Source organism: Pararge aegeria, chromosome 19 (genome assembly GCF_905163445.1).
Source record: "Pararge aegeria chromosome 19, ilParAegt1.1, whole genome shotgun sequence".
Lineage (NCBI taxonomy): Eukaryota > Metazoa > Arthropoda > Insecta > Lepidoptera > Nymphalidae > Pararge > Pararge aegeria.
In genome coordinates, this window is record NC_053198.1 from 2,309,662 (window position 1) to 2,379,871 (window position 70,210).

Below are 70,210 nucleotides of genomic sequence, written 5' to 3' on the forward strand. Positions count from 1 at the left end.
TTCACATAAAACCGCTGTGGACTCATTGTAAGAAAAAAAAGACACGTCATGACCTTATCTATAAGGAGAAATAAAATTTTTTTTTTGTCTATGACTCGCTCCATAACAGAGGCTAGAGTATTAGACATTAAATTTCTGGCTCGGTGATTCCCCGTATATGTTTTCACCGTATTAGCTTACCATAAGAGTAACTTATCTGTCTACAGACAAGCAATTATGGTGATAGAAGCGGGTTTTTTTACAAAGCGATTAAAATCTATCGGATAGTTGACATAAACGGGGGCACCAAACAAGATAAGGGTGTATTCGCACTACACTCATTTCGAGACGCATTTATTTATGTACAAAAAAAGCTGTCAAATACATTTGAACAGTGCGAATGCAACTTTATCTAACAACTTTGCTATCCCAATATTAACTGGAGTGCATGCGGATTTGTACTTTATTGCTTTAGTATTACAAATTCTTTTGGCTCAAGTAAATATTGGCTAGTAAAAAAGAATCTGTTCTTTATAAAACTCAACATTACTTACGACGTTGAGGCTTAAAACGTTCATTCTTAGAAATTTAAATATTAAGCGTTAGTTAATTAGGATAGTGATTTGATAAATATAGTTAATAATCATCAAACCATTGCCGGCCCACTACAGGGCACGGGTCTCATCTCAGAATGAGAAGGGTTTAGGCCGTAGCCTACCAAGCTGGCCAAATGCAGATTGGTAGACTAGTAGCGAAAAATTAATAGCGGGTTTAAATTACATAAGGTTTAAACCGCATTCACATTTAGATGTACAACACTCGTAATGTAAATTCGGCTTAAATTTTTAGTACAATCCCAATACTTTTAGTCTTGCTAGATTCACATTTGACTAAAAGTATATTAGGTAAGTTACTAGAGCCTATAGTTAAGTACTTGGTTTGATGAATATTTGTGAAATCTTTTGCACGCTTAATGTTCAAATTTTACTTCTAAAATTTTCTTTTTTTTTTAATTTAGGTTTTGTTCAAATATTACTTCAATAAATTTGCATTGTTCGTAGTAGTGTTCAAAAATATACGTCATTATAAAAATTTGGGATTGGAAGGAGGGGAAATTTTCGAAAATTTAAATAGAACATTTCATAAGATTGGTTAGTATGAGCAAGACTTTTCGCAATCTATTCCGTGAAATTTAAAAAGGGTCATTATTTAATTGCCTTTGATAAATATTTGATATGCTGTCAGTCTCCAAGAAGTATCCAAGAATAATAAGTTCAAATTGGTTATCCATTGGGGAACGGAATTCAGCGAAGTGTCGATGGGTTTTCTATCCAAGGTCATGGATTGAATAGATGAGAAACAGACAACTTTTAAGTGTAGAGTAAGTGTATCTATCAAGAACAGACGAATATTTTAAAGCAGTGTTTCTTAAACCCAAAAAAAGTGAAGATGGGAAGTGCTCATACTCGGATAACCGATGGACGTTGGGTTCCCAAAGTGCTGAAACGGAGAACCCGCTCTGAAAAACGCAGCGTTGGTTGACCTCCAACGAGATGGACAGACGAAATCAAGCGAGTCGCTGGGAGCTGCTGGAAACAAGCGGCCCAGGACCATGGATTTTCGGAGCTTTTTTGGAGCTCTCTACAAAAGACAGCAATGAACGTCCATCAGTTGCAGTCATGATGAAGATGGGCTAGCAACCAAGGTTATCAAATTGAACACAGTAAAACCTAGTATATGTCCTAGTGAAGATGGTTATCCGACCAAGGTAACTGTTTAAGTTTATATGAATGGTGGTAGACTGATCATGTCACCTTTTCATGAAGCATTAGGTTTAAGGTGTAGTCGGGAGGTTTCAGTGCACCGTAATCTATCTAGGTGTATAAGTAATGTTTCTGACATAAAAGGATTTGGAGTACAAAAATATGAAATAGATTGGCGCTGTGAGGCGTTGTTATCGGGGGTATCTTCACATCGTGGAGTGCGGGAAATCGCTACAAGAATCCTGTATCCATTATTCTGTTAACCGTTATTATTCATATTTTATTCATTATTCATTCATATATTAGTGCAATATTGCTTTATACAACGTGTAAATGAAAAACAAAAAAATAAAATAATTCTTCACAGAATTGAGAGGTACATGTCTTGTCTCTAAGACTTATTTGTGTAACCGAAAACCACAGCCATAGTTTATACTCGAAATCAGATACAGCCAATCACATACAAAATTATAATCAAGTGACTCTCTTCACCATTAGGCACGTGTCGCGTAGCGTAGGTACTATGCGCGTGTCGGTTTTTTATCGTCAATAGGGTTGTCATAAGACAGCACTTAGAATGTTTTAAATTCGTTTGAATGGAAAAATAATGAACTTTTGATTTAATATCTTTACAGGGTGATTACTTATGGAATATACAAATGCATCCTTCAATATTGTTTCATAATTCTGTTACACGTTGTATATTCGCATTTGAATGTAGGTTTATTATAATTTCACACCACCTGAGTGCAAAGAGCTAGATTTTCTACCTTGCGTGAAAGTTAACTAGGATTTCAATGGTATCGATAGAGTGCCATCTAGTAGCAGTAAGGTTTCCCAGTATTGTAATTACACGACGCTCCTTCGATTCCCTATAAATCGTAGTTAACTTTCACGCGATCGAATGAGTAAACGTAAATAGAAAAACTTATACTTTGCACTCTGTTCGTTCTCTCCATGTTTTCTTAATAGTAAGGTTTTCAGAGATCGCTACGAAGTGATAAGGCCGCCTTTCGTATTGCATTTCCATCTCTTCTTTTATTTCACTATTTTGGTACTAATAAAGAGCAAAAAATAAAAAAAAACTCAATCCACCGGTTGAGATATGTTGATGCTGAGGGTAGTTTTGGGATAGTTCACGTTTTAAGCGTCAACTCGTAAGCGCGGCGTAACGGCCTAGTTGTTGACGGCCTCTGCGATGTCACTGCAGTCAAACTGCTCCGAGCTGTCCTCGTGTTCCGGGTGGAACTCCCTGTACACCTTGTCCAGAAACGCTTGCCTGCAAACCAAATAACTAATTAAACCAAGAAGGTTAAAAACTTCTTTCGAGATAAATCGAAACTGTTGTATGAAAATCCATATCTGTCGCAGTTTAGCTGGCAAATAAATTACATGTAAACTCAAATATGTCGTGTAATTTAAAAATGGAACGCTCTTTTACTCCGAAACATGGCAACTAAGTAGATAACTTATCCAAGGGGTTATATAAATTTCGACACTTATACTTTCGATTTTATATTACATACTTTCGAAAAAAGGTTGAGCCATTCTTAAACATAAGAATGGGAGGTTAGAATTGCTAAACGAACAAATAAACTTATCAACTTCACATACAGAACATATTCAAAGGCACTAATGAGGTGGGAGGGGCTTAGATAGATAAGCTGGGGGTAAGAAAGGTATAAAAGTCTACAAATTTGGCGAATTCCTCCCCCCCGATCGTCGAGCCCTGGGGCTCTTCTCATGGCGAGCTTTCGCGCTCGCCCCACTCCCTCGGTGACGCCGTAGCAACCCCTCAGGTGGTTATCGGCAAGTGTCCATCCGAAAATCGAAATCGCGAATTCTTCACTTAACATTTATTAATTGTAAAGTCAACATCTCCTGAGGATGCTCCAGTTTCGGAGCGAAACGTGGGTAGAGAGTACATTGGCGAAGATCGGTTTGGTATGGAGTATAAGGATTAAAGAAATTATAAATGACATCATAGTTTAATTTTCATAATATTTAAATTTCGAAGTGGCTGTTTCGTCACCACACGACACAGATTAGATATATAAAATCAAATGCGCATCAGTTACTTTCGGAAATATTATTCACTGTCGCTACGTTAGGGGTGGGTACTCACTTGGCGGCCAGGCCTCCCCCGGGCGGCAGGCCGGGAATCTTCTCCTGCACCAGCTTCTTGAGCACGTGCGTGAAATGGCTGCACGAGCCGGGCACGTCGTCATCATCGGGGCCGGGCATCTCGTTGATCAGCGCTGCAAACAATGGTTCATCAGCGTCATTACCAACTGTAAACGGCCCACTTCACGGGTGTGAGGTGAACGAAATACCCATTGACATCTTTGAGATGTCTCTTAAAAAGTTCAGTTTGTCCTAGTATAAACTACTACGCAGTCGGTAAAATAGCTTGGGTGTCTATTTTATTGTTTTAACCAGGTTGCTTTTTGCTTTATTATCATATCAATGACTACCTAAATGGAAAATTATTATAATTATAGACATTTATGAATTCATTTTATTTATTAAGTATTTTTTTTTATTTAATCTGATATTGAAAATATTTTTTTCCTTTTTTTTTTGTGTTTTTACTTTTAATTAATTATTTAAATGTGACTTGTATTTAATGTAGAAAATTGATATAATCATTAACGAATAATTTTTGCACGCCAATCTTGGCAGGATATGGGAAACATATAAAATTTAATTAACACCTATGTAAACATGTTGCATGTACCATATTCAAGGAAAATCAAAAATTGAATGATTGATTGATTTTCTAATCATTTTAAATGACAATGTGAGATGGTGATAACAAAAAAAACACCCGGCTTGTGGACTTCTTCTTAGACTAGGACGCTTTTGTTTTAAGTTAACGAATATGGTTATCGCCATCAACTCACTACCGTGTACACATTTTTCATGTAATGTACGCATCAAAAGTGACATCTAAGGGATAACGAATAAATATGTTTTTAACTTTGTTTAAGAACAAGTAACAAACACGCTTTTAAAATAAATAATAAAAGTAAACCCAGCTTTTTATACGAAGCATGTGTTTTTAGTTTTTTTGAACTATTCATTTATTTGTAACTCTATCCTACTACTTCACCACAGAAGTACGTTTTTTTTAAATTAAATTTTAGTTTTAAAACATTCGAATAAACACTACTTTTATGAACGCGCGTTTACACTGTCAAGGCCCGCTTAAAGGTTAAGTAAAGGTTGAAAGGTTTCGAACATACATCTCAGTTAATTTGAACCTTATTTTTAGAAATTTAAAGTCGATAATACATAGTACTAACTATATCGTGCTTAGTGTACGTTTTCGGCACAAGCATTAAATAAAAGTGCGTGTATATGTTATATTATATGTTTTTTTATTGCTGTAAGGTAGAGTAACCACCTGACACGGCATTCGTGACATTCCCTTAGTACTTATTTAGACGGTATGATATCTTGTAGATATTTAATTTTTTTAATTCCACTACAAGTTAGCCCGTGACTGTAATCTCACCTGGTGGTAAGTAACGATGCAGTTTAAGATGGTAGCGGGATAACCAGTTGGAGAGTATGTCAGTCATACCATAATCGGTTTCTACGCGAGATCGCACCGGAACACTAAATCGTGTAGCGGCACGTCTTTGTCGGTAGGGTGGTAGCTAGCCACGGCCAAAGCATTTCAACAGACCGGACCAGAGAAAATTCCAAAATTATAAATTCCCAAATTGCCAGGAATAGAACCCGGGTCCTCCTACTTTACAGCGCTCACCTTTTCGCCAGAGAGGTCGTCAAAAACAAGTTATCCCTCGACTGAAATGTCACCTGCTAGAAAGCGACGATGCATTCTGTTAGGACTATTTTGGAGGACTTTATTATTAAACTCTTTATTTGTATACCACAACATTAACATATGTAAAATATAACAAAAACAGAAACATATCGAAAGAAGTAGAATACAAAAGGCGGCCTTATCGCTTAATAGCGATCTCTGCCAGGCAACCTTAGAATTAGGAAAAAAAAAAGAAGAGGAGAATAGACTGCTGGTGGTACAAATATTAAAATACATACATGAGGATTTAGGAGGTTTTGCGGCACGTCTTTGTCGTTAGGTTGGTCTCCGAACTCGAGACCCGTGCCCCGTAGTAGGCCGCTATAGGGTTGACATAATGATATGTTGTTTAAAGCTCATCTTGAAATACTCAGGGATCTAAGACTCGGCAGTTTATCTCAACCCGCCAACCCGTGTTGGAACCGCGTATTTACAATGTTATGAATCAACGAAGGTCAACCATTGATTGGCTTCATTATAAACTAATTAGGTACTTAATTGGCAGTATAATATAATAGTTACCGGTTTATTTACGGTCGCGAAGCCCTAGTGATCAGTAAGTATTGAATATCTATTATATCGACGGACGACTGCGTACGTAACGCTTTGCATTCTCGTTTCTGATTCGCACCGCATGGATCTGGAATGCCCTTCCAGCTTCCACAATCCCCACGACCCACAATATGGGTGCCTTCAAATCGAAAGTGAGTAGGCAACTTCTAGGCAAACGCGTTCCGCCTTAGGCGGTTGTTATTTTTTGTTTGTTTCGTTCGTGAAAACTACGTCAAATTTATTATATATTCAGTGTTAATAATCAACATTATTAACACTGAATATATATTAAATATAACGGCCGATTGGCGCAGTCGGCAGCGACAGCGCATTCTGAGTCCAAGGCCGTGGGCTCGATTCCTACAACTGGAAAATGTTTGTGTGATGAACATGAATGTTTTTTAGTGTCTGGATGTTTATCTGTATATTATAAAAATTTATGTACATATATTATTCATAAAAATATTTAACAGTCATACTAATACCCATAACACAAGCTACGCTCAAATTCAAAATTCATTTATTTCAAGTAGGCCTAATTTATAAGCACTTTTGAAACGTCGAGTCAGTCTTTTTGTAGTGACTCCACCACGCTTACTTTGGGACTAGATGGCGATGTGTGTATTGTCATAGTATATTTATTTATTTATTTATCTATATGTCTTCAATGTGCTGTTATTAAAGGTATTCATTTGATGAACTACTGGTTTGATTAAAAAAGTATTTAAGTATGAGATTTTTTAACGCGCTTAACGCGCTTTTTTATATGATGGACAGGCTAAATCTATTAAAAGGGGCGTATTAAACTGATGGGCTATAACGAAATAAGTAATAAAGAAAAAATCTTATTCTACATGTTTTCCCTAAGTCGGAGAAACAACTGTACTACATTGTCGTAAAAATTACGCAGTGTCAACCATATTGTCGGCTGTGTTTGAATTTCAGTTCAAATACTGTCCCGGATCACTGAGGCAACACCAAAAAGGTCCATAACCTTTGCCTTTCTACATAATAATGGGACAATATTTCGCACGTACCGTTCCAGTAAAAATAAGTGAAAAAAGGTCTTTATATCCATATAAACTCTGACACCTCATGAGCATTACTGATAAACGAGGCATAACGTTGGACTAGTTACGCAGTTAAGCAGTAGTTTTGTCAAACTAGAACAGATAGCGTCCTTTCCATAGTCAGAGCGTGAAAAGAGCTGCATACCATTCCAACGTTATGCTACGTTTATTAATATTCTCCAATGGGTATTCCTCCCTTCCATTCCAGTGGCGTGCATTGGGTTTCTTACCACGGTATGCATACACCAGGAAAATTCCATAAAACGGCACAAATTCTCCCCTATTCGAGTTATATATCAATGTTAGGGTATGCAGTCCTTTTGTGCATGTATGGAGTGCACGCCACTGTTCCATTCATACTACCATGTTGATTTAATTAAGACGCGTCGCACGAAATCAAATGTAGAATCGACACGCAGCCATTGATATACAAATCCAAGATATAAAGTTAGTGTATACAACTATCCTTTATGCATGTGTGGTCGTCAAAGTATCTTACGTGTAACAATGGTAAAAAAAATTCATAAATGTACAATTCAACATTATTTTATTTTTTTGATTTATTTATAAACTCTACCAGCCGAAATCGTCGTTCTAATTTCTAATAACTTGCAATCAAATAGTTACTATATCTGAAAAAATATTTATTTAATATTGTTAAATGACGGATGTAGTAAAATTCAGAAATTATGTGTTCCGGGCATCGAACTCGAAACCACTCATGTATTCTCTAAACGCCCAAAAATGTTTTTTAACTTTTGTTGGTACACTAAATGGGGTAAGGCAAGAAATGGGATATCACCACTTTTACATCGAACATCGTTAGGATCTGCTCCATAACGTATTTCATAAGTTACGTTTGTTTTTACTTAATAGCTTCGTTCATAGTAAAACCGACTGTTTTTTGTGGCACTAATTTAACATAATATTGTTTCCGTTTAGTTATAAGATCAATAAAAAAATAAAATAAAAGAATCACTCTACAGCTGCCATATTCCCCACCGCCTATAATATGAACATTTAATTAAGAGTTAATATGCATCTAGTAGACAAACGGGCTTCATATCAATCTGCATCACACACCATCAGGTGTAACTGCTGACAACTGGTTATATTTAAAAAAAAAAAACTACCCTGTGTAAGTGTGCATAATGTAGCAGCATATATCTGTGATTAATTGTATCTTTGGTGTCGTATACAATGATGGCGGCCAAAGGATTACCCTTTGCTTGCGTCATAGGGCTTCGGCAACATATAAATTAATAGCGCGAAATACGTTCAACCATCATTCGCTAATGAGCCACCGTATCGAGCGCACGTTCATTGCTTTACCCTTTCGAAAATATAAATTAAATTAAACTGATATTCCAAATTGAAAAAAAAAACTATAAGGGCGAGGTCTAAAGCAATGAAACTAACGTTCAGTTTTTAACAATTTTTAATTTAATAAATAGAAAATATATTAAATTCATAACAATGTAAATATTTTTACTCTCTGATTTACTTATACATTATTAATAAATATTCAATAAAAGTTTTCTATTTATAGTAACCTAATGAATAATTCTATAACAGGTGTATGAGTAAACTTTGTAAGGGTTATCACAAGGGTTTTTTTTTACACAAAATGTTTTATAATTATCTACTTAATAGTTAAGAGAAAAGATTAAAGATAAATGTCTTTTATACATATAGAAGGGAGGTTGTTACAATAAAACTTCTAAGCGCAGGGCTTAATCTAGAATGTAATAGAATAAACTTTATCACTGTTATTAAAAGGGTTTTGTTACATATCATGTCTACTACTGAGGATATAACTTACTTAGTTAAAGAGTAAATGTAAATAGCTTTTATACATATAGAAGGAATACTACTTCTAAATGTAGGGAAAACTATAAAATTTAATAAAGAGTAAAGGGTTATTTTTACATTTACAAGGGTTTTTTGTACACAAGGTGCCTAATTCTGGAGGACACGAAATACTTAACAGTAAAGGAAAATATATATGTATCAATATATTGGGAGAATATATCGTAAGGTTTACCAACCTATGCTTCTAAGCGCATAGCGTATTTCAAAATTGAATAGAAAGTGAACTTTTCTTATAATGAAGTGCTTTATAAATAGTAAACTTTGTAAGGGATATCACAAGGGTTTTTTTTATATCTCAGGCATCTACGTTATAAGTACGAGAAATATAAATGTCGATTATATTTAAAGGATGGTTTTAGATGGATAGAATGGATTTAGATTCTTACTAATTCTAAGCATATGGCCGATTGCTTACAATGTAAATACTTTTTATGTTAAACGATTTTTAAACGGGTTAACTTTGTAAGGGATATCACAAGGGTTTTTTTATATCTTGTACTTAGGTCTTTACATAATAGGTACGAGAAATGTTAATGTCGATTTTATATAAAAGGATGGGGATGGAATAGATTTAGATTCTTACTAATTCTAAGCGTATGGCTGATTCCTTACAATGTAAATACTTTTTATGTTAAACGATATTTTAACGGGTTAACTTTGTAAGGGATATCTCAACGTTTTTTCTCTTGCTGTAAGCACATATCCTACCTAATATTTATAGAATAAATTATAATTATAATTGGTATTGGATTTATGAATTGATGATATTTCTAAGCTAAGGATAAATTAAGTTTATAATGTGTAAACATATTTTTATATCAAAAAGATTTAGAACTAGTAAACTATAAGAACTTCACACGAGGGTTTACTTAAGTTTTTGTCACATACCTTCTTGTTTAAACGAGCAAGCTTTGCTATTACAAATAGAGTTAGCGGGATTTTATATAATCTGCATACCCTCTATCCACGCCACTGGTCGTTCATCATATAAAACTATTACCGGCCCACTACACGGGTCTCCTCCCATAATGAGGAGGGGTTAAGTTCCTAGTCCACCACGCTGCCCCAGTGCAGATCGGTGGACTCCAGAAACCTTTGAGAACAGTATGGAAAACTCTCAGGCATGCAGGTATCCTCACAATGTTTTCCTTCACCGTTGAAGCAAATGATAATTTTTAATTGCCTAAACCGCACACAACTTGGAAAAGTTAGATTTGCGTGCTGGGATTCGAGCTCGGCCCCCGGAAATAAATCGAAGTCCTACCCGGTGAGCTATCACAGCTTCTAGGTCGTTACTTATACTCTGTTTTGTCTATTATTTGAATACATTCAGTATAAAATGTAAGTAAATCTCTTTTTATTTCATATCGCTTAGTCACTCAATCGCTTAGCGGCAAGCATTTGTTGGTAGGGTTCTAACTAGCCACGGCCAAAGCCTCCGACCAGAAACAGATAGGCAGAACAAAATAAAAAGTCTTACACGCTATCGCTTGTTGTATGTAAACGCGTACTTATATATCGCTTTTGCGACAAGGCCGTGGCCCTTCTACGAGCTCTAACATTGAACGGCTCTGTAACTAAACCGGTTATATCTGATTATAGTAGGGCATTAGATTCCATCACGTTAGAAAAACCCAATAAAAATGGCTGTAACCAAAGGTAGGATGAAGCAAGTTTTAAAAGTAACTAGCTGCCTCTCGTGACTTTGTGTTACGTGGATTTTCAGTAAGGAGCACCTGAGCTGAGTTTTTTAATTTGCGAATATTAGTATCGCCATCATCGATCGTACGATCGTACGACAAAACCAATAGGTCTATTTGTGAAAGAAATAATAGACTTTGGTTTTGATATTTTCCATAGCTAGAAATTCACAAATATTATGACACTCAATATTTTAGGCAACCGTAGCAATGTCTCATATCTAGGCACCGGCGCTCTCTTATGGCATAGAAGGATTACACTCACCTAGCTGCTACAATCGGATTTGGCGGGTTTAACCGATTGTTTTTACATGTTAATAATAAATAAATAAATATACTACGACAATACACACATCGCCATCTAGCCCCAAAGTAAAAGGCGAAAGGAGAACTCGATCAACCAGTTCTTTAGCACACCCTCCGAGGTATATCTTAAAGAATAGGCACGCAACCTTGCGACGAAGCTCAAAACTCTGTAGCTTTTTATTGGCTAGGTCAGCGATGGGCCTTCTAGCCCGTATTGCTAGAATACCTACCCCATTTATATTTATAACACAAATTGTACAGTTATTTACAACTCTCGCAACTTCCTTAAATCATCCATCTAGTTCAAGTAGATGAAATTGTGTGTAACGTATGGCATATTTGTTCTAACATGATTCAAATAAAACGTAAAAAAGTAATAGGTGTCATGAAATAAGAGCAATAACGTTAGATCGACACGTTGTAATAAAATTCTACAATAACCGAGGTTCCTATTTATAATCATAAAATACAATTTATTCCTAGCCAATAATTGTTATAATAGCCCAGCAACCCGCAGTGTGGTGGGTCTATGTTGAAAAACTCAAACCCGATCGGTCTCGAAAGTTCTGTCTTCAGATCCGGTGATAAATACAGTAAAAAACAGATAGAAGTGGCACAGAGAGAGGTGAAGTAGTCCTGCGTAGCCGAGATAAGTTTTTTTTATCAGATTCAACTAAAATTTAGCTATTGACTACAATACTACAGAACTCGCCACTGCGCCAAGGAGGTCGACAAGCAGATATATATAAACTATAAGTACTTGAGTAAATTTAGAGTAATAAACAGTTTGCGGAGATCACTCACGGCTGTTCACACCACAAACAGAAAAATACATAGACAGGAAAAGAAGAAACCTAAAAAGTAGTAAACAAAAGGCGGCCTTATCGCTACGTATCGATTTCTCCCAGTCAACCATAGGATTGAGAAAACCAAGAAAAAAAAAGAAACCGAACGAGCCGACGTACATGTCATAAAAATATTCGTTAGTAGACTGAGGATGATGAATGACGATGAATAAACACTTAAATTAGGTATAATGTATTGTAAAAATGTCCTATTCAGCATAGCGTTCTTTTTATGCGACGCCAACAATACCAACTTGAAAGGAGCTATTATCGTCACGAACATACAAATACATACTCCCATTTTATCTATGAATCACTTGATAAATAGAGAATAGAGGTAGGTACTGAGAAATTGCAGCGGCGACCGCAGTAAAACATATTTTCTAACTTGACAAGGGATAACAAAAAAAAAAAAAATTATGGATTATCTGTCATATCCCTAACAGTCGGTTATAGCATAGTGGTTAGGACTTCGGCTTAACATTTGGGGGGCTAAGTTCGAACCCCTGCACGCACCTCGTAACTTTTTACACGCTTTATATTAGCTTCACTTGTATGTTTGTTTGTAACCGACTTTTTTGGGCGCGATTTTGACCCACTTTAAACGGTCAGATTTCTTTCAAACTTTGTAGACATATTGAGGACCGATGACAATACACTAATCTGAAAAGATTATTCCAATTTTCACTATAAAAAAATAAGATTTTTTACTAATTACTACAGCGCCATCTAGACCCAAATATAAAAAACCTATGGCGTTCGCGTACCTAATAAATTCCACAGAAAACATCAGCTACTAGATGGTAGAGGGTGTTAGCTAATACTTTTTAATGGCCTGTTTTAAATAATAATTAGAACTTGCATTTCGAGAGACGGGCACACAGAATAAAAAAAAAATATATATTTTAAGTTATGTACGTTTTAAGCAATTTCAATATCATCTGCCTTAACGGTGACGTAAGACATTGTGAGGAAATCTGCATGCCTAAGCTTTCTCCATAATATTCTCAAAGGCTTGTGGAGTTTACCAACCCGCACTAGGCCACCGTGGTGGACTACGGCCTTAACCAGTAGGACACTAATGGGTTATTTATGACGATGATGCCGCTACCATCTTAGATTTCATCAGCAGTCACCATTATGTAAGATTGCAGTCAACCATCTTAGATTTCATCAGCAGTCACCATTATGTAAGATTGCAGTCAACGGCCAACTTTTAGGGAAATTAAAAAAAATCAAAATGGTACAATCGCAAACACAGAATTCGAATACTAAGCCCAGTTTGCTATACTCCGCGAAAAGCAGGCTAATCTGTATGGTGTTATTTATATTTCTTAAATTTTTATACTACACACCAAACAGACAGACAGAAACCGGAACATCCACAGAAAATCTACTTAACAATTATTCATTGTAAAGTCAACATCTCCTGATATGGAACATATGTTTGGTGTGGAGTATAGAGATGGAAAAAAATTATAAATTACACCATACAGATTCTCAAGCTTTTCGCGGAGTAAAGAATTAAGTTTAATTTGCATAGTACATCATGGAATTCGGCAAAGAAACATCTGCTTATGTCCCATATTCGATAATTATCCAAGATACGACACACAGACAATCACGCAGACAAAGCGGATGCAGCTATTACACATACTTAATTACTTAAGGGAGAGTTAAAAGTCCACTTATTGAAACCTACGCTAAGAATTTATTAAAGTTAATATAACGGCATTATCACAATATTCTGTAACTGCTTATGACAAAGGGAGAATAACTCTGTGACACTGCCAGGGAGAAGGGTGTCCATTATAACGCATATCTACGGATTAAATAGAATGCAAAGATATTTTAATGTTATAAAGGTGATAATTGGTACAAATGTTTAAAAATTGTTAACTGTACTTCATAACTTCAATGCTTTTGGCGAAACGTGCGTAGATAGTGCATTGCCGAAGATCTATTTGGTGTGGCGTATAAAGATTGAAGAAATTATAAATAACACCATACATACTCTTGCTTTTCGCAGAGTATAGTAAATTAAGCTCAAATGAAATAAATAAATAATTATAAATAAATATAAATAAATAAATATACTACGACAATACACACATCGCCAACTAGTCCCAAAGTAAGCGTAGCTTGTGTTATGGGTACTAAGATAACTGATGAATATTTTTTATGAATAGTATACATAAATAATTATAATATATAGATAAACACCCAGACACTGAAAAACATTCATGTTCATCACACAAATATTGTCCAGTTGTGGGAATCGAACCCACGGCCTTGGACTCAGGAACCAGGGTCGCTGCCCACTGCGCCAATCGGCCGTCAAATTATGTTCATTGCATAAAATAAGCATCATAATTCTCAAACAAGTTTTCAACAATACTAAAAATAATACTTCTCCGATATAAGTCCCCTTTCCACCCAGTCTTGGGACACTACTAGACTTATGATAATAAAATTCTATTCTTTTTCCAATATTTAAAAAAAAACTCTCAGAGTAGACGAAAACGATTGGTTTTTAGTTCACGTTTTAAATTAGACAGAATGCAAGAAATGCCATCAATTATTTGAAGTTGCCCTGTGGGGATGATACATTAGGATACAGTTGTCACGAGCCCTCCTTATCCTGCGGGTGTCGTACAAGGCAGGCTACTAAGTAATATTTTCCGGATAACGGGCCGCAGTGTCCTTTGTACTACTACTACTACGCCCTCCCATCGGCCCGGAGGTCAGAGTGGACTGTTATAGGCCACTTGTTTGGGTTATAGACTTGATTTTCTTAATTCATTTTTTTTTAGTTAGTATTTCCGTCAAAATTAAGCAAGAATGATGGCCACCCTAGTTTATACTTCATGCTTCCTACGCTACTTTTAAGTTCACTCTACCGGACTGTTACCCCGGGAGCCCACTCTTAATAAAAACTAACATAAAGTGGAAGCTTTGTAAGAAAATAACAAACATCTACGTTATAAACTTTGTCGTTTGACCACTGCGGTGCATTTCACTTTTTTTTTCATTCAAATTCATTTCATTAAAGTAGGGCAAGTATAAGCATTTTTTGAAACTTAAAGGCTGTCTGTTTGTAGTGATACTACTACCGGTTCGGGAGACAGATTCTACCGAAGAGAAATTCTGCAGCATGGGCATGAGAAAATTATCTCCCCGGGGAAAGGATAAAAATGTATCTACCCCCACGCACTATCAACTCTGAGCACTGGCGCACAAGTAAAAATAATATATGTGTAACTATAAACTTATTCCGTGTTTCCGTGCTTTAGCAGCTGGGCACGTAAATACACACACGTGGGCACACAAATATATCCCTTAGGCACGTATATACGTGGACACGTAAATACACACACGTAAATGCACACAAATATATCCCTTATCAGGGAATTTAATCGGAGGATATAACTGGTTTCCAGCCTGAGCTATTAAATTCAAAATTCATTTATTTCAAGTCGGCCTAATTTATAAGAACTTTTGAAACGTCAAGTCAATCTGTTAGTTGTGACTCTACCACCGGTTCGGATGGCAGATTCCATTGAGAAGCCTGCAAGAAACTCAGCAGATTGCTCTTTTCCAAAATCATTTTATAGTTCAGTTTTTCTGTTTTGTGAGAGATGACAGCGAAGTGGCCTGATTCCGAGCAGCCTTGTCGTTAAGGAATTCATCAATCGTGTAGTAACCACGATTGGTTAAATGTGTTTTAATACATTGTTTAAACTTAGATAAAGGTAGATCTAATATTACCTTCGGTATCATGTTATTAAAGCATATATATACCCATCCCCAGAAAGGGTTTCTGTACTTTTCTCAGACGATATGCAGATATCACTAATTTATATCTGCTTCTGCCTGCAGTTGCACTTATCCAAAATCAACATTTTATCATTCACTTTTCTATTTTGTGAGAGATGAAAGCGAAGCAGATTGCTTCCAAGAAACGTTTTCATTATTAAATTTATCAACTGTATAATATAGTAACCTCAATTGTAAATTGGGGTTACCCATTCGACAGACATAACACGTATGTCCGCTTCAATAATTAAATTTTGAATGACCGATTTAGGTGTATTGATCGGAGAATCGCAAGTCAGTAGAGCTGACCGATTATAATAAAAGTTTCGATGACCGATTTCGGCCACTGTTGTTCTATCTACAGAGAGATTTTCCAATTACACAATTAAAACACAGGTGCATTCACTCACTCTCACAGTCGATGGGACGACAGCTCTCACACGACCGGAAAGAGATCAGGACCGACAGCTTAAGCTGCTTAATGTGCTCTCACAGGCACACCGGTACAGTATTGATAAAAAAAAACCAGTTCTATTCACGGACCCGAACCGGGGTTCAAACCCAGGACTTCGTCATCTGCAGTCGAATATATTAACTACTATTTCAACGAGGCATTTGACCTAAATCTTGGATAGAAGCAGGCGTTACAATGAATAATTGTTAAGATTATAAACTGAATTATTATATTATTATTAGTATTGAATTTCTCCGCAAAGCTAAATCTAACCTGAAAACATTGCGTGGTGAACCGCAACGCCTAGAATTACAAAATCGGCCAAGTGCGTGTCGGAACTCGCCCAACTCAGGGTTCCGTAGTTTTGCCAATCGGGACTTGCAACTGCTTTCGAGAAACCAACAGTTCGAGAAACCAAGAAAACCATCATCAGTGGTTTGCATAGAGAGTATGCAGATGATATAAAATGCAGAAAATCTCCAGTACGAGTTATAAATACTTAAGGGTAGGCTTTATATAACTCTTACAATGCCTATACTTAATTTGTTTACAACTCGTACTGGAGGTTTTCTTCATTTTATATTACCTGCATACCCTGTGCATACCCTGTATGCACGCCACTGATCATTATCAGTACTTCCCCGGACGAGCTGTCACAAGAAGCTCATACAAAGTCGTTGTAGCTCGCCAAGCTGCGTTGGACCAGCTTGGTAGGTCGATGCTGTAATTCTTTATCTCTTTTATAACGAGGTCTGCATTGGGACATTAATACGTTGACGATAACGATTTAGGTAAAAAGACTATTTTATATTAAGCAAAGTAAAAATGCAAAGCCGTGATAGCCCAGTGGTAAGGACTTCGACTTCACTTTCGGGGGCCCGAGTTCGAATACCAGCGCACACTTGTAACTTTTCCAAGTTATGTGCGTTTTAAGTAATTGAAATATCACTTGCTTAAACGGTGAAGGAAAACATCGTAAGGAAAATTGCATGGCTGAGAGTTCTCCATAATGTTCTCAAAAGCGTGTGAAGTCCACCAATCCGCACTAGGCCAGTGTGGTGGACGACGGCTTTAACCCTTCTCATTGTGGGAGGAGACCCGTGCCCTGTAGTGGACCGGTAATGGGTTGATATGATGCTGATGAAAGAAAAAAGAGCGTAAAGCGCAGGCGGACGATGCGACGCGGTGGGACGGTGGCCGAATACGATTTCTTTTAAATAAAACGGCGGGCGGAGCCGTGGTCGTAGTCATGTCTATCGCTTGTTTATCGGTTACCGAAATCCACATAATCGAGACTCAGTAAAGAACATATCATGTCAAACCTTCACTTGCACACAGAAATGTCCTCTAAACACATAAATCATATAAACTATCGCGTTCATAGTTTATTGATATATCACAGTCAACACGCGCCAAGCTTTTGATAGTTTTATGACATGCAATACGTCTACAAGAAAGAAATGGATGGAAAAATAAAATATTTTAGTACCTCGCCAACCTTACTACCAAATGCGGTGATGGCCCAGTGGTTACGACTGCAGCCACACTTCAGCAGGGCTAGCACGGGCGGGCATATCCCCCAATTAGGGATATAATTAAAGTGCCCACCTGCTAAATATAAACTGAAAGGGCTATAGGCTAAAACTATAGGCTTTAATATATAATTACGCTAAGACGAATAAGGAGTATATAGCTTCAATAAAGGATGTCTCAAAATCGGGGTTTTTTTCCTTTTGAAAGCCGCTGCGTGCGCTTCGAAAATGGTTAAAGTTTCTATAAAATTGTCGTCGGGTAACTATGATGTCGAGAGGCCATGGTTTTGGGTAATGGTCGCAAGGGTGTGAAAACATTACCCAACACCCAGACAATGAAAAACATTCATGTTCTTCACACAATTTTTTTTCCAATTGTGGGACTCGAATCCAGGGCCTTGGAAGCAGAAAGCTGGGTTGCTGCCCATTGCGCCAACCGGCTGACAATTGGGATTAAATATAGTAAATTCTGTAAAAATAAGTCGCGAGTAATAGTATGAACTGGCTCTCGTCACAGCACGTTAAAGAATAACGACTTTCCGGAAGATCTATGATGTCGAGAGGCCATGGTTTTGGGTAATGGTCGCAAGGGTGTGAAAACATTACCCAACACCCAGACAATGAAAAACATTCATGTTCTTCACACAATTTTTTTTCCAATTGTGGGACTCAAATCCAGGGCCTTGGAAGCAGAAAGCAGGGTTGCTGCCCATTGCGCCAACCGGCTGACAAATGACAATTGGGATTAAATATAGTAAATTCTGTAAAAATAAGTCGCGAGTAATAGTATGAACTGGCTCTCGACACAGCACGTTAAAGAATAACGACTTTCCGGAAGATCGTAAGCAGATAACACCAGAAATGATTACATTTTTAATATCACAATCTGACTCATCACGACGCGTTAAACGAAGCACTTTTAAGGAAAAATAATAATATAATGGTTAAAAACAAGAAAACTGTGCGAGGCAAAAATATATATATAATAATATATGTGTTTGTACAAAAATATACCTAAGATGATCGTTCGTCGCACTCAAATTTTACCAATATCTAAAATTATTTATTTAATTTAGTGTTATTGAACGTGTGAACGTGTACAAAATACTGTGAAGTTAAGTTAATGTTTTTTTTATCCACTACAATTTAGACCTTGACTGGAATCTCACCTGCAGGTTAGTGACGATGCACTCTAAGATACCTGACACCTGTTCGAGGTATAATCGGTTACTTCGCGACATCTTGCCGGTACGCTAAATTGTTTAGTCTTTGTCGGTAGGGTGGTAAGAAACAAATATGACCTCTCCCTTATAGAACTAATTGTATTATAGCTCGCTAACATGTACATTTGTAACGCACTTTGAAATTTTGTACTTATATCTTGTAGTTGCGGGGTTGAGCACCGATGTTTTTATGAAGTTTAAACAATGTGTGAAACATATTTATTACAGCCAGTTAATTGTTTTAAGTAACTCTGTATCGCCAAAGTAATAGTGTCGTAAATCCTGTACTTCTAATTTTTGTTAAACCATGGAATCGTATGCATGTTTGAGCTTTAACATAATGTCCATATGATCCATTTTACTTCGTCATTAATACGATCCATTCAAGTATTTCTATTCTCGAAAACGACTCCTCGTTTGCGAGGGAGCAAAACTCGTACTAAGGGTACGAACTATAATATAGTATAAGGATAATACAGAGTAAGATTGGTCGTACAGACTATAGAGAGAGATAGAAGGTTGGTGCAGGGCCCGTATCCTTGTCGGAATGTGTGCGAAAGCGTTCACGTGGCCCAGCCACCAGGCGACTAGTTGTCAGTTCGTGTCCATCGTAACCAACGTGCCTCCCCGTGGCGTGGTTGTATACGTAAGGATTTCCCCACGTATAAAAAGGACTCGTATCCTAAGTACGACATAACTACGCTCGCAATAGTAGTCGTTTTCGAGTTCCGTAAAGATGGAACTCCAGAGTAAAATTGAACTTACACTCATTGTTTTAAAGCGGACTAGCTTTTCTTTGTGATTCTTCTGCCAGCTACTGGTCCAGCTAGCGGAATACTACGAGTCATTGATACCGAACATGGACAAGCTACCTCAACTTGGTATACGATTAGTAAAACATTTTTATAGCTGCAAGTAATTAAAGAGTAGGATTGTAGTTATCTGTGAGATGTTTTGACACAAGTTTTAGTTTTATAAATTGTTTTTGATCCCGATTATTTTAAGATTATATAACTTCTTAGAATTTTGCTCTCACAGCGTTTCGCCCAGCTGTCGTTCGCATTGCTGTGCTGTTTTTTATTTTTTAATTTCTGCAAACAGCGCATAGAAACTTCTTTATCCTATCAATTATCAATCCAAGTTTCCAATCATAATTCGCGTGTCGACCTTTATCGTAGTGTCTTCCAAAGATAAGTTGATATTGTCTGTTATTTGGCACAACAAGAATGGTAACTTTTAGAGATAATGACGAGTCAAATGAGTCTTTAAGGTAACCGGGCTTACTCAAATTCAAGACCCTAGAAACGCCAGTGGGTGCAGGCATACAGTAGAGATTTCAAGCAACCCGTAAGACGCAACAGTAGCGTCTTTTCCAGCTCGCGGCTCGTCCGTGTTACGCTACGTAGACGATTGTGTACGAGCCATGTTAGAAACATGTTGTAACTTAATAAATAGTTTTTGATCCCAATTAGTCAAAGAGAAAACTTATATTAATGTTTTAAATACAAGGATCCAACGACCTCGCTAGTGCTGTCTGTTTGTCGGTCGGGTCGCTCGCTACACGGCGTGGTGCACTAGCGTGCACTTCGTACATGCACAAAAGCACTGCATACCCTAAAATTTAAACATAGCTCGTATAAGAGTTGGATTTTTTTCCATTTTATGCAATTTTCCAGCTGTACGCATATCCTGGTAAGAAGCCCAGTGCACGCCACTGGCAGCCACGCAGTACTCAGTCTTAGAGAGTTAATGCAAACTGTAAGGCACTGTATTGTCTTGTCAAGCTCGCGACTCGTCTGTGTTACGCTACGTAGGCGATAGTGAACGAGCATTGTGACACAAGTTTTGGTTTAATTGATTGTTTTTGATCCCAATTAAAATAGAGATAACTTATATTACTTGCTGGCCAAGGGACCGGCGAAACCCACTAGTTACGTGTAGACGACTGTCGAAAATCCATGTTTCCAAACAGGTTGTATCTTAATAGTTTTATGGAGATTGCTTAAATTACGCTGAGAGTTTAGCAAAGACAAGGTTAATCATCCAACGACCTCGCTAGTGCTGTCTGTCTGTCGGTCGGGTCGCTTGCTCCGCGGCGTAGTGCAGGCATGCAGTACAGAGTATTAAAGAGTTAAAGCAACCTGCAAGGCACTGTATTGTCTCGTAAAGCTCGCGACTCGTCCGTTTTACGCTACGTAGACGATAGTGAACGAGCCATGTGACACAAGTTTCAGTTTAATTAATTGTTTTTGATCCCAATTATAATAGAGATAACTTATATTTGTATTAACGCAACGCACTAGTTACGTGTAGACGACTGGCAAAAAGCCATGTTTCAGGTTGTATCTTAATAGTTTTTTGGAGATTGCTGAAATTACGCTGAAAGTTTTTCAAAGACAAGGTTAATCATCCAACGACCTCGCTAGTGCTGTCTGTCTGTCGGTCGGGTCGCTCGCCCCGCGGCGTGGTGCAGGCATGCAGTAGAGAGTAATAGCAACCTGTGAGGCGCTGCCGGAGAGTCTCGTCCAGCTCCCGGTCGGCCCGCTGCGCCTCCTCGCTGGGCTTGGGCGCGGCGGGGAACACCACCAGCACGATGCTCATGTTGTCTTTGCTCCCCTGGAATAGACAACCGGAATTATCATGTGTTTGATACACAAACACAAAACAAAACACAAAAATTGTCATAGTTAATAAGAAAATTTATAACGCTCCGATAAGGCTATCGATACATAAAAAAATAGTTTAAAAACTATTTTTTTTTTTATGTAGTTTATTATCTTTATATATATATTTCTTGTGTGCGTGTGTATGTCACTGAACTCCTCCTAGACGGCTGGACCGATTTAAATGAATTCTTCGGTATGCGTTTGGGTGGCACCCTGGATGGTTTAGATTTACAAATCAGCCCGACAGATGGCGCTGGGGTCAGCTAGTAATTATATGTGTAGTATTAGAATTTACACCATGTAGTTTAGTTTGCAATATTTTTATGTAGTTAGAAATTTTTATTGACGCACCAACCCGTTCCTTACTAAAACTACTATCGCCAGAGGTTGTCTGGGGGAGCCTTTGCATACATAAACTAGTTTTTTTTTTTTTTTTTTTGTAAATGTGTTTCTTTGTATTTTGTTTTTGCGTGTGCAATAAAGAATTTAATAATAAAAAAATTACGGTACGCGTGTCGGTATTTTATCTTCAATAGGGTTGTCGTGAGTAAACACTTAGAATGCTTTTGAATTCGTTTGCATGGAGAACTAAATATGCTTTTTTTGATTTAATATTTTTTACAGAGTGATTCCTTATCAAATATACTTATGCGCCCTTCAACAGTATAATATGTACAGTACAGTATAGTACAATAATTATGTCAAATGTTGTATATATAAAAATGTAAACCCAGGGTTTCCGTCCCTGGGCGCCGTAGAAAATACGCCGTCGAAAGAGCAATAATAAACATTTTTTGAGTAAGTATTTGTACAGCGGTGTCACAGCTTGTACCCACACTGAAAAATTCTGTGTAGATCACTAAGCTCGGCCATGCCATTGTTGGGGTAGTTTTATTTTTCTTAATTCTTTGTTAGAATCTATTATTTACTAGCTGTTGCCCGCGACTTCGTCTGCGTTTGATTTTGTTTTTAAAGTATTCAGTATCGCTAAGCCTTAAATCAGGGGTTTGCTACTGTCCGCTAATGAGTTCTGTCCTCTATCTCCAACCACATTCATGAGATCTACACAAAGTTTGGGCAAAATTAAACACATATTATAACCTCTATAGTACAAAAATAATTATTTAAATCGGTTATAATTTGTCGGAGTTATAGGGTAAAATCGTCAAACACCTTCTACGCCTCTCCCAAAAGAACTGAGCTTAATTTCGGGATAAAACGCATCCTATATTCATTCTAATACCTTCAGAAATATGTGTACAAAGTTTTATGATGATCGGTTTAGTAGTTTTTGCGTAAAAGCGTAACAAACAAACTTACATTACCATTTATAATATTAGTAGGGATAGGGATTATGGTTTTATTAATTTCATAATGAAGATATTTTACTTTTTGCGCCTATCTGCCTAACTAACAAGTACCTATCTATTTTAACCAACTAGGGCGCGGGTGCCGTAACCAACTTCTTAACTGGCGAGTGAGCCGCTGGCTAACAAGTTTGGGAACCCTGATCTAAACCTATATCAATAAAAGTCACGTGCTTTGTTGTATAAAGCGTGTCCAGTACCATTCATACCATAGAAGTTCTATCTTTCTTCATCCGACACTGCAAAAGTGCACAGTGCATAGCCCATAATCCATATGCGCTTGTTTTAGATATACATACAATGGTTACAATTCTGTTGTACATAAATCTGTAACCAATTGACCACCCTAAAAGTATTTCCATCTCTTTCACTATGTTATTTGTGTATAAGGATAGCATAACTATTAGACATGTCTATTTAATTAGGAGATTCTGTACTCTATTTTATTTATACCATTTAAGAATCTTCATACTAATGTCACATTTATAATAAATGTAGTGATTGCATCAACAATATATATTAGACGTTCATGTATCTTGAATAGATAAGAATATTAATTATAGGATAAACCTAAATAATTAGTCATACGCCAGTGGTCATAATAGTAATAGTTCTTGTTGATAATAATAACAACTTTATATGTATAATTAGGTAATACCCGAGCAAGCAAATAACCAATAGGATACTAGTGTCAAGTATCTATCTTCTTGTCGATAGTAATTATTAGTAATTAATTATACCCAGGTGTTCTCGGGGTTGAATCACATTAAGGTAGTGAGAAGCCTTTAACGTCATTGCACAGATTATTATACTGGTATGTATTGTATAAGCGTTCATAGCTTAGTAGTTATACTAATGGGAGGAAAGAGTTAGTTTGTCCAAAGTATGGACCACTAATTTTGAGAGTAATAATTTAAGCAATAAAATAAACACTTGCTTTAATGGCGAAAGGAAATATCTCGTAAATGTCATGTATTTAATCTTATTGTGGGTGAAAGTTTTACAAATCCTGATATTATGTATATTATACTAATTCAATTGTCAACCTTAATACCAATTGTCATCTTTATAACTTGAACAATGACATACTTTCATCTAGTATTTAACATTATTATTTTAACAATGAATTATTAATATAATAATGTCTATCCTGTAGATTTTAATAAAAAATGAGTAGGAACAACTCAAAAGTCTGTAATAGGTGTATTTAAATATAGAAAATTTTAGTTTTTCTATAGAAAAATATACCTATTTAGAAGTGAACAAATACAATTTTTAAAACAGTGTTTAATGAAAACCTTGTCTGGTTTAACCTTGCCTTACCAGTATTCATTGTGATATTAAATAATACAACATTATAGGTACACATGTGTACATAGATGTGTAATGTAAGATTTTCTATTGTTAGTGTTTCAACTAAATGATTTACTGCCATGCAAACAAGATTACTGTATGATTTAAATTATCTACCTATAAATAGCTATAATTATTCTAGAGAAGTTAGAAGACTAGCTTGACTACTCACTTTAGATGAAATGTAGGTTAACCTTTGTAACTGTTTCTTCATTACTGACCTTATAATTTATAAGTGTTTTACCTACAACTAGAGGTAATATCAAATTTAAAATCATTTTAGATGTTTTTTTTAACAATCTATTATTTTATCACAATCAATCCCTCATAGTAATGGTATTCTTAGATAACAAATAGATATTTATTGTTGTAATGAATGCCTTTTTAAAAATAAATGCCTAAATAATATATCTCACTTTATTTACTAGATTAGATACCTACTGAGTACTATTTTATCAATTAATGAAATTACTTCTTAGGATCTTACTTCAGATATTTTAAAATATATATATAGCATAAGCTTTAAGAATAATTTAGGTTCATTCTTTAACCTAAATCATTCTTGATGCTGGTCCTGGAAACAATCAGAGTTATTGAGTTGAAATTAAAATAAAAGCAATCATTTCAACTTTCTTAATGAATATAAAAGGAGATTTCTATTCGTTACTTTATATCAAATGAGATTACTGTTCGGTTATGCTCTTATTTGAAGATGTCCAAAACCAGAAAAAGAATAATGAGACATAAGCTAATTATAAGTTGACAATTACCTTATAGAGGCAGGTGTCAATGACCTGATTTGTAATAGCCACAAGGTCGTCCGTAAGCTGCAACAGCGAGTGTATGTATGCACACAATGCCTCGTTGCTCATCACATCCCAGACTCCATCACACGCCAGCACCAAAAACTCATCCTCTGTATCCAGCCTCTCGTGTACAGAGACCTCTGGTTCCGGTGATACCAGCTGCTCGCATGGCCCGCGACTGTACGCTTTCTTATACTCATAGTCGCCTAGGGCTCTTGACACAGCCAAACTGCCGTTTACACGCTGTATCATAACAGATCCACCGGCGTTGACGATACGAGACTTCTCGGAGGGAAGCTCCGGTTTGTGGTCTCGTGTGGCAAACACAGGCGCACCACCGCGCGCTAAAACCGCGCGGGAATCACCACAGTTCGCAATATATATCTGCTTGGGTGATACGAAAGCGCACACCGCCGTAGAACCAGATTTCTCCTTCCCGTCGCACAGCTCTGGTAGTCCGCGCATCTTCTGATCCAGGTCTAGGAAACCGGCGCGTATCGCCTCCGCTATGTCCTCGCGTTTGAACTCCTCGGTTTGGAGAATACACTCTAGGAGGTTGCTCGCACAGTGCGCCGACACCAGAGCCCCCGCGTGGCCGTCGAACACGGCGAAATACGACCAGTCGGATAGCGTCCCGTTCAGAGTGAGCTGCGCGTGGTGGGCGTCTTCCATCTCCACGCGCCAGCCCTGCATCGAGGCCACGCCATACCGGAGACCGTTACCCTCTCCGCTCTCATTGTATTTGTTCGTCTCGGGCTTGTTCAAAAAGGCCCCCATGCTGAGTCCTTCTGTACGGTTACGCTATTCGCACATAGTTCCCGCACCATCAGGCACATAAGTAAACGTCACGGCCGAAAACGTAATACGCAAAGAAGAGCATCACTAAATCACCTAATACCGAAGATACGATCTCGTCTCACAGGTGAGCAAAACTTTAATTTGTTGCACTGAAATGTTTTCACGGTCTGGAAACTGCAATATTTTCAGGCGATGTTTCGAAACTTTAGTTAACTCATACGTAATTGGTTTTATTCTTGATGTTGCGTCGAACTTGGTGACAAATCGTGCTCTTTACGGAATCGTAAAACGAAAAAGCAACTCAAAAGAATGAATGGCGGACATAAATAGTAATTGTCTATGGCCGATTATTAATAAATAGATACTGGGTACTTTTAATAATTACCTACCCAATTAGAAATAATAATGTGAAGCGTTTATATTTTCCTGCAAATTATTAATACAATTGGATTAAATCGACATTAAAATTAAATCCTGAATGATAAGGAACATTTTGAAGTTTTGAAGAAGAATTTTAAGTCATAGACAATCATTTAAAAAAAAATTCTTTGGTGTCCAGCACAAGAAATTAAAAGTTCTTTGCTTTATTCTCAGATCGGAATTCTATTCTACGGTACTATCATCGTGATCACGGTATTTCGTTATAAATACTCTGTGGCCAGTACAATTGTCACTGTCAAGCGGTGTTTTGAAAGTTAGGTTAAGTGCGAAATATAAATTATACTATTCGTAATTTTTAATTATATAAGATAAACATAATTATTTAATAAATAAGAAACAAACAATACATATTTAAACATTTCATTACACGTATGAAATGAATAAATAACTGCAGGTATTAACGATTTAGTTAACCAATAATGTATAGAAGTTTATTGTTTAAATGGTAAGTTACCTATTAAAATAGCGGATAACAGTTTCTGTGACACACTTTTAAATTTTTTTGTCAACTGTTCGTTGGTCTAGAGGTTAGCATGTTTGACTACAGGTGACGAGGTTCTGGGATCTATTCCTAGACTGGGCTGAAAAAACTTAAGTTTCCCCCTTTCCATTATCTGGGTCCTGTGCCCAGCACACAACTTACAATTGCTTGAGGATAGTATGAATGAATGAATTAATACACTTTTATTGTTCACCACATAAACATATAGTAAAATTATAAGCGAAAATTTACCAAAAAGTATGGCGGCCTTATCGCTACATAGCGATCTCTTCCAGGCAACCAAAGGTGTTAAAAACAGCTCAAGAAGAGAGGTAGTATAGTAGTAGCCAACTAAGACGGCTGATTGGCGCAGTTTGCAGCGACGCTGCTTTCTGAGTCCAAGGCTGTGGGTTTCATTCCCACTACTGGACAATGTTTGTGCGATGAGCATGAATGTTTTTCATTGTCCAAGTGTTTATCTGTATATTGTAAGCATTTATGTATATTATACATAAAATTGTCAAAGTCAAAAATATCTTTATGCAAGTAGGCCCATAGGTGGCACTTTTGATGTGTACATAAGAATTACACGGTAGTGAGATGATGACCACATTCGTATACTTAAAACTAAAGCTACAAGGGTTCCAAACGCGTCCTGGTCTAAAAAGAAGCCCACAAAAAACTTAGCCGGGTGTTTTTTTTTTTCTTATCACCATCTCACAATGTCATTTTAAATTATTAGAAAAGCAACCTGGATAGAGCAAAAATTTACACCCAAGCTTTTTTATCAATTATGTAGTCCTTTATACTATAATAGGACTTTTCTATAAGCTTACGTTTAATACAAACTTTGAACTTTTTAAGAGACATCTCCAAGATGACAATTGGTAGTTTATTGTAGAATTGTATGCAATTTCCTTTAAACGAATTATGAATTTTATGTAACCTAGTATATTGCACTGTAAGTTTATTCTTACTTCTAATGTTTAAATTATTGCAATCACATTTTTTCTTAAATTTGGAAATGTTTTTATTATATGTGCCCATAACACTAGCTAGTAAGCATACTTTGTGGCTAGATGGTGATGTGTGTATTGTCGTATGTAGTATAGTATACTATTAGTGCTGGCCCTGGGCCAGAAAAATTATGACTAATGTATGCTGTTCCAAATAAACAATTCTTTGCATATTGTAAAAAAATATATGTAAATTATAAATGATGTTGATTTCAGGTTACCATTAAAACACATCAAAAATGAATGCATATCACAGCTGCCTGAAACTGCATTTTCATGTGACTTTAGAAACTGGAAAAGATGTATATCAATATCTGGCATTAGTTTAAAAAAAAGAAAATCTGTAGAAGAAAGGGTTTGTTCTTATTATTAATTTTCAAAATATATTGTTAAGTTTCCAAATACGTCTGATCCTTCCATCCACTTTGGTAACCTGTTTTTTTGTTACCAGCAAAAAAAATACTACACCTTTTTGTAACTAGTTAGTATTAGTATGTAGTTATTAGTATGTATTTTTTTTTAATATGCACAACCTGCAGTATGTTATCCTTTTGTTTTCCTTATCCTAAGGTTGCCTGGAAGAGATCGCTACAAAGTGATAAGGCCGCCTTTTGTATACTTCTTCTGTCTGTGTTTTTTTTTATTCTTTTTTTGTATTTTTATTTGTGTGCAAATAAAGAGTATAAATAAATAAATAAATAAATAACTAGTTATTATTCAAAAATATTGTATCTGTGTTTGTAACTGAAATTTTACTATTTTGTAACTGGTTGGAATAAGATTGATGTCTTTATGTAACATTTTACTAAGTTGATGATAAGTAGTTATAAAATCACATATTATATTGTTGTCTGTAGTGGTCTCCACATTACTGAACTAGATGGCTCCGCAAATATATTTTTTTAATTATAATTCAATTCAATTTATGTTTTATTGCTTACATTTTTTTTCACCAATGACACGTGGAATGGAGGAGACTGGATTTAATGTTGACACTGTAAATAGCAGAGATAATATTTTTTTTTATTAGTTTCTAGCATCAAATGACACAGAGAAGTAAATTAGTAATGAAGTACATATTAAGGACATAATAAGTACATAATAACGAGTACATATTATTAGACATATTTATTTATTTATTTATTTTTAGAAGAGACAGAGGTTAACACATTTGTAAATATAATATTTTTAGGCTGTCGAGAATCAAGGAAGAAGAGTGATAAGATATTCACCCAAAGCAGGCTCTGAAGTGGTGGGGATATGGCGCAATATGACTGTACAGGAGATAGCCAATGTTCTCAACAAAGATTTGGGTAAGTGATAGTTCTTCTTCTTCTTGTTCTTTCTCTAGGCTTGTCTCCATACTTGGTCGGCCGGAACCTTCCGTTGTACGTAAACCTTCCGTTGTACGTATTGCCACTGGTACGGCTCCCCGCTGGGTCACTCCAGCCAGCCGAGCTCACTCCAGAAGCTTAGCAGGCCGCTCAGGTTGCCAAGTGCTTCAGGGAGTGATGCTGGGGAGCCGAGCTATGCTGCGCGTTGTTCTGCTAGTCCTCTACATTGCAGCAGTACGTGAGTCGGTGTTTCATCTGCCTCCATGCACGCTCTGCACAGATGACTGTTGGTTAAACCTAAAACAAAAAGGTGTTTGTTTAGTGGGCAATTATCATACTCACTACCGTCCTTAGTTTTTTCCGACTTAGTTTTAGTAGTTTGGTTGTTGGGTGTTTAGGTTTGGAAAGACCTCCTTTGTATGTTTACACTCATTTTCGTTAATCCATAGCTCTTAGTGTGAGGATCGCGTCTGTTTATGTAGCCATGTTTTATATTGGTATGATCGGTTCCGGTCCTACCACTTTCAGTCATGTGGCCAGCCGCGCTAGTTCGTCGGCTGCGTCATTTCCCATGTTACCGTTATGACCTCGTGTCCATCTTAGAGTTACTCTGTTTGTGTTAGGATCGGTAAAGCATTGGGGCAGTCTTGGAGGTTTTGGATTAAGTCATGTATTTTGCTAGAGCTTTCAGTATTGTCTGGCTATCACTGTTTATGTTGATGTTGACGCCTGATACCTTCCTGTTTAACATAGCTGTGGCCGCTTCTGTGATACCCACGCACTCCTTGAATGAATGACAGAGTTATTCCTCTGGTATACTCCTGCGCCTTTGCCTGAGTTTGTTTTTGAACTTCGATTGCGGCGGTGTTAGTTTTGTGTGTTATGTTGCCTTCTGTAGTTACTTTATAGTTCCTGTCTAGCACATGTCGCGTTTTGTCACATATCCACTCCAGTTGTGGACATTTTGTAATTTCTTTTGATAGTATTTTTGTATGACCCGTGTTTGTGTTTTTCCACAGACCATAGTCCATATGCTTTAAGTCTGAAGGCAGCGATCGTGGCTTCCTCTTTGATGTGTAGGTGTAGTGGCGGTATGGCGTGACCTCTAGCGCCGTTGTTGGGGTCGTGGTCGTTGAAAGTTTTGTAGTTCTTGTTGCGTTGTCTTAAGTGTTGTTCTTGGCCACCATATAACTGAGGCGTAAGTTGCGAGCTTCTGACGACTTTAGTCCCTAGGTTTTACCTACCATGCGCTTGCATTGGTTAAGGATTATTGTTTGTTTCTGGATTTTTTTCCAGTTTAATTTGTTATCCAGTGTTATGCCGAGGTATATTACTTCGGTTGATAGTATTAGGGTTGTTTTAAATAAAGTTGGTGTTTAAGGGAAATCAGGTTTTCTCTTGTTGGTGAATAGTAACAGTTAAATCTTTTTTGGATTGACTGTGAGTTCGTTTTCTTTGCACCACTGCTTTTTGCATTATTGCGCAGGGGGTATTCTCCTGTTTTCCACATATAAGATTCCACATATATATATATACAGGATTGTAATATCATCTGCATAAGATATGGTGTGAAAACTTTTGTTGTTCGTCTTCGTTATTAGCTCGTCAACCACAAGGTTCCACAGGATGGGAGATAAGACTCCGCCCTGCGGACAGCCTTTGGCTACCATGCCTACGTCATACCATGCATGACGGTTCCGTTAATGTCTAGTGTGATGACCCTTAGTTCTAAAGGGGCTCTTATCCATTTTCGTATTGTGTCCGGTACTTCGTATCTTGCGAGAGACGAGTCTATGCTCTTGCAAGTTGTTCTATCGAAAGCTCCTTCGTTGTCTATGAAGGCGCCAAGCGTCGATAGTTTGTTTTCCAAGTCGTGTTCTACTCTGCCTACGACTGAGTGTAAGGCTGTTTCTGTAGACTTACCCGTACTGTAGGAATGTTGATTTTGGTGTATGGTACATGAATAAGCCGGCAAGAAACTCAACAGTTGCTTTTTTCCACTATCAACAATTTACATTTTACATTTTAAAATTAATTTTTCTATCTTGTGAGAGATGAAAGCAGAGCCGGATGCTTCCAAGCAACTTGTCATTAAGAAATTCATCAATCGTATAGTAACCTCGCTGTAATAAATGTGTTTTAACACATTTTTTAAACTAATGCATTGGTAGGTCCAAAATTACCTTAGGAATTATATTATAAAAGCGTATACTCAATCCCACAAATGACTTCTGCACCTTTCGCAGACGATATGCAGATGTCACTAATTTATGACCATTTCTTGTAAGTCGACTGTTAGAATAGAAATGTTGATGACAAATCCTTGGGGTATGTTCATTGGATATCAATAACAATTTGTACCACCAGTAGTCTATTCTCCAATTATTTTTTTCCTAAATCTAAGGTTACGTGGCAGAGATCGCTATCAAGCGATAACGCCGACTCTTGTATTCTACTTCTTTCTTCTTCATGTTTCTGTTTTTTTATTTGTATATGTAACTGTTGTGGAATACAAATAAACGGTTAAATAATAATAATAACGATGTCATATTACTATTCCACATGACGATAATCTGGTGAAAGCTGAAAAGGAAAAAGTATCTAAATACTTGGACCTTGCTCACGAGATTATCGCCATGTGGAATGTTGAGTCGACCGTTGTTGTTCCGATCGTCGTTTCAGTCAATGGTCTTCTCACGAAAAGCTTCGACCAACATCTTAAGAAGCTTTCGCTTCGTTGTTGGATCAAGGGTCGGATACAGAAGGCAGTAGTCCTTGAAACGGCGCGTGTTGTGAGGAGGTTCCTCAGTGGAGGGTGGAAGTTTTTTTTTTATAAATTTTTAATAGTGATTTTTAAGCATTGTTAATAATAAAAAAAAAAAAAAAGAAAAATAATAAATGATAGATAAATATAGGCACGATGTCATTGCTCTCTGCAACTTACTATTCTGTCCGAAACATCACACCAGAATGCTATAAAACAGAATGTTTTATTTCAGATCATGTGTTCAAAGCATTAGAGTTTGCAGACAAGAATTCAGATGTATCATACAAAAAGAACACAGTCATACACAACCCACAGATAATAAGAGACGTTGTCAAGATATCAGGATGCAGATTCAAATTGGTTGCCAGACCAGATGAGGAAGTGCAAGAGGAGGAGGTAAAATAAAAAAAAAAAATATTAAGTATCAAAAACATCCGAGGGTATATATATGGATCCACACTAGGTACCTATTCCTATTTCGTGGGTGCCCATTTACAATTTAACAGCTTTCGCAGTGCTAATAACATTTGCTTAAACAAACCACGAACAAATTACGGTAAGAAAAACATAAGCTTTGAAGGAACATTATAATAAATTACCCAACGACATTGAAATAGAACAAAATTTCAATATTTTTAAGAAAAAACTCAAAATTTTTGTAATTGACAAAATCTGAGTGCGATCCTGTCTATGTATGACAGTATATGAAGTATTTATTTATAATTTTACCCTCAAGTTTTTTATATAATGTCTGATTGTTTTGTACGTGCCGTTGTTTGTAGTTTTAATATTACCTACATAAAATAAGTTGTAAATATTCTCATTGAGTGAAATTGTAACACTATCAATTAAATCACCGGAGTGAGCCCGCAGACTTTGGCAATTGAAAGTGTACTGTCAAACCTTATAGCTAACTTCAGGGTGTCGATTTTTGTGACGGTGAGCGCGCATCGTAAAAATTTACTCTCATATTTTTTCCCTAACGTGCCAAAAGAAGTATATCTTCAAAAAGTTTTCTGTTGAATCATAGCCTTTTTTACGGAGCAATGTTTAATGCTACAAATACCGGTGACTTTATTATAAAAAAGACGTCTATAAATGGACTGGAACGATAAGGCAAACTCGACTTGATTCTGGGCAACGAGATCTTAAAGAACGTCTATTAAGCCGTGTGACGCAGTGGGCAGCGTCCCTGCTTTCTGAGTCCAACGCTGTGGGTTCGATTCCCACATCTGGAAAATGTTTGTTTGATGAACATGAAAGTGTCTGGGTTTTATCTGTATATTATAAGTATTTATGTATATTATTCATAAAAATATTTAACAGTCATCTTACTACCACGAGCTACGCTTACTTTGGGGCTAGGTGGCGATGTGTCTATTGTCATAGTATATTTATTTATTTATTTATATTTATAAGGCCGCCCTTTGAACTGGGTTTTATATTTAGTGTTATTTGTTTATAATTTCACTAGCTGTTGCCCGCGACTTCGTCTGCGTTTGATTTTGTTTTTTTGAGCATTCAATTCGCATTCAAGTATTCAGTATCGCTAAGCCATAAATGAAATGCTTGCTGCTGTCCGCTGGTGAGTTCTGTCCTCTATCTCCAACCACATTCATCAGATCTACACACGTATTATAACCTCTATAGCACAAAAACAATTATTTAAATCGGTTATAATTTGTCGGAGTTATGGTGTAAAATCGTCAAACACTTTCACCTAGTGTTGCCCAAATGCAAGAACAAGACGAGACTTAGCCAGTCTTGGTCTTGGTCTTGCGCCAATACACCTGGTCTTGGTCTTGGTCTTGGTCTTGCGCTCCCAGTCTTGGTCTTGGTCTTGCAGCAAGAGTCTTGCAAGTCTTGCAATTACCTATTAGTCTATTACTATTTATTAAAGTTTACTTTAAATCTTAGAAAAACGTATTAGAATTGGAACATTGTGAGCTTGAATTAACATAGCCATAGTAAAGATCAAGCAGATTAATAAATAACTGAAGATTTGATAAGAAATTCGAAAAATCAACTGACCTATATGTCGTTTTCCATGGAAGTAACTGTTTCTTAATAAACATTTATGATTTATAAGCTTACATTTGCTAAAACATGTAAAAAAACAAATTAATTACAATAACTTGACTGTATTTTAAAGAACAATACTTATCTGTCTAGAAAGAGATTGAACCCTCAACTTATAAGAAATTTAATAAAAGAGTTTTACGATTTATCATTTATTTGAATAAAAAATAAAATACAACACAAATCAACAGCTTTATCATTAGGTTATGATACTTTATATCAATTCTTTTGACCAAGAATTAATACAAAGTAACCATCTGGCTGACTCATCACTTAACCTATTTCTATGTTTTCTAATTACTAATGATGCTTTAGAAAATAACCTCTCAGCAGGTACTGAAGTTGCAGGTATTGAGAGAAAATCACGGGCCATTTTCGATAAAATCGGATACTCTGTCTCATGCGTCCTCCACCAATCTAAAATCACCAATCTGAAACTTATTTATTCTTTGGAACACCTGTAGGTACTCTTAAAATTCGAAATTATTTTGCATGAATAGTGTCAAATGTTATGATTTCGGCGCGGCGGCAACGATTGTTTTAGATTTCAAAAGAAGCCGCCGGCGCGTGTATCATAACCATGTACTTCCGAAAAGCGGCAAATTTCTTTGAGAAGTAAGTACAAAACCTTTGATGCCGCATTATCAAAGTGCCGATGGTTAAAACATAACTATGCATGCACTCAGTTTGATTTTAATAGATATTTTTTTATTCGCTATGTTTATGGTATTAGTCGTAATGCGCATAGGTCCAGTTTTTCATATTCTTTGATATAGTTTTTTGCGTCTCATAGAATTCCTAAGCGTACCTACCTACCTATACACCGAACTGTTACACCTAACTACTCCGTGAAATAGCGCTAAGTCCTAGCTGCAAGACGCAAGAGTCTTGCAGGCTATGTCTTGTTCTTGCTCAAGTCTTGCACGGTCAGTCTTGGTCTTGGTCTTGCTAAAAATACGCGGTCTTGTTCTTGGTCTTGGTCTTGCAAAAACGCAAGAACAAGACCAAGACTGCAAGACCAAGACTGAATTTGGGCAACACTACTTTCACCCCCTCTCCCAAAGGAACCGAGCTTAATGTCGGGATAAAAAGTATCCTATATTACTTCTAACACTTACAAGAATATGTGTACAAAGTTTCATGAGGATCAGTTTAGTAGTTTTTGCGTGAAAGCGTAACAAACAAACTTACATTGACATTTATAATATTAGTAAGGATTTGTAGGGATAGGGATTATTTTAGGCGTACAATAAAGTGTATTTTCACGAATTCAGAACAAGGACGCAATGCCATCACCACCCGCACCTCCCGAGGCGCTGAGGCCACGACCGCCCGTGGTGTGTGTGATGGGCCACGTAGACCATGGCAAGACTACACTCCTTGACGCTCTGAGAGACACCTCCGTCGTGGACACTGAGTTTGGAGGCATTACTCAGCACATTGGCGCTTTTGAAGGTAATGCATAGGATTTTTTTTAATTCCACTACAATCTATTTATTTATGTATAGGTATACTAAAAAAAAAATACTAAATATACTACGACAATACACACATCGCCATCTAGCCCCAAAGTAAGCTGATGAATATTTTTAATGAATATAATACACATATTTATAATATACAGATAAACACCCAGACACTGAAAAACATTAATGTTCATCACACAAACATTTTCCAGTTGTGGGAATCGAACCCACGGCCTAGGACTCAGAAAGCAGTATATATTAATTAACAGTATCTGTTTATAATATTCGTCAACTCTTGGCACTTTAAGAAATAAAAATAATTATGGCACTATAAGTATTAAAAGCTTTTTAAGGTTCTTTTTTTTTCTTTATTATTCGCTTGGGACTTAATTCCTAAGCAATTGTGGTTACTGTTATCGTTTATGTATAACTATGTTGTGGAAACTTCATCGGTTTATGTGATATACAAATACGGCATTATTCTTATGTGTAATAGTACTGTTTGTTTCCTTTGAAAAGGTAATTAATAAATATATATTGTAAATTTATTAGATAAATATAGTAATATAAATATGTTTATATGCACTACCTACATCTCGTCTTGAGCTGTGTTTTACGCCATTGGTTGCCTGGAAGAGATCGCTAAGCAGCGATAAGGCCGCCAAATTGTATACTTTGCGTAACATTTTTATTTACAATGAAAGTGTATTCATTCATTCATTCTTTCTTGCATTGATTCATTAAATTTAGCCCTTGACTTCAATCTCACATGGTGGTATTGATAATGGTAACGGCCGCCTGGGGTTATGGGGTTACAAAACCCCTACACCGGCATATTAGGGGCACGTCTTTTAGGGTGGATCGTTGATCGTCCGGGATGTACAACGGGTTCCCCGGGCGTCTAACAAAGCCAACAAGAGGGACATGCCGCGGTGGTTTCTAGTTCGGGTAAACCTACTTTAGAGGGAGGGAGTGGGAGTCCCAGATAACTTCCACCCTGCCAAAGGGTCGGAGGTAGCAATAAAGCATTTCCACCACGCCAAAAAAAAAAAGGTGGAACATTGATGCCAAACGTCACTTTTGCATACAAAAAAATACAAAGGCTATGTTTGATTGCAAATCGTTTAGCAGCACGTATTTGTCGTAACTAGCCACGGCCGAAGCCTCCCAGACTAGACCAGAGAAAATTCCGAAATTATAAATTTTGAATTGGCACTGTCGGGAATCGAACCCTCCAGTTTAGAATCGCAGCGCTCCCCGTTCGCCATTGAGGTCTGTTATAGAAAATATATTGGATATGAAACGCGTGTTTCAGTGAAGCTGTCGTCCGGGGAGAAGGTAACGTTCCTAGATACGCCCGGGCACGCGGCTTTCACCGCCATGCGCTCGCGCGGCGCGCAAGCCACCGACATCGTGGTGCTGGTGGTGGCAGCGGACGACGGTGTGATGGAGCAGACGGTGGAGTCCATTCGCATGGCCAGGGAGGCGGACGGTGGGTCATTCTCAGAGGCGCACAAATGCACTGCCTACCTTTAAATTTTATATAAGTCGTTTTTGAGTAGGATTTTTTTCAATTCGAAACCATATTCCTGCTTTATGCCTAACTTGGATAGAGACCCTGTGCACGGTCCCATCTTTGAAACAATCACAGATTTTCTTCTTTGCACGGCTAGCTTGGGCAGAGAGACATTTTTCTTCCCGGGGAAAGGATAATTCAATTTAAATTTAAAAAAACTTTATTCATGAAAAGAGGTGGCTGAAACGTTACTCGTCACTAGCCACGGCCGAGTACAAGCGGTTTAAACCGCGAGGAAGAAGTTGTTAATCTTGTTAATAAAATGCAAATTTCAAGTCTGTGACGAAAGCTTTTGCTGTCCTGTATACGACTTACAACTCTATGCCATTAATATAAGGTTGAGTATTAAATCGCATGGACGCGGCATAACGCTTTTTCGTTACGTGACGAAATCAACCAATTAACTTCTACCGTCAGTAAGGAACACGGGTCATCTATCCCCAAAGTAAGCGTAGCTGGTGCTATGGGTACTAAAAATGTAAAAATGTGTGTAAAAATCTTTATTTGGAAAATATATGTACTGTACTGACAAAATATGCGTGAAACACAAAATGTTAACATCTATATTTAAGTATACACTTACAAAAGTATAATAAACACTTAAATATAGATGTTAACATTTTGTGTTTCACGCATATTTTGTCGTTCAGTACAGTACATATATTTACAAAATAAAGAAGACTAATTGAATCTAAGGCTGATTTTTAATGAATATTTTACATAAATACTTATAATATGCTGATAAACAGTCAGACATTCGTGTTCATAACACAAACATTTTCCAGTTGTGGGAATTGGACCCACGGCCTTGGACTCAGAAAGCAGAGTCGCTAACCACGTTGCCAATCGGCCGTCAAAATTTTTGACGTTTTATTTTCTTGTTTACAGTTCCTATACTAGTGGCGATCAACAAAATCGACAAGCCAGGTGTTAACATAGTAGGTATGCCTCGATATTATATGTGTTATATGTTTTTCTTATTATCGTCCGGCGGAAGGATTCAATCATGGCTAGTTACCACAGAATCCTCATTTAGCCATTATTGCATGCAATATGTTGTGTCCAAGAACGAAACGAACGAAAAATCCGATTCATCTTTTTTTGCTAAATGTGATACATATCGATTATGATATCGATATTAATATCAATTTTAATATCGATATCGATATAGATAACAACATCGATATCGATAGTAATATCGGAGTTGCTATCGATATCCATATTTTAATCGATATGAATATCGATACCATACCATAGTTTTGGTGTTCATAAAATTTATTACATTTTATAATTATTAATTTAAATGACTGGATATTATTTCTTACTAATTATTTCATTAGATGTATGCATGATTTTATAAAAATAGAATTAAAATAATAAATTTTAGAAGTCAGATCTTACACTTTTCAAAAAATTTATTAACATGGTAAAAACATTGATCCAAATGGTAGTCAAACAGTTTTTTCTTAAATTAAGATATCAATTCACACGTCGCGTCGTCATTACGGCTCACTTCACACCCGTGAAATGTTGCTAGCTCAGAAACTTTTAACATTTACCCCATTTTATGGTAAACGTTTAGAACATTAGAGGTAAAAATAATGACTGCAACTGCTAAATGAACCGCCCGCCTGTTCGTGGAACACTACTAAAGTGGAGTGGTTTTTGATGCTTCGTAATTAGTCGTGTACACGGTTTCTGTACATTCTTAATTCTGTGGTTACCATTCTAACGACGAAGACGTGACACGAAATTATTAAGCGTTCAGATATATCATGACACATGAAAAACTGCCCTAGATTGTTCAGAAGTATCTACTGTGTCCAAGAAATATCTTATTTTCGCAGAAATTAAAGGTTTTGTTGATATGAATTGTAAATTATATTTAAAAAAAGTTATTTCCCGCGAAAACGCTCGCAGGGTGTCATGGCCGACCTCGTGACGTCATAGGCAAACTAGAGCTTTAGTTCAGTTTTGTTGTGTACTCAAGCTACACGCTAACTTCATGGTGTCTGTTTTTTGGGACGGTGTGCGCGCATCGTAAAAACTTACACTAAGCATTTTTGCCTAACGCGCCAAAAGAAATATAACTTCAATAATAATAATAATTTAATACTATTAAATACTATAGTATCAATATTTGCAGGAGAAAACAATGCGCTCCTTAGCCAAGCACGGGATACTATGCGAAGCTTTGGGCGGTGACGTGCAGGCGATAACGGTGTCTGCGCTGAAGAAGTTACACCTGGACACCCTCGTGGAAGCCCTCATCCTGCAGGCTCAGCTGATGGACCTGAAAGCTGACCCGGGTGGCTACGTCGAGGGTGTTGTGATAGAAGCACTGGTTGATCCTCGGACTGGGTAAGAACTTAACTGAGTTATCTACATTTTGGGAACCGAATGCTGTAGAAGTGTCATAACAAACAGACAGACTGTCAGGTTACAAATAGAAAAGTTCCCTGACGCAGCGTGGCGCTGTGATTTTAAATTGGAGTTCCCTGGTTCGATTCTGTATAGGGGCCCGATGATTCGATCGGGTGCAACAGTAATTATTTTACCTCTAATGTTCTTAATGTTTACCATAAAATAGGGGAAATGGGAAAATTTCGTGAGCTAGCAACATTCCGCGGGTGTGAAGTGAGACGTGTGCGGCACGCTTTCACTGTTTTTGGACAAAATGCACTGCATGCAATAAATACTGAATGAAGGTTCTGTTTTCAAAATTAAATCAAAACACACTTCACTGTACCCCAAATACAAACAATTAGAATAAAATAAAACACGAAATAAAAAAATAAAAAGTACAATAGGCGGCCTTATCGCTTAGTAGCGACCAGGCAACCTACCAAAGAACGTGAAGTTTAGAAGATTTGTTAGGGTGTACACAAAATAATACATAAATAATAAACATAAATTAATAAATAATAATAAATTAAATACAATTTACTTACTTCATAAATGTACATATAATATAAGAAATACATATAGAATCTGTATGTTCTTAACCCTACGGTTCTTGGTAACTAATAATAAAATTTACACTTACACACACATACACACACACACACACACACACACACACACACACACACACACACACACACACACACACATACACACTAAATAAGTCGCTGCATGTTTTTATTGTTTTTTTTTGTAATTGAAACTTTATCATTGTTTTTATTTATCTTTGTTTATTTGACATACCCGGCTGTAATTTTTTTTTATTGGCATTTATTATGTTATACTTTTGTTTTATCGGTATTATACATTTAATGTTGGAGGTGGGCGTTAATTGTTGCGACACAGTTTATACTACTGCAATATATGTCGTGGCACCATGTTTATTGTGTGAATTCTGTACCGTTACCAATATTCTGAATGAATGCATAAATAACTAAAAATGTTATCTGGGTTATTTGAACAGGAAGCAAGCCACTGTGTTGGTACAGCGCGGCACTTTGCGGAAGGGGTGCATCATTGTTGCGGGGACCGGATGGGCCAAGGTCAGTATACGTCGGCTATCCTTTCGAACCTCTGTATGCTATCATCAGCGGGGTGCACTTCATAAATGCACAAAAGAACTGCATACCCTAAAACTTTTATATTACTCGTACAGGAGGACAACTTTTCCATTTTATGCCATCTTTCTGCTACAAACTAAACGAGGAAAACTTATGTAACATTAATGATTATTTTGAAATAAAATTTGACTAATAAATAGACTTTTCTAATTTTACTATTGGAACTGAAACTAAGTTTTATTGAATGGATTTGTATCGGTAAAAAAATTTGCACGCCTTTATGGCAAAACATGTTTGGACCATTTTTATTTTGTACCTTTTTACCACATATAACCTATGTTTAATGCAAATAAATAAAATTATTATTATTATGCCTACGCTGGTCAAAACGCCACTGGCTATCATCATATATTTGTCTGGCGGAAGGCTTCGGCGGTGGCTGGTTACCACCTTAACGACGTAGAAATACCGCTAAGTGAACCACCGCACCGGTACGATGTCGCATAGGAGACAATAAAGGGTATAACTGGTTAGCCGGCTACCATCTTAATAATATATTAATGTTATAATAATAATAATTGTCTTCATTGTGTCTCATTTAAAACGGATTCATATAATCTAAGGAACGGTTACAACTGTATTAGTTAAAAACTGTGTTACAGCTATTTCATTACACCCATCTCCGGGTTTGCTAATACAACTGTATTAGTACACACAGCACAGTTTTTAACTAATACAACTGTATTGGTTAAAAACTGTGTTACAGCTATTTCATTACGCCCACCTCCGGGTTTGCTAATACAACTGTATTAGTACACACAGCACAGTGTTTAACTAATACAACTGTATTAGTTAAAAACTGTGTTACAGCTATTTCATTACGCCCACCTCCGGGTTTGCTAATACAACTGTATTAGTACACACAGCACAGTTTTTAACTAATACAACTGTATTGGTTAAAAACTGTGTTACAGCTATTTCATTACGCCCACCTCCGGGTTTGCTAATACAACTGTATTAGTACACACAGCACAGTTTTTAACTAATACAACTGTATTAGTTAAAAACTGTGTTACAGCTATTTCATTACGCCCACCTCCGGGTTTGCTAATACAACTGTATTAGTACACACAGCACAGTTTTTAACTAATACAACTGTATTGGTTAAAAACTGTGTTACAGCTATTTCATTACGCCCACCTCCGGGTTTGCTAATACAACTGTATTAGTACACACAGCACAGTTTTTAACTAATACAACTGTATTAGTTAAAAACTGTGTTACAGCTATTTCATTACGCCCATCTCCGAGTTTGCTAATACAACTGTATTAGTACACACAGCACAGTTTTTAACTAATACAACTGTATTAGTTAAAAACTGTGTTACAGCTATTTCATTACGCCCACCTCCGGGTTTGCTAATACAACTGTATTAGTACACACAGCACAGTTTTTAACTAATACAGTTGTATTAGTTAAAAACTGTGTTACAGCTATTTCATTACGCCCATCTCCGGGTTTGCTAATACAACTGTATTAGTACACACAGCACAGTTTTTAACTAATACAACTGTATTGGTTAAAAACTGTGTTACAGCTATTTCATTACGCCCACCTCCGGGTTTGCTAATACAACTGTATTAGTACACACAGCACAGTTTTTAACTAATACAACTGTATTAGTTAAAAACTGTGTTACAGCTATTTCATTACGCCCACCTCCGGGTTTGCTAATACAACTGTATTAGTACACACAGCACAGTTTTTAACTAATACAGCTGTATTAGTTAAAAACTGTGTTACAGCTATTTCATTACGCCCACCTCCGGGTTTGCTAATACAACTGTATTAGTACACACAGCACAGTTTTTAACTAATACAACTGTATTAGTTAAAAACTGTGTTACAGCTATTTCATTACGCCCACCTCCGGGTTTGCTAATACAACTGTATTAGTACACACAGCACAGTTTTTAACTAATACAGTTGTATTAGTTAAAAACTGTGTTACAGCTATTTCATTACGCCCACCTCCGGGTTTGCTAATACAACTGTATTAGTACACACAGCACAGTTTTTAACTAATACAACTGTATTAGTTAAAAACTGTGTTACAGCTATTTCATTACGCCCACCTCCGGGTTTGCTAATACAACTGTATTAGTACACACAGCACAGTTTTTAACTAATACAACTGTATTAGTTAAAAACTGTGTTACAGCTATTTCATTACGCCCACCTCCGGGTTTGCTAATACAACTGTATTAGTACACACAGCACAGTTTTTAACTAATACAACTGTATTAGTTAAAAACTGTGTTACAGCTATTTCATTACGCCCACCTCCGGGTTTGCTAATACAACTGTATTAGTACACACAGCACAGTTTTTAACTAATACAACTGTATTAGTTAAAAACTGTGTTACAGCTATTTCATTACGCCCACCTCCGGGTTTGCTAATACAACTGTATTAGTACACACAGCACAGTTTTTAACTAATACAACTGTATTAGTTAAAAACTGTGTTACAGCTATTTCATTACACCCATCTCCGGGTTTGCTAATACAACTGTATTAGTACACACAGCACAGTTTTTAACTAATACAACTGTATTGGTTAAAAACTGTGTTACAGCTATTTCATTACACCCATCTCCGGGTTTGCTAATACAACTGTATTAGTACACACAGCACAGTTTTTAACTAATACAACTGTATTGGTTAAAAACTGTGTTACAGCTATTTCATTACGCCCACCTCCGGGTTTGCTAATACAACTGTATTAGTACACACAGCACAGTTTTTAACTAATACAACTGTATTGGTTAAAAACTGTGTTACAGCTATTTCATTACGCCCACCTCCGGGTTTGCTAATACAACTGTATTAGTACACACAGCACAGTTTTTAACTAATACAACTGTATTGGTTAAAAACTGTGTTACAGCTATTTCATTACGCCCACCTCCGGGTTTGCTAATACAACTGTATTAGTACACACAGCACAGTTTTTAACTAATACAACTGTATTAGTTAAAAACTGTGTTACAGCTATTTCATTACGCCCACCTCCGGGTTTGCTAATACAACTGTATTAGTACACACAGCACAGTTTTTAACTAATACAGTTGTATTAGTTAAAAACTGTGTTACAGCTATTTCATTACGCCCACCTCCGGGTTTGCTAATACAACTGTATTAGTACACACAGCACAGTTTTTAACTAATACAACTGTATTAGTTAAAAACTGTGTTACAGCTATTTCATTACGCCCACCTCCGGGTTTGCTAATACAACTGTATTAGTACACACAGCACAGTTTTTAACTAATACAGTTGTATTAGTTAAAAACTGTGTTACAGCTATTTCATTACGCCCATCTCCGGGTTTGCTAATACAACTGTATTAGTACACACAGCACAGTTTTTAACTAATACAACTGTATTGGTTAAAAACTGTGTTACAGCTATTTCATTACGCCCACCTCCGGGTTTGCTAATACAACTGTATTAGTACACACAGCACAGTTTTTAACTAATACAGTTGTATTAGTTAAAAACTGTGTTACAGCTATTTCATTACGCCCACCTCCGGGTTTGCTAATACAACTGTATTAGTACACACAGCACAGTTTTTAACTAATACAACTGTATTAGTTAAAAACTGTGTTACAGCTATTTCATTACGCCCACCTCCGGGTTTGCTAATACAACTGTATTAGTACACACAGCACAGTTTTTAACTAATACAACTGTATTAGTTAAAAACTGTGTTACAGCTATTTCATTACGCCCACCTCCGGGTTTGCTAATACAACTGTATTAGTACACACAGCACAGTTTTTAACTAATACAACTGTATTAGTTAAAAACTGTGTTACAGCTATTTCATTACGCCCACCTCCGGGTTTGCTAATACAACTGTATTAGTACACACAGCACAGTTTTTAACTAATACAACTGTATTAGTTAAAAACTGTGTTACAGCTATTTCATTACGCCCACCTCCGGGTTTGCTAATACAACTGTATTAGTACACACAGCACAGTTTTTAACTAATACAACTGTATTAGTTAAAAACTGTGTTACAGCTATTTCATTACGCCCACCTCCGGGTTTGCTAATACAACTGTATTAGTACACACAGCACAGTTTTTAACTAATACAACTGTATTAGTTAAAAACTGTGTTACAGCTATTTCATTACGCCCACCTCCGGGTTTGCTAATACAACTGTATTAGTACACACAGCACAGTTTTTAACTAATACAACTGTATTAGTTAAAAACTGTGTTACAGCTATTTCATTACGCCCATCTCCGGGTTTGCTAATACAACTGTATTAGTACACACAGCACAGTTTTTAACTAATACAACTGTATTAGTTAAAAACTGTGTTACAGCTATTTCATTACGCCCACCTCCGGGTTTGCTAATACAACTGTATTAGTACACACAGCACAGTTTTTAACTAATACAGTTGTATTAGTTAAAAACTGTGTTACAGCTATTTCATTACGCCCATCTCCGGGTTTGCTAATACAACTGTATTAGTACACACAGCACAGTTTTTAACTAATACAACTGTATTGGTTAAAAACTGTGTTACAGCTATTTCATTACGCCCACCTCCGGGTTTGCTAATACAACTGTATTAGTACACACAGCACAGTTTTTAACTAATACAACTGTATTAGTTAAAAACTGTGTTACAGCTATTTCATTACGCCCACCTCCGGGTTTGCTAATACAACTGTATTAGTACACACAGCACAGTTTTTAACTAATACAACTGTATTAGTTAAAAACTGTGTTACAGCTATTTCATTACGCCCACCTCCGGGTTTGCTAATACAACTGTATTAGTACACACAGCACAGTTTTTAACTAATACAACTGTATTAGTTAAAAACTGTGTTACAGCTATTTCATTACGCCCACCTCCGGGTTTGCTAATACAACTGTATTAGTACACACAGCACAGTTTTTAACTAATACAACTGTATTGGTTAAAAACTGTGTTACAGCTATTTCATTACGCCCACCTCCGGGTTTGCTAATACAACTGTATTAGTACACACAGCACAGTTTTTAACTAATACAGTTGTATTAGTTAAAAACTGTGTTACAGCTATTTCATTACGCCCACCTCCGGGTTTGCTAATACAACTGTATTAGTACACACAGCACAGTTTTTAACTAATACAGTTGTATTAGTTAAAAACTGTGTTACAGCTATTTCATTACGCCCATCTCCGGGTTTGCTAATACAACTGTATTAGTACACACAGCACAGTTTTTAACTAATACAACTGTATTAGTTAAAAACTGTGTTACAGCTATTTCATTACGCCCACCTCCGGGTTTGCTAATACAACTGTATTAGTACACACAGCACAGTTTTTAACTAATACAACTGTATTGGTTAAAAACTGTGTTACAGCTATTTCATCACGCCCACCTCCGGGTTTGCTAATACAACTGTATTAGTACACACAGCACAGTTTTTAACTAATACAGTTGTATTAGTTAAAAACTGTGTTACAGCTATTTCATTACGCCCACCTCCGGGTTTGCTAATACAACTGTATTAGTACACACAGCACAGTTTTTAACTAATACAGTTGTATTAGTTAAAAACTGTGTTACAGCTAGTTCATTACGCCCATCTCCGGGTTTGCTAATACAACTGTATTAGTACACACAGCACAGTTTTTAACTAATACAACTGTATTAGTTAAAAACTGTGTTACAGCTATTTCATTACGCCCATCTCCGGGTTTGCTTGAATCTTAGATAACATCATCACATACCAGCGAATGAGATTGCAGTCAAGGGCTTCAATGAACTAACTTACACTTTTCTTGCACACAAAACAAAAAAAATACAGTTTTTTTAATAACAACACAACACTTAGGGTGCGTCCATAAATTACGTGAGGTGTTTTTTTTTTATTTTCTGTCACACCCTGTTGAGATCTGGTCGTGAGACTTTATAAACCGCCTCCCCCAACCCCCAATCTCACGTGAGAATTTTCAAAATGTGGGTTTCTTACGTAAACGCGTTTGCAGTACCCAAATAGTATAATATATATTTTTTTTTATCAGAAAAAAAATTTAGTGATATTTGACTGGACCCCCTTCCCCCGTTTAACATCTCACGTATTTTATGAATACATATTGGCGGCTTTATCGCTACATAGCGATCTCTTTCAGGCAACGAATGCCGTAGATGCACCATATACAGAAAATAGATAGACGGTGTATATATGTATACACATAAAAATATAAATAAATTAATAAATAAATATAAATATACAATGTGTAAATGAAACCGAAATATTACTTCACAGGCTCACTACTGCCCGGGTCCGCTATCACAATGACCCGGGTTTGCTCGCAGTCCACCGACCAAGTGCGGGTTGACTTCACACGCTTTTCCTCACGATGATTTCCTTTACCGTTAAATCAAACGACATTTAATTTCCTGAAAAGCACATTACTCAGAAAGAGTTCAAGATAACTTGACTATCAAATCTTTTGATATTGGTTTGGTTAATTTACACTTGTTACAATTTTTAACAAGGCAGTTGTCTGTGTGTGCTGCAAACACAGCGCATTATTTTTGGACACAATGTATGTAATATATATAAATTTGTGTCTAGGTCAGAGTGCTGAACACCGCAGAGGGGGTGTCGATACAGGAAGCTCCCCCCTCCACTCCCGTGTCAGTACTGGGCTGGCGTGAAATGCCTTCAGCTGGAGACCAGGTCCTGGAAGTGGACACCGAGGTAAGCTTTCTAGATGACCATGGGACCCATGAACGATGTTCGCAATAGCTATGTAACATTTAACGGAATTATAATAATAATTATAATTCCCAAAATATATAAATTATAATAAAATTAGATTAAATTTATATAATAATGTTTATAACATTCCCTTCCATGGGTACTTTAAATAAAGACGAAATTGCAATTTATACAATAATTTCTTCTTTAAATAAACTCGTAAATATCTTTTTAAATGTCACTTATATATGTAAAAAACGTTGGTGACTTTAAGAAAAGGTTCGATATATGAACTCGGGAAAAGAGTTCTTTACATTTATAATCACGAAACTTTAGTAGGTGTGAAGGTTACAAGAACTCTTCCCAGGCGTCATGGCTACACAATTATTTTTTAAATTCTATAGTTGTAATAACACTGTTATAATGTAGTATTTCCAGTGTTAGAAAGTACTCTATTACTAGAGACTTAAAGATCAAAATCGTGCGTGGCAACGAACTATGGAAACTTTCTTCAATTAAAATAATGAATTTTAAAATGTAAAATGTAAATTGTTGATATTGGAAAAGAGCAACTGCAGAGTTTCTTGCCGGCTTCTTCTCGGTAGAATCTGCCTTCCGAACCGATGGTAGAGTCACTACACACAGACAGACTTGACGTTTCAAAAGACGTTTGAATTGAAATGAATTTAGAATTTTTGAAAAGCGACACTGCAGTTGACTATCAGTTTTTACATTGTTATAGACTTTTGAGGTCTTTGCCGTTGACGTTTGACCCCAAACCGTAGGGCGATTACGTATCTCCCGACAAACTTGCGACAGGCGAGAATCTTGCACTCTTTGCTTTGAAACGTCATTTTTGTTTGATTGCAAATTTCGCGTGACACCTGTCGCAAACCTGCCGTGAGATAGAGTGGCAACTATTGAGTTTCTTGCCGGCTCTTCTTGATAGAATCTGCTTTCCGAATCGGTGGTACAAACGGTGTTTTCCAAACAGACTGACTTGACGTTACAAAAGTGTTTATAAAGTAGGCCTAGGTACTTGAAATAAATGAATTTTGAAAAAGATTCGAAATCACCCTGCGGAGCGTTTTGGCGCCATTTTTAATAAGTAGTAGTAGCCGAAGTATACTTCAAAAAGTAAAAAAGTAAGCCCGCAAATATGGTATTTTATTTTTAGACGGCCGATTGGCGCAGTGGGCGACCCTGCTATTGGAGTCTAAAGCCGTGGGTTCGATTCCCACAACTGAAAAACGTTTCTGCGATGAACATGAATGATTTTCAGTGTCTGGGTGTTTATCTCTATTTTAGAGATAAACACCCACACACTAGAGAAGGTGTGTGGGTATGTTCCGTATAGGCTCCGAAACGGCTTGACCGATTTCAATGAAACTTTCAGGGAATCTCCGGATTGACCTGGCAAGTAATCCTGTAAGGTTTGGTGACGATCGGAGCACTCCTATTTTTGAACTGTCAAACTGTCAAATACAGCTTTTATTTACTATGATGATATTCTATTGTTAGGTGTACATGGGTGTAGATAATGATCTTCACATCTTCACCCGCTCGAGAAGAGAATGAATACGGAGAGAAATAAATGATTTAATATATTACGAGACTTAAATTGAAAATTTAATGATGTCAGTTTATTGTTTAAATAAAATAAAGCAAAATCTAGCCCGGCGAAGCGGGCTGGGTACGCTAGTTACTCATAAAAATATTCATCAGTCATCTTAGTACCCATAACACAAGTTACACCTACTTTGGGGCTAGATGGCGATGTGTGTATTGTGGTAGTATATTTATTAATCGTTGCCGAATAGAAGCGCGCCAACGAGGTGATGCGTTGGCGCAACGTCCAAGCCATGAAGGAGAAACAAGCGCTGGACTCCGCGGCCATATCCAGCAAGGAGCTGGAGCACCGCGCCCAGTACAGCCAGCAGCTGGCCCACAAGCGAGCGCTGGGCCGCTACCGGCTGCGGCCCGCTGGCCCGCGACAGAAGATGATCCAACAAGACACGCACCCCTCGCTCAGCGTGCTGGTCAAAGGTCCCCGTAATTTTTTTTACCGTGTTAAAAAACCATGACGACTTCCATGGCGCAATGGTGAGCGCTGTGAATCCAAAAGTAAGTTTGGGTTTAAGAATCAAATTAAACAATATTTATTGGCCAAACAGGTGGAATTCCAAGAACATGTGGCGGAGTCATCTTTACTCTAGAGACAGTCTGTAAACTTTACTTTACCACTTACTAATTTTATATTTATATATTTTGTATACCGACCCCCTTCAGGTGATTTTAGCGATTTCGAGAATGTCATGGAGGATGTACTAAAGCGTTTGTGTCTTTCTACTAAAAAAGTAATTGTATGTGGCGATTTCAATGTCGACATTTTACTAGAAAATGCAACAACTGCTAGATTGCTTAACTTATTTAAATGTTTTAATTTGTGTCACACTTTTAGTGAACCTACTAGAGTAACTGCAACTTCAGCATCCTGCTTAGATAATATTTTTTTCAATTGTGACATTTTAGATAAAAGAATAATTAATAATTTAAGGTCAGATCATTGTGGTCAACTTATTACTGTTTTAAATACTATCAATAAAAGCAGACAAATTATAAAGTGTAGGCCAATAACTAAGACTAAATTAATGCGATTCAAACGTGAAATTACTGCGAAAATCCCTGGTATTGCGTGCGAACATTTTCATCCGGACAGTCTTTATAGTGCACTATTTAATACTATAAACAACGAATTTAATAGAGTATTCAACTTTAAGCACATCAATGTCAGTAATAAATTAAAATTTAGTGACTGGGCTACTGTAGGTATATATAAAAGTAGGGAGAAGTTGTATGAGCTGTATGATGAAAAACAATTTAATCATACTCCAACTTTCGTAGAACACGTAAAAAAATACTCTAAAATATTTAAGAATGTTTGCACTAATGCGAAATCGCTACACATTAAATATAGTATAATGAAATCTGATAACAAAATACAAACAACCTGGAAAATAGTTAATTACGAGTCAGGAAAAACTAAATCTCGTGATGTGGATTTTGAACTTATTGTTGATAACAATAAAGTGACGTCTGACAGGGAGGTTGCTAATACTTTCGAAAACTTCTTTCAGAATGTTCCCATTTTGTTAACAGATTCTCTAAGCTCTTCACCAATAGCAGCTCAGCGTATATTGAGAGATAATGTTAAAGAGTGCAATGTTTTATTTAATTTTAAACATATATCTGCAATAGATATTGTAAAGAATTTCAGGTTATTAAAGTTGAAAAAAACCGGTGATCTGTGGGGTATGTCGGTGATGGTCATTTCTAACATTATTGACGTTATTGCCCCTTATCTAGCTGTAATTTTTAATGAATGTGTTGATATGGGTATTTTTCCGAACCTAATGAAATGTAGTAAATTAATACCCCTTTTTAAATCCGGTCAGAAAAATGACCTTAACAATTACAGGCCTATTTCAATCTTGCCAACTCTTAGTAAGGTCTTTGAAAAAATTATACTTTATCAACTTTTAAATCATTTTAATGTAAATAACTTACTTCATCCGGAGCAGTACGGCTTCACTAAAGGTCGTAGTACAACGGATGCAGGCGCAAGACTCATAAAGCATATTTACGATGCCTGGGAACGTTCGCAGAATGCCATTGGTGTTTTCTGTGATCTGTCCAAAGCATTCGATTGCGTTGAACACAAAACGTTGTTATTAAAACTAAGCCACTATGGCATCAAAAACGTTGCACTCAATTTAATTGCCTCTTATCTAAGTGATAGAGTTCAAAGGGTATGCGTAAAAGACATAAAGTCTAAGGGATCATCTGCCTTAATGGGTGTCCCACAAGGCTCAATTTTGGGTCCCTTATTGTTTCTGGTGTATATAAATGATCTGCCACACCATGTCAGGGGCACTTGTGAGATTGTACTGTTCGCAGATGATACATCTCTCATTTTTAAGACTGATAGAAACAAAGATAATTTTGACGATGTAAACCGTGCTTTGTCACATGTGTCAGACTGGTTTACTGTTAATAACTTACTTTTAAATGCAAAAAAAACTAAGTGTTTGGAATTTGTTTTGCCTAACGTAAAAAAAAATGATAAAAACATCATAATAAATGGAGAAACACTTGAAATAGAAAACTCCACTGTTTTTCTAGGAGTGACCTTAGATTGTAAGCTACAGTGGGGTACCCATATAGAAAGCCTAGCGAGTAAACTCAGCTCAGCTGCATATGCAATCAGGAAAATTAGACAGCTTACCGATGTTGAAACAGCTAGGCTTGTTTATTTCGCATACTTTCACAGTATTATGTCCTATGGGATCTTGCTGTGGGGAAAAGCTGCAGATATTGAAAGTATATTTATACTACAGAAAAGAGCCGTACGATCAATATATAAACTTGGATCACGCGAATCGCTTCGTGAAAAATTTAAACAAATAGGTATTCTTACAGTAGCTTCGCAATACATTTATAGTAATATAGTCTTTGTGAGGCAAAATATTACTCTTTATAAATCAAAAGCTGAAATTAACAATCGACTTACCAGAAACGGTCATAAATTGGTGATATCTGCATATCGTCTGCGAAAGGTGCAGAACTCCTTTCTTGGGTTGAGTATACGCTTTTACAACATGATTCCTAAGGAAATTCTTGACCTACCAATGCATACATTTAAAAAATGTGTAAAAACGCATCTAGTACAGCGAGGTTACTATACATTTGATGAATTCCTCAATGACAAGGTAGAATGGAAGCAGCCAGCCTCGCTCTCATCTCCCGCAAGATAGCAAAATGATTGTAAATGTTGATGTTGGAAAAGAGCAACTACTGAGTTTCTTGCCGGCTCTTCTCGGTAGAATCTGCTTTCCGAACCGGTGGTAGAGTCACACAAACATGCATACTTGACGTTTCAAAAGTGCTTATAAAGTAGGCCTACTTGAAATAAATGAATTTGAATTTGAATTTGAATTTGAATTTATTATTACACATATCTGTAGTACATTCAAATTATGTTACCACTAGAGATGGGCTTAAACGTTAAAAATTAATAATACTGCTAAATGCTAATAATAATTAACACTTAAATTTAGCAGTTATTTTTAGCAACTGTAAAATTTATCACAGACAGATTGTTACATAATTAATTCTCATTTCCTTTAAACATTTATTGTAGTAGTAATGAAGATCGGTCTTTATTTAACACTAATTAAATATAACATTTTCAATTTCAACAGTTAGCAGTTAGTTAAATCAACTCAACTAAATAACAATCTGTCTGACTGAACAGTGAACAGAAAATTAACAGTTTGCACTTTACAGTTGCTAAGTCGAAAACAATTCAATAGAGAGAGACGGAACGAAAGTCATTGTCATCGCGTCCTTCCCTTTTCTTTGTTTCGCCGTCCTGCGCTGGGGCCTGCAGTAGTGGGATAAAGGAAGACAAATATATGTACGTCCGTGTCACCGCACAGAATCCATGTACACTGCTCCGCTGCCATTATTTTTATCTGTGTTCGTAAGAGTTGTTACTTGTCACTAATAGATTTAACAACTATCTCAGAATTTGTTTAACAGGTGTTGCAAAAAATTAGCAGCGTTAATTTAGCAGCTTATTAATTTTAGACCCATCTCTAGTTACCGCCTTTTACACTGTTAAATAGTTATTGATATATGTACGTTTAATTATATATTTTTTTTCGATTGATTTTTGTTAAACTAAGTATTTAAATTAAAATATTAAATTTGTGGTCAGTGGATGGCTACGTATTTCCGTGGTGTTACCTGGTACAAGGTGCCAACTGAAAATCAGTGCTGTATGAACATGAATATTTTTCAGTGTCTGGGCGTTTATCTGTATATTATAAGTAATTATGTGTATTATATTCATAAAAAAATATTCATCAGCTATCTCAGTACCCATAACACAAGCTACGCTTACTTTGGGGCTAGGTGGCGATGTGTGTATTGTCGTAGTATATTTATTTTATTTATAATTTGTGATTTTCCTCTGGTCTGGTCTTGTGGGAGGCTTCGGCCGTGGCTAGTTACCACCCTACCGATGATTTAGTGTTCCGGTGCGATCTCGCGACGAAACTGATTAGGGGTATGACTACCATGCTCCGTAATAGGTTAGCCCGCCACCGTCTTGGACTGCATCATCAAGTCAAGCGCTCGTCTGTAAACATAAAATAAAAAAAAAACGTGTCCACCTTCTAACGCACGGGTATATGGAATAGGAGAAGTTTGCCCCCGTTTATTATTTAATATACATATATTATTTGGGTATTATTTCCACTTGTGCGACAATGCTCTTAGAGTTGATGAAGCTGTGGGAGAAGATACATTTTCATTCTTTCCCCGGGGATATAACTGTCTCCTGCCCACGCTAGCCGTGCTGTCACTTATGAAACGTTCATACATTTGACATTTTAACACTAATGTTAGTGATGGTGATAACTGCATTCGTTAACTTAAAACTAAGGCTAGGAGGACTCCAAACGCGCCCTGGTCTAAGAAGAGCCCACAATAAACTTAGTCTTTTTTTTTGTTATCACCATCTCACAGTTAATGTTCAGCTATTAAGTTGGAGCAATTCATATCCACTTCACTTCCTGGGGGTTTTGGTGAAGGAAAACATCGTGGGGAAACCTGCATGTCTAAGAGTTATACATAATGTTCCCAAAGTGTGTGGAGTCCACCAATCCGAACTGGTCAATCACGCTATGACCAATGTCATAGACTGATGATACATTATTAGCCTATAGCCTTCCTCGACAAATGGGCTATACAACACTGAAAGAGGTTTTTCAAATCGCACCAGTAGTTCCCGAGATCATTGCGTTCCAGTAAACAAACAAACTACTCAGCTTTATTAGTATCAGATATATGATTCATATATTATGAAAACCTTATTTTTGTTTATGTTCTAAGCGAGATTGGTGTTTAATTTTTATAAAAAAACAAACTGAAAAATCTAGCGATACGCCATGACAGAAACGCCGAATTCGCAATGACAAATAAAAAACTTTGAGGCATGCAGGTTTTCCCACGATGTTTTCCTTCATCGTTGATGCAAGTGATATTTTTATTACTTAAAATGCACATAACTCAGAAAAGTTAAAGGTGTATGCTGGGATTCGAACTCGGTCCCGCGAAAGTGAAGTCGAGCTCCGACCCAATTCGCTATCACCGCATTGCACCACTTGGCAGAAGTGTCGGCAAATAAGTATATAGTGGACCCCCGGTAGTCCGACAAACATTTTGCAGGGCAGTGTCGAACTATCGAATTCGTCGGATTATAGAGTACTGCCTAAGACCCCCTATATACCGGATTTTTTTACAAAAGAGTACCTTGTAATCCGACAAATTACAGATCCAATGATAAGATTCTTTATACATACATATTATATATACATATGTACATATATGTACTCTGAAATACTAATTATACTTCATTATGTATGTCAAATAATAATCAAAAACTATGAATCAATTATGTAGTTTAAGAAGCATGCAAAATATTCATCAATTTTTATTTGTTTAACAGTTTAACGGATTACAGGGGGCGCCGGATTAGACAGGGGCCGGACTACCGGGGGTCCACTGCTTTGCAATTAGGGTTCATGATTTCTCGAGCTTTTCAATTTCTCGAGTATTCTCGGGTTGTCGAGAAATTTACATTCACGTACGTTTTCTCATATTATTTGGTTCCAATAACGTCAATAAATTCAGTGGTTTTTCTCTCAAATAAAAGTATCAAATTAATCATAAAACTTTTATTGATTATATTCAAAAATATTAATCTTAATAAGCTAATAAACTTTTTAAAAAAAAATACAGAAATAATATTATTTAAACTTATAATTATAATGACAGCACCATTTTTGGCTGGTTATTTAGAACTTATGAACAAAATTAGCTTCTATTAAACTAAACAGAAAATCAACATGAAATAAAACGTTAATATCTTAACTTATAATTAAATTACAATCACAGCACCATTTTTGGCTGGTTATTTAGAACTTAAAAACAAAAATAGCTTCTATTAAACTAAACAGAAAATCAACATGAAATAAAACGTTAATATCTTAACTTATAATTAAATTACAATCACAGCACCATTTTTGGCTGGTTATTTAGAACTTATAAACAAAAATAGCTTCTATTAAACTAAACAAAAAATCAACATGAAAGAAAACGTTAATATCTATAACGAAACATGATTTCTCGAGTTCTCGACTTTTCTCGAGCTTCATTTCCCGGGAACAAAGCCCAACGATTTCCCGGTAATTCTCGGCTCGAGAATTCCCGAGAATGAACCCTAATTGCAATTCGAAATAATAATTTTAATTTATTTTCTGTGCAGGTGACGTAGATGGTTCCGTGGAAGCGATCCTGGATATCCTGGAAACGTATGATGAAAACGACCAGGTCAGGTTGGAACTGGTCAGTTTTGGTGTCGGACCGATCGCTCCCAGTGATATAGAGGTACATAACACTCATTTCACTCATTTGACGGCCGACTGGCGCAGTGGGTCCAAGTTTCTGAGTCCAAGGCCGTGGGTTCGATTCCCAAAACTGGAAAATGTTTGTGTGATGAGCATAAGTGTTTTTTAGTGTCTGGGTGTTTATATGTATTTTCTAAGTATTTATATATATATAATTAATAAAAATATTCATCAGTCATCTTAGTACCCATAACACAAGCTACGCTTACTTTGGGGCTAGATGGCGATGTGTGTATTGTCGTAGCATATTTATTTATTTATTTCAATTTGACAATCCCATCATATATTAGGAAAATTTAGCTTAATTTGCACATTTACACCAAAAGAGGGACAAAAAACAGGGACCCGCCGTGCCGTGGTGGTTTTTAGTTTTGGTATACCTCCTTTAGAGGGGAGATCACAAAACCTTCGTACTGCCCAAGGGTCGGAGGTACCAATAAAGTTTTTCCACCACGCCAAAAAAAATGAAAGGGGTATGACTCTCTAACAGGTTAGCCCGCTATGGTCTTGGACTGCATCATTACTTACCTTACTTACCACCAGGTGTGATTGCAGTCGCGAGCTTTCCTGTAGTGGAATAAAAAAATACGTGTGTGTACTTATGTACACGCGTTAGAAGTTATACTTCTTTGGCGAAACAAGATAAAAACCTTTTCAAAAAATTTATCTTTCGCCTTATTTTACGTTTGTAGAAAAAACGACACTAACAATAGAAAAAAGGTATTGTTTGAATTATTGAAAGTTAACTGTCAAACCTTTTTTAGAAAAAACTAAAATGTTGAATACAGCTAACTTCATGGTGTCGGTTTTTTGTGACGGTGTGCGCGCGCATCGTAAAAATTTACTCACACTATTTTTCCCTAACGCGCCGAAAGAAGTATAACTTCAGAAAATTTAAACATGATTAAATTTTATACGAAGTATAAAATTGTATACGTTGTTCTGTTATACTTTTCTTTTTGTTCTATGTAATTTTTGTGGTGTGCAATAAAAGTGTATTCATTCATTCATTCATTAAAGTATTCGTTTACAATCACAGATAGCGCAAGCATTCAACGCAATAGTATATGCCTTCAACGTGGACTGCCCGCCCGCGTTGGCCGTAGAGGCGAAGAACGCCAACGTTGCGATCAAGCGGCACAATGTCATATACAAATTGGTGGACGACATCAAACAGGAGATTAGCGCTAAAATACCCACCCGACAGGAGGAAGAAATAGTCGGTGAGTACTATTTTTTTTTTTGACGTGACAACGTCTTATAATTCGATGGAGCCGGCTGCACGCACGAAAAAACATGACAACATGCGGCGTTACCTCGCTCTGAGGCGTTCCATTGAAGACTTGAAGTGCAAGCGAGAGCGCGGAACGAGCGGCAAAGAGGCACAGTCGGCCTCCGCTTTCGACATCTGTCTCTCTCCTACTTGAGTGAGCGATGCGTCCGCTTGGACAGCTTCTATACAATAATACATTTACATGTTTTCGGCAAGGATGAAGTGCAGTGAAAAGTGAATGTGGTGTCAATTGTTTATAGCAACGATAATATCTATCAAACAAATAAAATTAAAATTTTCTTTTGAGAAATGCAACCATTCCATCAGTATTCTCTTATGACGTTGTCACGTTTAACTATCGTCAGTAAACCGAATTTACAGACAATTGATTTTTTTTATAAATAAATTGTAACAAACATTTTACACTAACGTCAGCCATCCTCTTAGAAACTGCGTTTATGGTGAGGATGGCCAGTTCGCAATAGTATAAATATACAACGTGTAACGGAATAACGAAATACTGTTGATGGGGCCGCAAGTTTATTACATAAGGATATTTATTTTTTCCATGTTTTCATTGTCATTTTAAGTGTTTACTTGTGTCAACTCTATCTATATATATAAAAGAGAAAGTGTGTGGGGTATGTTCCGTATAGGCTCCGAAACGGCTGGACCGATTTCAATGAAACTTTCAGGGAATCTCCGGATTGACCTGGCGAGTAATCCTGTAAAGTTTGGTGACGATCGGAACACTCCTATTTTTGAACTGTCAAACTGTCAAATACAGCTTTTATTTACTATGATGATATTCTATTGTTAGGTGTACATGGGTGTAGATAATGATCTTTACCCGCTCGAGAAGAGAATGAATACGGAGATAAATAAATGATTTAATATATTATGAGACTTAAATTGAAAATACTGGGTACTCTAGTTAAATATAAAATACCGACATGAGCATAACACTTACTCAACACTTTTTTTTTCCGATGTTTTGCTGCAGTATCTAACTGAGCAGACATACAGACATGTATAATTTCAGGCGAAGCGAACGTCCTCCAGCAATTCCAAGTGTCTGAGGGTAAGAAGAAGCTTCCAGTGGCGGGCTGTCGCTGCGTGAAGGGATCTCTAGCGAGAAATGCACTCTATAGGATCATACGCAGACAGGAAGTCATTTACGAAGGTGAGTAAGTTTTATTCGGAATAAATAAGGTATTTTACAGGTCACTTTGTAGAAAGGAGCAAACCATTCATATAAGTGTACTAGCTGTCCCTCGCGATTTTGTCCGCGTATAATAATTCAAAATTTCTTTATTCATGTTGTTGCAAACCTGGGACTCAACACCATCAAAAGTAGGCGAGAAAGAGGCGATCTCATTGAAACTTATAAAATATTAAATAAGTATTACAACATTCCATATTTTGAGGAAATATTTTTAAAAAAGAGTAACCCCAGATTAAGGGGCTATGGTCTCAAACTTGAATATCAGCAGGTATCGTCTAATCCTTCCAAGCACTTTATCAGCAATAGAGTTATACAAATGTGGAATGCCTTGCCTGAAGATGTAGTGACTGCAGAATCACTGAATCTGCAGAATGACTGGATAAACATCAAAAAGACAACGAGCGCAAGAAATGATATAGACGCATCAGCGAAAGCTGCTTGGTCTATTATATAATAAAAATAATAATGTAGGCCTATAACAAGCACTTACGAAGCGTTCATACATATGTGTTTACATAATTGTAAGGGGATGGTGATAACTTTATTCGCCAACTTAAACCTAAAGCAACGAGGTTTCCAAACGCGCCCTGGTTCTAAGAAGAGCCCACAACAAACTTAGTCAGGTAATTTTTTTTATTGTTATCACCATCTCACAGTTTATTTATATGAAGCTATGAAGCTGGAGCAATTCACACCCAAGCTTTTTTATCGTTCAATTAATCCTTAATAATATAATAGGATTTTTCTGTTAGCTTACGTCTTTTATAAACTTTGAACTTATTGAGAGACATCTCAAAGATTTCATTTCGTAATTTGTTAAATAATATACAATTGCCTTTGAATAAATTAGCAATTTTGTGTAAAACTTATGAAGCATGAAGCGTCCATACATATATGTTTACATAACTGTAACGGGATGGTGCTTCGTTCACCAACTTAAACCTAAAGCTACGAGGGTTCCAAACGCACCCAGGTCTAAGAGCCCACAACAAACTTAGCCGGGTAAAACATTGTGGGGAACTCTCAGGCATGCAGGTAACCCTCACGATGTTTTTCTTCACTGTTAAAGCAAGTTAGTAAAGCAGCAAGCAGTTAAAGTGTCTAGAGGTGCTGGGATTCGAACTCGGCGTACCGAAAGTGAAGTCGAAGATCTAACCACTAAGCTATCAACGCTTCCGCTTCTAATAAGTGTTGAAACATTATGGTTGGTCCTTAGGTAAGCTGGCCTCGATGAAACACCTCAAGGATGAAGTGACAACGATAAAACGCGACATGGAGTGCGGTCTCAGATTCGACAACGCAGATATTAACGTCGAGCCCGGAGACACTGTCGTGTGCTACAAGATGGTGGACGTCTCCGACACAACCGCTTGGGATCCGGGATTTTAGTTAGGTTGTGTAGTAAGCTTTAAATTAAATACAAATATGACCACTAGATCATGTTGTTTTCTTAAATATTTATTTTTTTCCACTTCCACACACAAGTTAGCCCTTGACTGCGATCTCACCTGATGGTAAGTGATGATGCAGTCTAAGATGCTAGCGGGCTTACCTTCTTGGGAGTATGCCAGTTATACAATTGATGAATTTTTTTATGATAAGGTTGCTTGGAAGCATCCGGCTCATCATTCGGCTTTCATCTCTCACAAGATAGAAAAATGAATGTTAAAATGTCAATTGTTGATGTTGGAAAAGAGCAACTGCTGAGTTTCTTGCTGGCTTCTCGGTAATCTGCCTTCCGAACCGGTGGTAGAGTCACTACACAGAGACAGACTTGACGTTTCAAAAGTGCTTATATTAGGCCTACTTGAAATAAATGAATTTTGAGTTATATTTGAACCATACCCCTCAGATTCTACGCGAAATCGCTCTACGTCACGTTTTTGTCATAAAAATCGGTTCAGTCGTTCGTGAGCTATGATATCTCAGACAGACACCCAGATTGATATAATACTGATTTGTTTGTATAGAGTTAAAAATACGCCTCGAATCATACTCTCGTTTTGAAAGACATCCTTCATCATCGTCATACTCAGTCAATTGACGTCTACTGCAGGCATAGGTATATTTATATAAAACTTGGACTCGTTTGATGACGTATATCCATCTCGTTGGGGGCCGACCATTCCAGCACCTAGGATGCTCCAACGTCCGAAAAGTATCTACTTGGACCTTGCTCACAAGATTACCGCCATGTGGAGTGTTGAGTCGACCGTTATTGTTCCGATCGTCGTTTCAGTCAATGGTCTTCTCGCGAAAAGCTTCGACCAACGTCTTAAGAAACTTTCGCTTGGTTGTTGGATCAAGGGTCGGATACAGAAGGCAGTAGTCCTTGAAACTGCGCGTATTGTGAGGAGGTTCCTCACTCTGGAGCCCTGACCGTTTGGGTACTCAAAAGCCCCGCAAGCAGAGAAGTGGGTTTTTTTATAAATTTTTGAATTGTGTTCTCAGTCAATTGACTTCCACTGCTGGACATAGGTATTTTATGAGAAGTTGAAGAATCCACGGTCCCAGGCCGTTTGTTTCCAGCGGCTCACAGCGGCTCGTTTGATGACGTCTATCCATCTCGTCGGGGGCCGACCATTCCAGCACCTAGACGTTGGACGCAACTCATGGACGTTCTCCGAGCTATGTCGGTAACTCTGGTTACTCTATGGATTGCCCTTTATCTGATTTCCATCGAATCTACGATCCGGGGCCGCTTGCCGCTTCCAGTGACTCCATTGATGTCAGTCCACCTCGTTGTTTGCCGACCAACAGACAATACAAAAAAAACAAATAAAACTGCATTAACTTTATATAGAGAATCGTCTATTTATTTCATTAACTTCATAGGCTCATAATTCGTCTCACTAGTTTTGAACAAACATCAATAAATTAACATTACAAATTAATTGCTTAGCGCGTCGCAATGGCGACATCTAGTAACTTTTATGGAACTAACATTTGTTTATCAACTAGCAAACAATAAACATATTATACAAACATAATACAGCCACAGTTTAGCGATCATACAGTTCGGAAACGACCGTACTTGCCGACAACACAACAATCCGTAAACTTTTTAGTTTATCTACCTATTAATGTTACATGTCATTTGACGAAACATATTTGGACGCGTAAACTATATTGTACCATCATTCTACAATGATTCTAGCAAATATTTTTTTTATTATTTACACATGTAGTAGAGTAAATAAAAAAATATGATTTTTAACTGCATTCACCTATTCAACGAAAGGTTCAGAAATTTTGATATGAACTACAAAAACAAATGTCAAATATAACATATCTCAACTGAAGAAACTGTCAAGTTTGATGTGTTAATGTAGTAATAACATCACGTCAATGCTACCTTTTACTTCAGAGATTGTGAAGATTGCAGTGAGGTGTTGTATGGGAAATATATCAAGGAGGGTTTAATTTTCATTCGCATATTCCCATTCGAATCGGTAACCTTTGTACGAGAAAGCTCTTGTACTCCTGGTTTTTTATTAGTGTTTACTCACATATCTGATACAACACTTAATATAAGTTAGTGAAAAACTCGACGCGCTGTTAGCCTCTATGCGCGAGTACGTTCGTCACTTAACTGTAAAATTGCTAAACAGTGACACGGCATGATTTTACTACTGAATTAAAATTACAATAATCTCTATTCCTGATATATAAAAAAAGGTTTAAATAAAAGATATGCATATTTTCTACACAGTAGGAAGTATGTCGAAATGCAATGTGTAAATTAGTAGCATATAAGCCAAGAGAAAGTTAGGTCTACCAATGATCTCGTCTATTTTTATACAAAAAAATACGAGCAACACGCGTAGAGATAAATATCTCGTGGCACGCACGCTAGCCGTACTGGTATGCTATATCACTTTAAAATCACCATGTCGACCTATCACGAATAATTTGTATCAACAAATTTAACTAGGTACGATTGACATTTCAGTTATAGCGAGCGAGCCGAGCGGAGTTCACGGTTTACTTTCAGTATAGCCCAATCAGGGCGCCAAATGTTTGATTTTCTTCCTACGTTTACTTATTCAATCAACCAATCAATGAGTATAAGCTTTTATAAGATGATTCCTAAGGTAATTTTGGACCTACCAATGCATAAGTTTACAGAATGTGTTAAAACACATTTGTTACATCGGGGTTCACACAAGATAGAAAAATGAATTTTTGAAGAAAGTTTCTTCAAAAATAAAAAAATTAATTTTAAAATGTAAAATGTAAATTTTTGATGTTGGAAAAGAGCAACTAATGAGTTTCTTGCCGGCTTCTTCTCGGTAGAATCTGCCTTCTGAACCGGTGGTAGAGTCACTACAGACAGACTTGACGTTTCAAAACTACTTGAAATAAATGAATTTTGAATCGCGTAAAATTTAGCATAATATTTATAATTGAAGCAACCGAGCAGGTAGCCCACCTGATGGTAGGTGGAAAAGCATCGCCCATAAACAGGGCAACACTTCAAAGGGCATCCAATACATCCTGCAAAGTTTCGCTCTGTGTCCATTTTACCTGCGGCGTAGATGTTAAGCGTATAATTACACCGACACCGCACGCACTTCAGACCGGAACACAGACAATGCTGCTAAGCGGCAAAAATAAACACGGACGTAGTACTTCCCATTCCCTTATTAAGTATCGTAAAGAGCGCTGTCTAACCTAGCATCTAATGACAATAGTTTTTAGTGTTTCCACTAGATGGCGCTCGTTTGATTCCATACAAATAGGCCTAGACCTGTCCGGAGGTAATAAGAGGTCAGTGATTGAGAAAGCAAAATCTGACTAAAACTTGATTGATCCCCGCTCTGCTACGCCGAGTATGAACACAGTTTCACAGATCATGGAAACCGATAAATGAAATTAATACTTCATAAGCAAACTAATATTGCCTATGAAAACGAAACTGTCTTTTAAGTGTCTTTTAATTCAGTCAGTAAGATTAGTGGCAGTTTTGTTTAATCATCGAATAACTCATCTGAGAAATAAAATTAGTACCAATACAAAAACTATCAAAACATCAAAATTATAATCTCCCTTCCGAACCGGTGGTAGTCACTACAAACAGATCAGAAAAAGTGCTTATTTTAAAAACACTTTTTATCAAATGAATTTTGAATTTTTTTCGAAAATTATTTGTAGATTGAAAAGCAATAATCATAAATATTTTCAATAACGTCCAAGTAAAACATACCTTATGCTTCTCGTAAAAAAATGTCAGCGGTAACAATACACGTCTTTAAAGACGTGTATTGTTACTACTGAGAGATTACTACTGAGATTTTTGAAGTTATACTTCTTTTGGCGCGATGGAGAAAAATGATGAGATTGAATTTTTACGATGCGCGCGCACACCGACACCTGAATTATAATACATCGTAAAGTTAGTTCTAGGTGTCATGAAAATCGATAACTATGTTCAAGTTGTATATTCTAGTGTTTTTATATTTAGAACACGTGTTTCGTAACAGTACAAACAGTGTGAAAAAATTAATATTATTACGTTACTAAAACCTTTTTTATTTAAATAAAATCTTTTTGATTAATTTTTGTATTTATCGTTGATCACTACTGCATTTTAGTTATTTTTTTTCCATGCGCCAAAGAAGTATAGCTTCTAACGCGTGTACATAAAAAACTTTTTTTCACAAAAATTTCGCTAGGAGCGCCGTCTGGATAAGTGTGGAAGAACTTTAGCTTTAAAACAAGGTTAACTTTACTAAGACGATTACGTTTGAAAGAGTGCTTAATCTCCTCTCTCATCGTACTAAGAGTACTATTCCAACTCTACTCAACTTGCCCTTGAATTTAATAAATAAGTATTCAGGCATATAACTAAACAATTTTCACTACTCGCAGATACATGCATTTTAAACTTGCATGCGATAAAGATTATGCAGATTATGCAACCGATAGCTGAGAATATAAATCAACAATAATTATATATAGTATAATTACAAAAATCGACAACAATAAAGTCTCAGAGACGAGTCTAATCGATTCAACGTTTCAAATCGAATAAAAACTAAAATAAATAAAATTTCGACACCGAGAAAGACCACGGTGGTTATTATGTTTCGCCTTTACGCCACTTAAATTATTTCATGAAATTAGTAGGTTGGTATATATTAAAAGTCGATATCGACTGTAGAACTTCAGATTGGTACTAAGCATAAAATTAACCGGTACTTGAGAAGCCGAATAGAATAAATTTGATTGCTTTAAATATTGGATAGAAGCAGGCGTTACTTTGCGGAAATCCATGATATATTAGGCCGAAGATCTGTTTGGTGTGGAGTGTAAGGATTGAAGAAATTATAAATTCTTCTGCTTTTCGCGGAGTATAGCAAATTAAGCTTAATTTTCGTAATTTATTGCATTAACTGTGTACATTTTTTTTGGTGGGGAAATGGGAATTAAAACACCAACAAACGATATTGGAACTATCGAAGTCGGATTGTTATTACGACCGATGTTTGGAATCAAAAACTTCAGATGCCAGATTGAATTTAGCTTTATCTACAGGCAAGGTAAGGAAAAGATCATCATCATAAAACAATCCACTGCTTGACCAAGGCCTCTAACAAAGAGAGGGTTTGGTTATTAATCGCAGTACATGGTAGTAGTAGCACAGATTTCGCTGCCCATTCTCCTTTATATTTCCATAGTCGCCTCGTACGACACCCGCGGATCCACGAAGTCAACAAGACGCAGCGTAAGAAAAGGATAGCACTACTAAATTCAATTTGAGTTAACATTCAGTGAAACAGGTAAAATATTAAAAAAAAAATAAGTTAAGTGACCTAGAGGCGCGCAATCTATGATCGCTTTGCACCTACACCTATATTTACAAGTGAGCCGGAAGGAGAACTCCTTAAAATTACAATATACAATGTCTATACAATTACAGGACAATCTCAATTTCTATATAAATCCAACCATTATAATTCGAATCAACAAAAACTGAGACTTCGCTGGTCTCCCGGACCATCGAAAGCGAGACCGCCGACATAAGAGCGGGACGGCAAACATTAGAACGTGACATGATTCAAAACATTTTTTTTTTGATTTCTAGAAGTCGTCGAGTGCAGTATAGATTAAGTCTTATTTTTTATTAAAGTCTTTTTACCTCCACTTTTGAGGATACACAATTATAAATTAGAATTTAATTTTAATAACAAAAAAGCTCAGTAATGTTACATAATATACAGTATTTTTTAAATTATTCCAAAGTTTAATTTTTAATTTTAACTAAGTACGACGTAATTAAATTTTTTTTTGTTATAGGTAACTTTGTTCTTTTTTTTTTCTATTGAGAATATTTTAACACATACCTACGCGTATACCGTACTACACGTATAATAAATAACACGTAGACCTTTTTTTTTGCTTTGAAGAATTACAGATTACTAACAATTTAAGTTCTTTTTACCTCTTTTACCAGCATACAGCCCCAAAAGGGTGTAGCTCTGGACCTAACACATACAATTTATTCAAAAAGAAGTTGAAATAGTTTTCATATATCAAAACAAATCCGGCAGATGTCGCTACGCGTTAAATGCAATGAGACCTCCCTATTACAATTTAAGAAGACATTTTGCTGCAGAAACTTACAATATGAGTTTGAAATGCATTGCAGATACCGTTCTATAACAAAAACCCGTTCGTTACTCTAGCATAAATATATTATCGAATAAAAATCAATGTTTAATCGCTTCTACTCTCATTTTACAGTAAAAACTCGATAAATGATTGAGCATCGAATAATACGGAAAATTGACAATTCGATTTTTCAAAATTTTTAATTTAAAAATTTAAAAACACGTCATAAATTCTTACAATAATATATCTATGAAATATTGATCTAACTTTAGGAGTTCTACTATGATTTTACTAGAAAGAAAACCGCGGTAAATTTTTAAATATCATTATATTTACTTGCGCAAAACTGTATCTTTCACAATTTTGCAACTGAAAAAGACTGAAACTGAAAAGAAATAAAAATAAATAAGTTCTTATTATATTATACTCTATGAAAAATTGTTCTAACTTACGTGCTACTAGTTCATTCATATACATAACAGTATCTTAAAGATCAGTCAGCAAGATCAGAGTTAGGCGCCACTTTCACGAGCGATGTCTTCACCACTCTCTGGTATTGAATTCTTCAAACGTCCAAATGGGACCACCTTAACGCAACCAAAGAAAGAAAGTACTTTATTGTATAACAAGAAACACATCAGTTTATACTCTTATATACTTATAGAGTCTGTCTGAGCGCGGAAAACCGAAACTACCGGACTACCGGACCGAACCGGTCTGAAATAAACCGAAGAAAAAAAATCCAGACCACCTATCTTGGATCTATAAAGGGCTTTCTAAATAACTACTGGGAGATTTACTGGCGTGCGCCGCAAAAATTATTGAATATAAATAAAATGAATGTCCCTATGTTTAAAGTACTTAATATTACGTAACAAAACCCCGGGAAAAGTGAGGGTTCCCACGGGACTTAATAAATGCGAATGTTTGTTTCCTTTAACTAATTGACTGCTTGCAAGTTTCTTGCCGGCTTCTTCTCGGTAGAATCTACCTTCCGAACCGGTGGTAGAGTTACTACAAACAGACATACTTGACATTTGAAAAGTGCTTATATTAGGTCTATTTGAAATAAATGAATTTTTACTGATCATCACATTTTGCATACTCGTTTTCAGAATTCAAAGAAAATATACAAGTACTTTTCTCCAGAAAACTAAAAAGATAAGACAAATCTACACTAACCCGCAAAAATCTAGTGTCTAATAAGGAAGTGTGTGTTTTTTGTTTGTTTAACGCGCTTAACTCTAGCTCATCCAGTCAAATTAGAAAATATCCGTTTATATTCCTAATTCTTGATTTAGTTTATCGGCTATTTAAAATCACGCTACGAACCAAAGGACCCGAGCAAGTGTATTAAAATCGCAGGCGGACGATGCGACGCGGTGGGTACATTATGTAGCCAGATGACATCGTTGAACCAACGATATGATTGCGAAATTATTTCTCGTGGAAATGGCACCTCAATAAGAAAATTTCCGCCTCTGATATATTATAAAACCGAGATTATATAGTAGGCCAAAATCTTCACGCATATACGTAACTAATATCAAGCAACATAAATAAAATCGTTTGATGAATCCACGAAGTCAAATAAATTGATAAACCATAACCGATTAACTCTAAATGAATATCAATCTGATCCAAAATCTTTCGATACGAGATTGTATTTAGTAATTCTGTCCTTATCCATTAGAACGGCATCCATGCGGATGAGACATTTTTCTCCCCGGGAAAAAATGACAAAATATCTTTCTCCAGTGCTTTATCAATTGTCCGAGCATTGGCGCTCGTGTGAAAATAATCTCTAAACGATATACGCATTGACGCCGTGGGCAGCGACCCTGCTTTCTGAGTCCAAGGCCGTGGGTTCGATTCCCACAACAGGAAAATGTTTGTGCTATGAACACGAATTTTTTTCAGTGTCCAGGTGTTTAGTGTATATTATAAGTATTTATATTTTTTATTAAATATTCGTCAGTCATTTTAGTACCCATAGCTACGCTTTCTTTGGGACTGTATATATATACAACGTGTAACATAATTACGAAATAATATCAAAGGATGCGTAAGTATATTTCATAAGAAATCACCCCGTAAAAATATGAAATCAAAAAAAGCATATTTATTTTTCCATACAAACGAATTTAAAACATTCTAAGTGTTTACTTATGACAACCCTTTTGAAGATAAAAGACCGATACGCGTACCTAACAAAGTGTCAGTCAAAGAGTCACATGCTTTTAATTTGGCCTGTATTTGTTTTCTTTCAGTAAAAACTATGGCAGTGGTTTACTCAAAAACTATTTGGTTTTCGATTTTATAGATAAGTCTCAGAGACAGTACATAATGTACCTCTGAAGCCTGTATAGTATTATTTCGGTTTTCATTTGCACGTTGTATATATATAAACGAGTGTTAACTTCTCGTTTTCAAGGGAAACAAGTAAATTTATCAATTGTCAGTATATTTGGTTTTGTCTCCTGCCTAAGCTAGTTAGTTCAAGGTAACAGTGGAAAATGGATAGCACTTCTAAATTTTCCTTATCCTAAGGTTGCCTGGAAGAGTATTTGTATTTAGTATTGCGATTTGTATACTTCTTGTCTATTTTATTTTTCTTCTGTCTTTTTATTTGTGTGCAAATAAAGAGTATAAATAAAATAAATAAATTAATTAAATCCATCAAAATTACCTAAAGATTTTGGTTTAGATTGATTCATTAATAATCGGTCGTAGGTTAATCAAATCAATCCAAGGCGAATTTCTTTCGCTTGTCTAATAAGCTTGTATTGAGATTTACTTTTTTAAAGAAACCTCAGAAGTACAGCAAAGCCTCAGCGCACACACAATCCAATCAGACTAGGAAGGAATCATAATAATATTAAATAAAACCTCACAACACTTTTTAAAGACAATCCACAGTTTTTAAACCTCCCTTAACCTAAGGAGTAATTTTTTTTTCTGGACATTTTTTTTCTCAAAGACTTGAAACTTTGTCATATTAGGCATTAATAAACATACTAAAAGACCTGATGAGTAATGTAACACTATTGTAACATTTATTTTAAAAGCTGCAAATTTTTATCAGTATTCAAAAAGTCGTAATCAAGTTGGTAAAAAAACGGTCATATGCGAGGTTTCGCCAAAATTGCAACATAGCTAAACGAATAATCGAAAATAATAAAAATAATCGGAACGTCGAAATCACTATTATAATCTAAAAGTTTAAAGTACAAACTTATTTTGGAGTTGATTTCACACATACCGTATCAAGGAAACCGCAAATGTAAGTTTGTCTTGCAATAATTACACACTAGTTATATTTCTTTATATACATATTTCTTCACTTGTGCCTAAACCTATGAAGATCATATTATGGGTTCCTCATTAAATTTTGGGTAACCTCCAATGATTGTGAGAGTTTAAAGCCATAGCACGGAATACAATGAAAGCCTGTCCATCAAAATCTAGTCAAATCAATCTCAATCGAGTTCGGTCCATTTTTATTGTAATAATTAATGGACCAAACAGATGGTACACCTGACGGTAAGTGGGAACCCATCGCCTATAGATACAGCAACACTTGCAGGGCGTGCAAGGAACTTTTAGTGGTGTACAACAAATTCGTTCATTCATCCATTTTCATTCAAAGAATTCGTCCTGCAACAGGCCGCCTTGTGTACCTCAATTTGACGCGTAGATGTTAAACTTTATGTGCCTGTAATTACACCGGCAAACCGCGCCCTTAAGACAGGAATTATTTTTGCCGCTAAGCAGCATGGCGATAGAATTTCCCAGGACGAGCTCTGCTACTACTAATTAGTAGATCATATTTCGACTAATAATAATTTTTAATGACATTGAGAGATGGTGATAACAAAAAAAAAACACCCGACTAAGACTGTTGTGGACTTCTTCTTAGACCAGGACGCGTTTGGAACTCTCGTAGCTTTAGTTTTAAGTTTACGAATATGGTTATCGCCATCATCTCACTACCGTGTAATTCTTATGTACGCATCAAAAGTGCCACCTATGGGCCTACTTGAATAAAGATATTTTTGACTTTGACTTTACTATCGGACTACGAGGCTTCGTTATAATCTGCACCCGGTGCATACGGTGTTAATGCCGTCAAACGCCAGTGTATATATTTGCA

At 36.4% G+C, this 70,210-nt stretch overlaps 2 protein-coding genes across 2 annotated transcripts; one reads left to right on the forward strand and one right to left on the reverse strand.

Moving 5' to 3' along the window:
• Nucleotides 1-2,685: 2,685 nt before the first annotated feature.
• On the reverse strand, nucleotides 2,686-26,261 carry LOC120632136 (protein phosphatase 1A). The gene is made up of 4 exons (XM_039901941.1): nucleotides 25,101-26,261; nucleotides 21,443-21,560; nucleotides 3,868-4,000; nucleotides 2,686-3,021 (listed from the first exon to the last, which is right to left on the reverse strand). Exons 1-4 carry the CDS (start codon nucleotides 25,911-25,913, stop codon nucleotides 2,919-2,921), a joined length of 1,167 nt encoding a protein of 388 aa, XP_039757875.1. The 5' UTR covers nucleotides 25,914-26,261; the 3' UTR covers nucleotides 2,686-2,918.
• A 444-nt stretch (nucleotides 26,262-26,705) lies between these two features.
• On the forward strand, nucleotides 26,706-59,878 carry LOC120632328 (translation initiation factor IF-2, mitochondrial). Its single transcript, XM_039902173.1, has 15 exons — nucleotides 26,706-26,820; nucleotides 28,089-28,227; nucleotides 29,065-29,185; nucleotides 32,206-32,369; nucleotides 35,327-35,507; nucleotides 36,834-37,010; nucleotides 37,983-38,032; nucleotides 39,241-39,455; nucleotides 40,522-40,600; nucleotides 47,286-47,411; nucleotides 49,232-49,457; nucleotides 55,804-55,925; nucleotides 56,985-57,168; nucleotides 58,261-58,401; nucleotides 59,660-59,878. The coding sequence occupies exons 1-15, from the start codon at nucleotides 26,795-26,797 to the stop codon at nucleotides 59,830-59,832; spliced, it is 2,124 nt and encodes a 707-aa protein (XP_039758107.1). The 5' UTR covers nucleotides 26,706-26,794; the 3' UTR covers nucleotides 59,833-59,878.
• The last annotated feature ends 10,332 nt before the right edge of the window (nucleotides 59,879-70,210 follow it).

Coding starts and splice junctions, on each gene's coding strand:
- LOC120632328 (XM_039902173.1), top strand. CDS start 26,795: ATGTATAGAAGTTTATTGTTTAAATG. Junction 38,033..39,240: donor ACAAGCCAGGTGTTAACATA/GTAGGTATGCCT, acceptor CAATATTTGCAG/GAGAAAACAATGCGCTCCTT. Junction 47,412..49,231: donor TCCTGGAAGTGGACACCGAG/GTAAGCTTTCTA, acceptor GTTGCCGAATAG/AAGCGCGCCAACGAGGTGAT.
- LOC120632136 (XM_039901941.1), bottom strand. CDS start 25,913: ATGGGGGCCTTTTTGAACAAGCCCGAGACGAACAAATACAATGAGAGC. Junction 21,561..25,100: donor TTGACACCTGCCTCTATAAG/GTAATTGTCAAC, acceptor TGTCTATTCCAG/GGGAGCAAAGACAACATGAG. Junction 3,022..3,867: donor GGGGGAGGCCTGGCCGCCAA/GTGAGTACCCAC, acceptor TTTGGTTTGCAG/GCAAGCGTTTCTGGACAAGG.